This window comes from Prosopis cineraria, unplaced genomic scaffold (genome assembly GCF_029017545.1).
Source record: "Prosopis cineraria cultivar Desert tree isolate PC_DT_omini unplaced genomic scaffold, ASM2901754v1 PC12, whole genome shotgun sequence".
NCBI classification, from domain to species: domain Eukaryota; kingdom Viridiplantae; phylum Streptophyta; class Magnoliopsida; order Fabales; family Fabaceae; genus Prosopis; species Prosopis cineraria.
The window spans coordinates 6421935-6494023 of NW_026555343.1; the positions used below are offsets into that span (position 1 = coordinate 6421935).

General features: G+C 30.9%; 4 protein-coding genes across 6 annotated transcripts in view; 2 read left to right on the plus strand and 2 right to left on the minus strand.

Moving 5' to 3' along the window:
• The window catches only part of LOC129287526 (AUGMIN subunit 2-like), a 7462-nt gene extending 6841 nt beyond the window's left edge, over nucleotides 1–621 (minus strand). Inside the window, exon 1 of one of the 2 annotated variants that reach the window (XM_054923716.1) lies at nucleotides 243–621. The gene's annotated coding sequence lies outside the window, so the exon portion shown is untranslated. Of the gene's footprint in view, nucleotides 220–242 lie in introns of those variants that run through there. The other variant, XM_054923717.1, reaches the window with a different exon arrangement.
• Nucleotides 622–14141: 13520 nt separating this feature from the next.
• Nucleotides 14142–21369, plus strand: LOC129287667 (ATPase 7, plasma membrane-type-like). Its single transcript, XM_054923888.1, has 18 exons — nucleotides 14142–14237; nucleotides 14377–14475; nucleotides 15417–15554; nucleotides 15784–15918; nucleotides 16074–16253; nucleotides 16446–16652; nucleotides 16767–16886; nucleotides 17377–17496; nucleotides 17693–17815; nucleotides 17905–18009; nucleotides 18095–18239; nucleotides 18696–18860; nucleotides 18947–19185; nucleotides 19575–19607; nucleotides 19723–19804; nucleotides 20066–20226; nucleotides 20305–20517; nucleotides 21034–21369. Exons 1-18 carry the CDS (start codon nucleotides 14205–14207, stop codon nucleotides 21325–21327), a joined length of 2592 nt encoding a protein of 863 aa, XP_054779863.1. The 5' UTR covers nucleotides 14142–14204; the 3' UTR covers nucleotides 21328–21369.
• Nucleotides 18729–31295, minus strand: LOC129287668 (uncharacterized). Of its 2 annotated transcripts, none has more exons than XM_054923891.1 (11): nucleotides 30929–31295; nucleotides 29860–29972; nucleotides 28564–28965; nucleotides 28153–28263; nucleotides 27933–28023; nucleotides 27412–27480; nucleotides 27145–27222; nucleotides 26903–26989; nucleotides 24642–24692; nucleotides 23566–23802; nucleotides 18729–18857 (listed from the first exon to the last, which is right to left on the minus strand). In XM_054923891.1, the coding sequence occupies exons 2-11, from the start codon at nucleotides 29940–29942 to the stop codon at nucleotides 18822–18824; spliced, it is 1245 nt and encodes a 414-aa protein (XP_054779866.1). In that variant the 5' UTR covers nucleotides 29943–29972; nucleotides 30929–31295; the 3' UTR covers nucleotides 18729–18821. The 2 variants fall into 2 exon arrangements, with proteins under 2 accessions (XP_054779866.1, XP_054779864.1); XM_054923889.1 differs by lacking the exon at nucleotides 18729–18857 and adding an exon at nucleotides 23069–23461.
• A 9034-nt stretch (nucleotides 31296–40329) lies between these two features.
• Nucleotides 40330–47397, plus strand: LOC129288831 (uncharacterized). Its single transcript, XM_054925601.1, is given in 6 exon segments — nucleotides 40330–41036; nucleotides 42171–43658; nucleotides 43894–45001; nucleotides 45201–45476; nucleotides 45597–46310; nucleotides 46628–47397. Coding segments are annotated over 6 exon segments (4506 nt in total). The 5' UTR covers nucleotides 40330–40512; the 3' UTR covers nucleotides 47024–47397.
• The last annotated feature ends 24692 nt before the right edge of the window (nucleotides 47398–72089 follow it).

Genomic DNA, 72089 nt, shown 5'->3' on the forward strand with positions numbered 1-72089 from the left:
GAGTGAAAAGAAAGAAACTTCAGTTTGCTTCTTCTGCCTAATGCTTCGATTCAAAGATAAAAATGGAAATTTGGGAAAAGGCTAAGGGCAAGGTGGGAAGACTGAAAAAGTAAAAGCCGCTTTCTACCTCATAACAAAGGGGATAATTTCTACCAAACTTCGGCGGCAATGTAAAATATGCAATGAGGAGAAAGAAGCTGATAAATAAACCAAGAAATATCGCAACTGAATGAGTGATGAACCTGCGTCAACGGTGCCGAGAAAGATGGAGGTGAAGTGGTCGAAAGAGACCCAGGGTATCAGGCAGAGTCAAACGGAAAAGGAGAGGGAGTCGAACTCAAACTAGATTGGGCCGTCGATGAAGGTGGAGGGAGAAGTCGACGAAGGTGGAGCGGGAGAAGTCGAACTCGAACCAAAATCAGATCTGCGATGGATGAAGCTTCGATGAAGTCGACCTCGAACCAGATTGGGCCGTCAACGAAGGTGGAGAAAGAAGTCGATGACAATGGCAAGGAGAAGCAGTAGCTGCCGTCGACGAAGGCGGAGGGAGAAGTCGGTGGAGCGAACCAGAGAAGAGAGTGGAGGAACTTAGGAAGGGTGGACGTGGACTGCGTAAAATTGAGGGATAATTTTTGTCTGAAAAAGTAGTTAAAAAGGGATAGTTTGGTAAAAAAAAAAATTGGAAATCTAACGTAAATGCTAAATACACCAAAGATCTTTTTGGTTAATTGATTTAAAAATTTATTATTTTCACTTTATGATTTGCAATTATCAAAACAAAAATGGTTATATTTCTAAAGAGAAAAACTTATTAAACATATCATTGTGTCCTAATATTTGTTATTCTCATACTCTTATCAACTATTTCCTTCACTTAAAAATATAAAATATTTTTAATCGAATCTCACCCTTCAATAAAATAATTACTTACTTTTACACTAACCCTATTTTTTTCTATTTACTTCTATTAAATATCCTATAATAAATATAAAGTCATTATCAATAGGACCATTTTTTTAAAAAAGAAGCAATGATTACATCTTAAAAGATTAAAAATACCTTACATTTTTTAATATTTAATTTCTAAAAAAATGTCTTACATTTTTAAATGGAAAGAGTATCAAAATACAATTTATAAGTAAGATTCATTAATTTGTAAAGAAAACTTTTTTTAAATAAGGTTAATTTACAAGCTCGGATAACAAAGGAGGTTTGTATTAGACTAGTAAAAATCAATGTAAAACTTTATCAAATCTCATGTAGTTATAATAAAATTTGAATACAAATAGAGAAGGTCATAGAAAAGAGACAAAGCTGTCCCGACAGTGTAAAATAAATAGTCTTAAACCCTTTAAAGAGGAGTAGAGGAATATAAAAAGAAAAAAAATTAATCATTTAGTTCTTATAGTTTTAATTTAGTTGTAATTCAGTTTCTGAACTTTGACTTATTATAACTCAATCATTGAAATTTTGACTTGATTATAAATCAATCCTTGAACTTTACTTCTTATAATTTAATCCCTAAAGTTTTAACCTCTTAAATATTTATCTCTATATTTTAAAAATAAAATTACAAAAATTAAAATTATTTTAAACTTTTAGTATTTATAAATATTAAAAGGGTTTAGTATTTTAAGATATTAGCAATAAATTTTAAAATATTTTTTATTTTTATAATTTTATTTTTTAAAATACAGGGACCAATATTTAAGAGGTTTAAATTTCAAGAACTAAATTGTAAGAGGCAAAGTTTAAGATCTAATTTACAATTGAGTCAAAATTTTAGGAATTAAGTTATAACGAGTCAAAATTTAAAAACTGAATTACAATTAAGTCAAAATTATAAGGATTAAATGATTAATTTTCTCTAAACAAATACTCATGAAAATTATTTAATGGGACCTTTTGATTAATAATATTTTCAAAGGATTGGTTGATAATTGAATACATTAGTATCGTATAATTCATGTAGCTAATTCTATTTAACAGGATAAGGGGGATTGTTGATGGCGGTGTTGTTATATTTGATAAGTTTTTTTTTTTTAACAAATTAACAAATCTAACTTGCAAATTTTATTTCAAGGGGTTGTAAATTATGGAATAAGAATAGTAAATTCTTAAACCAATTCATTGATGATACTTTTGGATTAATGGAAGTTTGGATTTAGATTTGGTTTAGATCTCATTTGTACATACAAAAATTTAGGCTAAAATGTACCATTAGTCATTTAACTTTATATAAGGTTTTATTCTAGTTTTTTAATTTTATAAAGTGTCTCTTTAATTATTTAATTCTAACTCCATTAGTTTCATTAACAAAAGATTCCTATGTTAAATTTTTAAATATTAACAAAAACATTTTGAAATGATGATACGTTAAGATTAATTTTTAAAAGTAACAATGATTGCCACAAAAAAATCATTTGAAACTAACGGTATTAGGGTTAATGAATTAAAAAATACTTTATAAAATTAAAAGATTAAACTGAAACCTCATATAAACTTAAATAATCAAATGTAACTTCAGTCCAAAAATTTATAAATTTAAATTTAATCCAAATCTGAATCCATCTCTTATTATAATTCCTTTATATTTTTATCATTAATACTTTTATGATTTTCATACTTTTATTATCACCTCTCGTTGAATAAAACATAGAGATAAACTCATCTTTTTCAAGCTTTTTATTTTTATTTCAAATCTCAACTCCTCTATCTTTATTATATTGTCATGTGAAAATAATGTATAATTTATAAGATAAAATTAATGAACCTTTTTTTTAAATAAAAAGTCACAGAACAAACAGTGCAAAAATACATCAAGCCTTAGAAGAATCTCCTTATAGCTCAAGGAGATCCTTAAGGATAACAACATCAAAATTATGACAATAAGCGCGATGTACAAGTCAGTCAACGTGGTGATTAGCCTACTTGAAGATAAGGTAAAGGGTTACAATCCAATTCCACATAATTAGATTCATGATATTTGTAATATAGTTGAATAGGGTGGATTTGATCATGTTCATCGAGAATGAGTTTGATGTCTTTGATCTTCTGAGTCGCAATAAACATTGACTTGAGGGAGCTTTTCTTCCCAGCAAAGAGTTAGATTTCCAAGGATAGCCATTGTTATTATGCTCAATTGGTATCCCAAGTATTTGGTGTAACTTTTTATTCAATTTCCATTTGCATCATGAATAAGACTGCCACAGTCCCATTTTGACAAACAAAACCATTAAGGCTTGAGTGGATGTCGTTTAGAGTCTCTAGAATTAGGAGCCGGTCAATGTTAGTCTATCATGTTGGTGTTGAGGATAATGATCCTTCATGTCAGGTGTTCGAACTGACATTGAGAGAGAAGAGTAAAGAATTAGGAGCCAGAACATTCATCCTTGCTTCTAGCTTGATATATATCATCGATAATGCTTTGGGTACTGGTGATGGTAAGGTAATATCACTTTTAGGGGTGAGATCTTCTAAGCTCAAGATTATTCTGCATATGAACTTCCAAATTAATATTCCCACAAGAATGTGCAAACAACCTTTGCCAATTCACTTTTCTTGTTTTAGAATTTCCTGTTTCTTTTTTTTGCATTCCAAGTATCTAGTCTTGCAAGGAGAAAGAAGAATAATTTTTTTTTTTAATTGAAAAGTTTAACCAATTTTCGCCAACTTGCCTGGCTTTGGTGCAGTCTCTGAGAATATCAAGGGAGGAGTATAAAGAGTTGCAACCAAAAGGATAGATCCTATTGTTCGTGCCAATATTAATGAAGTTGGTTTGGACCCACTATTCTAAATTGCCTTCCAAAGACATTTGATTTTTTTTTATAGGTAGGTCATCTCTAAAAATTTTGTTATCCAAAATATTCTTTAAATATTATATTATTATTGTGTATATATCTTAGCCATTATTAGAAAGTATTATTTGATATTATTATATAATTATTAGTCATTATTGAATTGTTTATTTCTTGGTGTATAAAATGTACCCTTCAGCTTAGTAATATACATGACATTTTTCCATATATCTCTTTCTTGTGTCATGATACTAGAGCCATGTTTAAAAAAAAAATCATGTACACAAGAAAACCTACCACCAACAGTGATGTTTTCACACAAGTCATGCTTCTTAAGCCTGTATCATCAATGTTACTTAGCCCCGCCTTATAAGAAACCCTCCCTCCTAACCTAGTAATTATCATTGCTTTTCCACTAGCATTCTCCAGTTACATAAACCCAAATATTTTAAAGAAGCCTCTCGTGATCCCTCATAGCAGCAAGTTATGAATGAAGAATTATAAGCCTTGGAGAAAATGCACGCTTGGAATTTTGTTGACCTTCCTTTTGGTAAAACTCTGGTTAGATGCCACTAGATGTACAAAAATAAGACTCATTCTGATGGCTTTTTGAAGTAACGTAAAGCCTGCTTGGTAGCATAAGGATTTACATAAGAATATAGTGTTGATTATAAGCAAACTTTTGCACCTGTTACATGTATAACTTCTGTTCGTAGCCTTTTATTTGTTTGATCTACTGCTCATGGTATTGTTCTATTGCTATTGCATGTTGATGGCATGACTATTATAGACAGTGATGATATAGGACTTGAGAAGCTCAAGACATAATTGGGATAATAATTTGAAATAAAGGATCTTGGCAGACTGAACTATTTTTTTGGGCTTGAAGTCCATCATGGGATAGATGGTATGTCTCTCTCTCAAGTCAAGTACATTACCAATTCGATATTTCGAGCACACCTTTCTAATGGAAAAGTTTAAAATACTTCCATGAATCGAACATTCACTATACTTCCACTAATAGCACCTTGATAGATAATCCCATCTGTTATCACTAACTAGTTAAGGGCCACATCTATCTTACCATGACCTGTCTTAGCATTGCTTATACAGTCCATATTGTCAACCAATTTATGTCAGAGCCTTGAACTATTCATTATGCAGTAGTTCTTTGAGTCATTCGATAAATCAAAGGTATTCTATATCATGGGGTTCACTTCTTAGCTAGCTCTTCTCTTGCAATGCAAGCTTACTCTGATGCTAATTAGGATGGTGATCATAATGATCGATGATTTACGAGTAGTTACTATATCTTCCTTTGTCATTTTTTTATCTCCTAGAGAAGCAAGAAACAAACATTAGCTCCCACTCCAGTGCTAAATCAAAATACTGTGCACTACTAGACATGACTATTGAGGTATTTTGATTTCGTTGGTTACTTGATGAGTTGGGAGTATCTTAAGGTTCATTCATATAAATCTATTGTGACAGTCAAGTTGTGATCAAGCTTGCTCACAATGATGTGTTTCATAAGCAAACCAAACATATTAAGATTGACTATCACTTTACTCGACATCATGTTGTTTAGGACACCATTTGACTTGTTCCAATCCGGACAAAGCATCAGCCAACTAATTTGTTTATAAAATCTTTTCATCTAGGCCACTTTTAGTTCTTGGTAAATAAACTCAAGTTGCTCTTTATTAAGTCATCTTGAGTTTGAGGGGAAATGTTATTCAGAATATTCTTTAAATATTTTATCATTATTGTATATATATTTCAGTCATTATTGAAAAATATTATTTGATATTATTATATAATTTATAGTGATTATTAGATTGTCTATTTCTTGGGTATATAATGTACCCTCCTACTCAATAACATACATGATATTTTTTCATATCTCTTTGGTTTGTTTCAATCTTGCTCCGATTTTCAAAGTTAGGAATTGATGTCTTAGTGTTCAATGACATTGCAAGTAGAATGTTCGTCGCAAAGTTGCCATTATTTGGAGGCTTTTAACAAAGAGCGTCATCTTCTGCTTTAATGGGATAAAATATTCGGTATCATATATACCTAAATTACAAAAAGGGCTATTTTAATGATTTTTCTTGTTATTTTAGAGCTAGTTTGTTTTAACTTATTTTATAAAAAAAATACTTTTAAAAAAAACTATTTTATGAGTTTTTATGATATTTGATTAAACTTTTGAAAATAATCAGAATTTAAAGAAAAGTACATTTCTAATTACTTTAAGAAGTTATTTTAAGTAACTTTTAAAGATAAGCTAATGTGATAGATGAGAGGATGTGCTTTAAAGAGGCGGGATAGATGAAGATATTATAAAATTTTAAAATAATATAATAATAAATTATTTTTGTAAAACAAAATTCAAGGAAGATATTATAAAATTTAAAAACAACTAACTAATAATCACTTTTTTATTATTCTAACCAAATATAAAATAATGTTTACTTTCTATAAAAAAATTTACAAAATAAATCTCTCTTTGTAAAATCTCTAAACTATCAAAAGATTACATATTTTTAAATTTTAAATAAACAACCCTTAATATATCTATCTTAATGCTTTCTTTGTAAACTTCATTTTTCTTTTGTTAATATAATTGTCTTTTTAACTAAAGAAATGATTTTTCTTATTTCTTACTTTATTTGTAACTTAAAAGTTTAAGGGCATATTTTTTTAACTTATTTTATGAAAAAAAATCATTTATTTTTTGAAAAAAATTTATTTTGTGAGTTTTTATTATGCTTTTTTAACTTTTAAAAATAATCAAAATAAAAAATATTTCTAATTATTTTAGGAAGTTACTTTGAGTAGCTTCTAAAAATAGTCTAATACGATAGATGAGAGAGAGTATTTTAAAGAGATAGAATATATGAAGATTTCATAAAGTTTTAAAATAATTTAATAATAAATATTTTTTATAAAACAAAATCAAGGAAGATATGATATGATTTTGAAATAACTAATTAATAATCAATTTTTTATTATTGTAACCAAACATAAAATAATGTATGCTTTTTATAAAATCTCTACAAAATAAACATCTTTTTATAAAATCTTTAAACTACCTAAAAATCTCTTATTTTTTAATCTGAAATAGAGGGGACCTAATTCTACAACAATAATGAACTTATCTCACTAAATGGGGTTAACTACATAGATTGTATTAGCTCTATCACCAAGCTTTTAGGAATATTGATAACTAAAAAAAATTCTATTTAATAACTTTCATAAGTATTCTCTTTGCTCTTTTTCTACCTCTCTTTATAGGGCTCAAAATTATTAATTCTGCTCTCCTCGCAGGTGTTTCTCATGACATTCTCTTTATATGTCCAAACCATCTTAAACTATTTTTTACTATTTTTTCCTCAATATATGCCACGTTAACTTTTTCTCGTATATGCTAATTTCAAATTTTATCTCTATGTGTATTCTTGCATAATCATCTCAACATTCTCATCTCTATTACTCTAATTATATGCTCTTGTTATCCTTTAAAAATCCAATGCTTAATATCATACAACATATAGCTGGTTTTATTGCAGTTTAATACAACTTTTTGTTAAGTTTATTAGGTACCTTTCTATCACAAACAACTCTTTTAGCCTTTCTCCAATTAAATTATCCAACTTATATCCTATGTACAACATCCCCATCTGTAACATCGCAATTCTTAATTCCCAAATTTACTAAGATTAATAAGGATAATTAAGTAAGTTAATATGGTGTGTGGTTCAAAGGAGAATAATAAGTGTTTTTAGTTAAATTTTCAGATATAATTTAGGTCTAAAGTAAAATTCGGTCACTTGGGGACCAAAAAGTAAAGAAAAACAAGCTCAACAGCCTCTGTGCCATATGCCGCGTTGCACCACGGCACATAAGGCCATCAGGCAAGAATTTCCTTCTTTGTACTACATGCCACAGCGCGTGGGGACAAGTGTCGCGGCACAGAGTGTGAAATCTATAAAATTAATAAGCGAATTAATGCAAAAAAACAGAGAGAAAGAAAATAGAGAACGAAAGAGACGCACCAAGCTCTGCTAGGGTTTGCTTGTGGATAATATTGGGAGTATTTTAGAGGCTACAAACACTTAAAGTAAGTATCACACTCACTAATCTTCACATTTCTTCCACATTTACGAGTTTATAGCTAGGTTTTGATGGTGGAAGTGGATTTTTGGTCCATATAAGTTATGGGTCCAAATTTATTGATTCAAATGAAATTAATGAGAGTATATTAGAGTATATAAACCTATTATAATGAATCTTTGGTGTCTTGAGTTGTTAGGCACATTAATATCTAAAAATCTCATTGATTATGGGTGGTTGGAAGATTGTGATACCGTTAATGAAAATTTAATGGTTCATTAATGTTATTGGGGACTAAAGGTAATTAATGAACCCAATGGATAGGCTCCAACTCATGTAAAGTGAACATTGGGCAATTTAAAAGTAGAGATTGAAGGTTTAATATTTGAGATGATAATGTTGATGAAATTCAACTTGGTTGATTGTAGTATTTGGCTCTTGGTCACCTATTGGATTGAAAAATTCAAGCTTGGAAGCTAGTAGATTGAGGGGTAAACATTTGACCTTTCAAAGGTTTGAGGTAACCAAGGGAACCCTACTTTAAGTAATTATATGTTAATTAATTGTTAATCAATCGTTAAATGTGAATTGTGAATGTTACATGCATGGGTTTGATTTTCAATGTAAAACCATGTATTAGTTCAATGAGTGTATGAAAATTTAATATGCATAACGTTATTATGGTTTGAAATGCAAATGTCAAATCAAGGTGTTTTTGGACTATAAAATATGCATATGTCTTTAAAAAGATAAATATGATGATGTGTTGTAAATGAATAGTAATTGATTGATTTGGTAAAAATGAGTAATTGTGATTGAAAAATAGGTGTATGTGATATCAGTGAAAGATAAGAAATTGATATACACTTGAGTAGCGCTTGATCGTGAGCCCAATGTGTTGATTATGATAATGAGTAAAGGAAAAGGTGAAAAGAGTAAGTATTGTCTATGGCATGATCAGTGGCAGGAGTTCGTCTCGAGATTGAGAGTAGAGAAAAATTTTATGATATTTAAGTTGCCCTCCGGTGCATGGGGATATAGCCTTGTCCCATAGTTTGTCGAGAAATTATCCCATAGTTTGTCGAAAGATTAAAACCTAGCTATCTCCACCGGTTCAATGAGAAGAATAGTCTAGGATATGAAACACCTCAGAGATTCGAGAATAGGGAAAGCTGTAGTCTAATAGTGAATCATGTGATCTTTGATCGGATCACACCTCACAATTAGTAAGCATAAGTAGTCTAGTCACACGAACGAAGCCTTATTCAATGTAATAACCCACGGTTTCAATATGAGGAAATAAGGAGGTTATAAGGTTGATTGATCATTGCTTAAGTAAATATATGATGTGTCACATGTGTTGAGTTGTGGCAAGTCGTGTAAATGAGGGGACATGTCACATATCTAAAAATATGATAACAATGTACCTAGTATTTGTGAAACAAGGATGTTATTAAATGATCAAAGACAAATTATGATATGTGTGAGCATGTTCTACTTACTTGGTTTCTTATGCATGTGCTTGTCTTATAATTGATATATAACTGCATAAGGTAGGTTTTATCCTGATTACTAAGTGGCTAGACTCACGCTTTTATTTAACACTTTTCAAGTTCTAGCTTTGGTGCTAAAAGGGAGAGGATTCATGAGGTTAGAAATTAGCATATTCCTACTATATACCTCTAGTTTAGATTTATTTGTGTAATAGTATATGATTTGTCAATTCTAAAATGCCTGTCATCACAATTACACTATTTTGTTATTGCAAATGTTAGATTTGTATTTTAGGCTTTGAGTATTTGTGTATGTTGAAATATATATATATGTTTATAAGGCCAAAAATACTAGTGCAAGTGTAGAAATGATGATTTAAACATGTTTAGATTAATTTGGATGCAAAGTAATGACAATTTACCTCCCCCTCTGTTTTTGTTAAAATAGGGTTGAGGAGTGAAACTTTGTTGTTCTGTTGTTTTAGTGCTTGTGATATGTTGTATTGGTAGTTTTAGATCCAATGGATATAGTCCAGATGTTAGAAAAGGCTTTTGACACATGTTAAGGGTTTTAAACACCCATTTTGTGTGAAAATTGTGAAAAGTAGTTAAAATACATTTGGATGTCCAACTTTCTAGTATAATTTATTTTGGAAGTGAAACCCATGCCATTAGGTAGTTCATGTAAAGAGCTTTTCATAGATACCTAAATCACGTCATTCAAATGTCGGACGAAGAATAGGGGCGTGTCGGAAGTTTTCCGATTCTGCTATCAAATGACAGCTGAATTAGTTGAATTTTCGTGCAACACACCGTGGCACATGGCACAGAGACGAACACACCACGGCACAGCGTGCACGAGCTGCAACACACTACTCTGTCACATATTATAAGAGTCGTTTTTCACTTGTTTTCGATTTCTTTCACTCCTTTGAGGTATCTCATGCTTCCTTAACTTATTTTTACTCTAATATAAAGGATTTGATTGTTTTAAACTTATTGTCATTTAGAAAACTTTGGATCCCTTGAATTAGAACTAAAGCTTGGTAATCACCTTTTGAGTAATCCTTTGACATGAGTTTTATTGGTTAATTAGGTTTAGTGGACTGAGGTTTTACACCATCAATTTCTCCATTATGTTGAATAATAACTCTCAAATATTTAAACTTTTTCACTTGAGATATAATCTGATCTCTCAATTTCACTTCTGAAATACTACTGACTGATATTTTATTAATATTTTTTTGAATAGAGATATTTTATTAATATTACAATGCAAATATCTTATTCCTACTCAGACAAAAACTGTTTGAATCTAAGGTCCTTATCCTAAATTAAATTTTACAGTTAAACTCTTCTCTTGTCTCCACAATAAAATTATATCATTTGCAAAAAGCATACATTTAAAAATTTCCTCTTAAATATATCCAATCAAAACATTTAAAATTAGGTGAAATAAATGAAGACTTAAAGATGATCTCTCATATATTTCAATCCTTATAGAAAAGTCATTTGTTTCAAACTTGCTTAAATTGGTTGTTACCCTCATTCATATCTTAAAAGGAATCATATGCTCAGTCAATCCATATCTTTAAGTTTAATCATATTTTTTCAAAATTAAAATTAAAAATCATTTTCAACAAATTCAAGTTCACGTGCGGCAGTGATTCTCATATACTAATTTCTGCTGTTAATTGAAGATACACTTGATTAAAAATACTCCCAAGTTAAAACTCAGTGTAAAATCTGCCTGGTATTCTGAATTCTGAACATGAAATGAAAATGTCATCAAAGCTTTATATACAACTCATAAATCTAATCTTTGACAATAATAAATCAAAATTAATTTAAAAAATTTATCATCACTCTTAAAAAAATAAATTAAAAATTTGATTCAATTATTAACTCAATGATTCGAACAGAAAGTGGGGAGAATATACCTTAAAAAAACAAAAGAGAGAGAAATACATTAAGCAAATCAACAAGGAAGAGCATATGATTTCGGACAAAGTGGAAGTTCTAAACCACCATCAATACCTTCTCCATTTTATTTTATTTTATTTATTGTTGTTTCTAAGTTTATACGCAATGATTAATGAATATTCTGTGAAACTACCTCAATAATTATATAATTCTGATCTCACGTGCAGATTTATTTTATTGATTGCATTGAATATTGATGGTTTATTTAATGTCTATATGTGGTATTTTCGAAAAGGTTGGCTAATTCTAGACACATAATATATGCTCGATCTATCAATCTTAGATTCCACTAAAATTTGGATATATTCGTACACTTCTAGATTCCATTTCTATTAAAAAATAATAATCAATTATTTGATATTTTTTAAATTACAAGGATATAAGTCTTAACAGTATAGTCTTAATAAATGCTAACTTTGACAGTTAATTGATAAAAAATTTAAAAAAATATCTTAAAAATTATAAAAAAGGACTAATAAAATTGCAAAGAAGTGCCTTATAAAAAAAAGTAATGTCAATTAAATTTTTTAAATTACAAAAAATACGAAGAGACAAATATATTATAAATAATAATAATATTTAAAAAATTAAATATTAAAGTATTAATATTTTAATAAGATATTAATAAAAGAAGGATATTATTTTAATTACATGCCGGTATTGGTATCAATATATAATAGTTGTTCAATAATCACCTGATAGCCAGCTTGAGTGCTTAGACAAAAAATGAATTTTTGTCTTTTACATGGAAAAAATAACATCTGTGTTTTTGGTATTTATTTGCAATTTAGACAAATTAATTGGTATTAATTTTTTATATGGTACATATTTATAATTTTTGGGTCTTTTTTTTTTCATTTTGATGTCCTTTTATGTAATTTTATAGTCAACTAATAATAAAAGTTAACTTTTGTTAACTGTAGGGCAAAATATTGTATTATTTTTAAATGTTAAAGATAAATATTGTACCAATTTAGGGTCCTAGAAGCTTTTAATTTTGAAGACAAAATAATATTTTAACCTTTTTTTAAATTTTAAAAGAATATGAATCAAGGTAGTTAAACGTATTATATGTTATTATTTTAACAAAGAAACGTAATTATAATACAGATTTCACAAAGATCAACAAAGAAATAAGTGTTCTGCGTAGTAATAACAATAATAATAACTTTAAAACATGCTGGTATATAATGCGTAAAGATCTTTTTACCAAAAAATTTCTACTTGATGCTCATAATAAATAGAGCATCTAACTTGGAAAAAACAAGAAGAATGTGAAAATAATATGATTTTATCTAGATCAAACATATAGATCCCTGAAAATTAAGCAACTCATTAGCATCAATAAAATATTAATTTACACACACACACACAATGCACTAGAAATTTAACCTTATTTTTTAATTTACAGGTCATGAATCGTACAACTTTATCATCGGGCTCCGTACAATGAATAAGCTGGAGACCTAATCGGAAGAACAAGATCAATGGGGAAACAATAAATATAAATATAAATATTATAGTAAAGTTTGTGACCAAATTTAGAAGGAGTAGACGTTGAATCCAAGGATGCAAGAGATATGGCGGCAAAAAAACAAATTAGTTAGCAGGCATATGAATTAATACATAAACAAACAGCTTTTAATTACTATGTAATTGCTCTCACAAAACATAACCACATAGCGGATTCTCCCATATGGCATTATATTATCTGCCTCACTTTTCAACCTTTTTAATAATCTTCTTATTGTCTCCTTGTTTTCTATGAACAATGTTTTGCTTTGCCTCGCATTAATTGGAAGAATATTCATATCTATATATACACGTTTGTATATACATACATGTCCTTGCTTCTATCGTTTCATTATCATTGTTTCCTTCAGAGCTTCTTGCTTGTTCTTGAGGCTAGAGAGAGAGAGAGAGAGAGAGAGAGAGAGAGAGTTTTGAGTCATTGAAGTTCATCAAACTTATTAAGTTAATTAAGGTAAGTTTTTAGGACATTAGCTAAGAAGTATATAATTATGTGTTTGTCATTTTGGGGTTAAATGAAATTAAATTAAATTAAATTTATTTGCTTGTTCAAATTTAATAATTTGCTGTTTGTGTTGCTGGGAAGGGATTTAGAAGGAGATCAGTTAAAATAATCACAAGAGAAAGATGGAAGAAGAGAAATCAGTTGCACTTGATGCTATTATGAAGGAAGCTATTGATCTGGTATGTTTTTTTTTTCCCCTTATTTCTTATAATATATATATATATATATATCTGTTAGAATTATTTTTAATTTGAGATAAAAAACATTTTTAACTTTATTGTTCACAATTATTTCTTAGTTTTTTTTAATATTATGTTAGATGGTTTAGGTTTGATGTGATTCTGCATTTGTTGGCATGAATAGACTTTAACAATAGAAGTTTAACGAATTTAATTCTCGGTATTTTTGGGTAATTAAAGAGAAAAATAGGATGTTGAACCCACCCCTTCGCTACAGTCTAATACTAAAATTTCTTAAGATTATATATAAATTTTCAAATATAAATTTTTTATTACAACATTAAAAGGGTTTGAGTTCTTGATAACATATATTTCATCCCATCCTTATATTTGAGCTCGTCCCACATGGCTAATTAAATAACTATACAAATTAAATTTTATTTTGGAAGGGTGGAATATGGTCTTTTATTAATGTAATATTTATTAAATTTATTATGGGTAATTAATATTGCAGGAGAATATTCCTATTGAGGAAGTGCTTCAGCATCTCAAATGCTCAAAACACGGTTTGAGCTCTGAGGAAGTACAGCAAAGGCTGGACATGTTTGGATATAATAAGCTAGAAGAAAAGAAGGTAATTAATTAAGTAAATAAATTTGGAACTAAATAAATGGATTTTACATTTACTTTCTTAAACCCATGTCATAATTGATTAATAAAATTCTGGTAATAATTTTTTAAATTTATTTTCATAATTTTGAATGCTGTTACAGGAAAGTAAAATACTGAAATTTTTGGGGTTCATGTGGAATCCATTGTCTTGGGTGATGGAAGCTGCTGCTCTTATGTCCATTGCTATGGCACACGGAGGGGTAAATCTACTTTCTTCAATATTTTTCCTTCTCTGTTTCAAATCTTTCGTTAATTCTCTTAAAAAGTAATGAGTGATTCATGAGGCAATAATTTAAGTAAATTATAAGAATTACAGCTATTAAATATGATTTTCAAAAAAAAAGAGCCATTAAATATAATGAGAGATTTTTTTTTAACAAAAATGTTTTGTTGGGAATTTTTTTGATTCTATATCAATATATAATGAGCTATATAATAGTTTGGTTTATTTTAGCATCTGTGCAACACATAGAAAAGCTTGTCTGGTTTTCTTTAATCACTGTATGATCAATTGATGAGAGAGATAAAAAGAGTGATGAGATGAGACTCACCTAGCACGTGAGTCTCAAAATCATATTTATCTTATCTTTTTAGTAAACTATTCCATACAAAGACTATATAGAAGATTCAAGTTTCATTTTTTTTTAAGGTGTACTTATTACATCAACCCAATTAGTTAAATACTACCAAAAGAGTCATCCTGTATCAGATAGTGCATGTTCAAGAAAGTTGCGACAGAGGAAGCAAGCCATTTTTTTTTTTAAGTAAAAATGTTATTTTGATAACATTTGGCCAACAATGGGTGGTATTGAAAATTAGGCCAAACCGGCTAATTGAACTGGTAATTTTTAAATTAGTACCTAGTTCATTGAAATGCTTTGTTCATGATTGATTTAACTATAGTTCAACTACAATTTTAATCATTAATCTTTAAATTAGTGCACTTTGACCAATTCAACGACCGTCTAATTTTCAGTACTTTACTTTTGAGTAAATGTAAAACTTATTTACGTGAGAGAAAAGTTAATTGGATTGGTATTAATTGTTTGTTTTTTTTAGGTGCTCTTTTATCAAGACTTTTTACTTTGTATCAGTTCATTCTCTAGTATTGCGTATCTCAAAATGTGCCTTAATTCTGTAGGGCGAGCGTGGAGATTATCACGATTTTGCTGGCATAGTCATGTTGCTTCTCATCAATTCTACCATAAGCTTCATGGAAGAAAACAATGCTGGAAATGCAGCTGCTGCACTTATGGCTCGTCTGGCCCCTAAAGCTAAGGTAATTTTTCTTCTCCCTTCATGAATCTATCATCATTCAACAGCTTAATTACACTATCTTCATGATTGATTAAATGATATTGATGGCGTCTTGATAGTATGGGACGCTGTATTTAAGTGAGTTGGTTTCACACGTCAATAGCTAGGTTTTGTATTAGGATTCTAGTCCCAATTACGTACCCATAAGATACTCAATGATTTTCTTTTGGCTCAAAATCTCATATTTACAGGTACTGCGTGATGGAAAATGGAGTGAAGAAGATGCCTCAGTGTTGGTTCCTGGCGACATAATCAGCATCAAGCTTGGTGACATTATTCCTGCAGATGCTCGTCTCCTTGAAGGAGATCCTTTAAAGATTGACCAAGTAAACAAGAATTTGATTCTCCCAAAGGAGATACTTTTGAAAGTGTTCATTTTATGCTCAATTTTTTTTTTTTTATTGTACACAAGTGTCTTCCCATTGAAAGCAATTCTGTTCAACTTCAATCAATCCTTTTTCTGTTTGTTTGCTTATTTCAGTCTGCTCTGACTGGAGAGTCACTTCCAGTGACCAAAAATCCTGGAGATGGAGTATATTCTGGCTCAACTTGCAAGCAAGGAGAAATAGAAGCTGTGGTTATTGCCACTGGAGTCCACACTTTCTTTGGCAAGGCAGCTCATCTTGTGGAAAATACCACACATATAGGACACTTCCAGAAGGTTCTTGTACAGAAACTGAATGTTCTTCTGTTGCTTGTCTTCAAGTAGTTAGGTCTTTCGAGAACTTTCATTACTTGTCAAGTGTTTTTTCAGAGAACTTAATGGCAAACACCTTATGACAAACTGTACCTAAGCCTATATGATGTTTTCAAGGACTTGGTGTTATGTTCATTGACACAAGAACTGTTTCAGGTTCTGACATCCATTGGGAACTTCTGCATTTGTTCGATTGCCGTTGGGATGCTCATCGAAATGATCGTGATATGGGGAATTCATAAGAGAAAATACCGAATTGGAGTTGACAACCTCCTCGTGCTACTCATCGGTGGGATCCCAATTGCAATGCCAACTGTTCTTTCTGTCACAATGGCTATTGGTTCACACAAATTGTCTCAGCAGGTATGTCAAGTTGCTTTGGTTTGAAGGGCTGATTAGGTTTTATGCATTCACCTTTTGATGAATGATATGTTTGAAGTAATGTGGTGAAAGGTATGATGTATTTGGCTTTTGCAGGGTGCCATAACCAAGAGAATGACTGCCATTGAAGAAATGGCTGGAATGGACGTGCTGTGCAGTGACAAAACAGGCACACTAACTCTTAACAAGCTTTCTGTGGACAAGAGTTTGATTGAGGTTTGAATCTTTATAGTCCTACAGTAGAATTTGTTTGATATAATTGAACTTGACTTGAGAATTATTTTTCTTCATTTGTTCTTTGTTCCTAGGTGAAGCAGTCGTTGTCATAATATTACAGCCTTTGTGACTAGAAGTTAGGAATCTTCCCATTCTCTCTCAATAAGAAATTTTTCAGGCACAGAGCATGCTAGTGAGAGAACAAGCTACAAATCATAGTACAGACTACAGAGTCATCTGATGATCAAATTAGTTGAAAACAGAAAATAGCTAAATAAGAGAGACTAAACGCATATTTTCATGTGCCAAAGTGCTTTGCACAGTAACAAGGGGAATCCATCAAGAAGTTATAGAAACAAATAATACCTAAAACTGGAGCCAGAGTACTGAGAAATTTGAATAAAATTTATCTTACCTTTTCAATTGAAACTTTTGAATTCTGTATATATAAATTCATAAAGAAATGTTCACGTGGAACTATCTATGGCAGGTTTTTCCCAAAGGCGTTGACAAGGACATGGTTGTACTTATGGCTGCAAGAGCATCAAGGACAGAGAATCAAGATGCAATTGATGGTGCAATTGTTGCAATGTTATCAGATCCAAAAGAGGTAGTAGTTCAAATACTCTAACTATTGAAGGTTGCGATTCCTGAGCATTTTGGTCCTTTCAATGATGTTGCTTACAAGTTCTTCATTTCTTTACAACTTGACAGAATAACATTAATTCCTTCAAAAAAGAACTGGAATAACATGTTTAGAATTAGAGTTTGGCTAATCAGTTTATATTCTTTTTCAAATTTTCAAGGCAAGAGCCGGTATAACAGAAGTTCATTTCCTTCCATTCAATCCAACTGATAAGAGAACTGCACTTACATATATCGATGCTGATGGTAAGATGAAGAGAGTTAGCAAAGGTGCACCAGAACAGGTACAACAGAATGTCACAAACCATTGTGATTGCAATACAACGAAGGAAAATTTGTCTGTGTTATTTATCCATTCTCATATTTCACGTAGATTCTCAACCTTTCACATAACAAAGCCGAAATTGCACAGAAGGTTCATGCAACTATTGACAAGTTTGCAGAACGTGGACTACGGTCTCTTGCAGTAGCCCGGCAGGTTTTTCTCTTATATTACGAAGGACTTATCATGTTGTATATATGTGTTTTCTGCTAAAATATGAGTTATAAACTTTTGTGTTTAGGAAGTACCTAAAGGAACTAAAGAAAGTGCAGGAGGCCCCTGGGAATTTGTTGGCCTTCTTCCACTTTTTGATCCTCCTCGCCATGATAGTGCGGAAACAATCAGAAGAGCTCTGGATCTTGGCGTGAGTGTTAAAATGATAACAGGTACATCTCATTAACTTTAGATTTTATTCACAACTAATAACATTTCATGCAAATACTTTCTTGGCTTTTACCAAAATGATCATTTTCTGTTCTTTTACTTGAAAGCTGTATCAGAAAAAACAAAGGAGGAAAGCCTCGGAAGCCATTATTATTCTGCTAAGTTCTTCTTGTTATTAAAGTAGATTCTATTCTTGTATAAAACTGAGGACCCCTAGAATGACTCAAATTCTTGCCACATAACTGGGAATTATGAAAGTGGTTATTCATCTTATACATCACTTTCAACCACAATAAATGACATTTAATAATCCCTAAATAGTAGAGTGATGAAATATATTTCATTCATCAACTTCTGGTATTGTCACGTTCTTTTAAAGGAAGATGATTGAAAAAATAATGAACTCCAAGTGCAAAAATCTGGCCTTAACTCATGCTTTTTATGAAAACCCTCTGCAGGAGATCAACTTGCAATTGCTAAGGAAACAGGAAGGCGTCTAGGAATGGGCACTAACATGTATCCTTCTTCATCTCTTCTTGGTGAACACAAAGGTGAAACACTCGAGTCTCTACCAGTTGATGAGCTCATTGAGAACGCTGATGGATTTGCTGGTGTCTTTCCTGGTAAGTGAAATAATATTTAATACATTAAGGCTTTGTATATTTCAAAGTTTTGTTGAAATATTTTTGATCATGTATGTTTCAATCAGAGCACAAGTATGCGATTGTGAAGAGGTTGCAAGCTAGAAAGCACATTTGTGGGATGACTGGTGATGGTGTAAATGACGCTCCTGCCTTGAAGATAGCAGACATAGGTATAGCTGTAGCAGATGCCACTGATGCTGCTCGAAGTGCATCTGACATAGTTCTAACAGAACCCGGATTGAGTGTGATCATAAGTGCTGTCTTAACTAGCCGTGCTATCTTCCAAAGGATGAAAAACTACACGGTAGCCCTTCTACTATCCATTGATGTTATCCTATGTTTTCAAGAAATACTCAGTTCAATCCTACTTGTTTCCATTGGTGCAACTTCACCCTTCACCTTTTTGCAGAAGGCACAATGTAATCTACTGATGACCACAAAGTTATTGTTGTCTGACATGTCAATTTTTTTTTTTTTAAAAGCTGTTGACAACCTAATGCCAATGGGGTGTGCTTTAGTTGGTTTTATCATTGACAATTCAGAAAAAGCAAGTGACATGTCAATTAAAAATTATCATGCCAACTTTTATAAGCATTGAACATGGTAAAACATGGAGGATGAAATTGGAGATTAAGGAAAGGATCTTAAGTTGCATACAGATCTTGATTTCTTTCATCTTCTCTTTTGCTGCAGATATATGCTGTATCTATCACTATACGTATCGTGGTAAGCTTTTCTTTTCTTTTTTCTTATATGGAATGCATGTATTAATGGATCAAATCATCAACCTTCTTTGTTTTCTCTTTTTTTGCCTAAGATTTTCATTAATTTCATATTGCAGCTGGGCTTTATGTTACTGACATGCTTTTGGAAATTTGACTTCCCTCCCTTCATGGTTCTTATAATTGCCATTCTCAATGATGGTAAGATTATATCTATGTTGCAGTTTCTTAATCTTAAATCTTACTATAAGCAAAAATTGCATGGCTCTACAGGTGTGTGTGTGTGTGTGTGAGAGAGAGAGAGAGAGAGAGAGAGAGAGAGAGAGAGAGCACTGAAATCAACATGTCAAGTGGATCTTACTATTCTCTCTATCTCCTCACGAGACCATGTGGCTGTTGAAAAGGACCATGTGCTATAATACTTACAGTAATGCATATTTTTGTTTGTTGGCATCTTTCTAGGTACCATCATGACAATATCTAAAGACAGAGTTAAGCCTTCTCCAGCACCTGATAGTTGGAAGCTCAGTGAAATTTTTGCAACTGGGATTGTCCTTGGAGGATATCTGGCTCTAATGACTGTAATATTCTTCTGGGCAGCTTATGAAACTGACTTTTTCCATGTAAGACTCTTCTTTCTACATGCTCATTTTATGCCCGTCTTCCAAGGAACTTTAATTAAATAGAGCAATGTGATGCAGAACCATTTTCATGTGGAAAACTTCAATTCAAACCTTCGTGACATGAAAGATGACGCTGTCGCCAAGGTACTGAATGAGAAGATGGGATCTGCAGTGTATCTTCAAGTCAGTGTCATCAGTCAAGCATTGATCTTTGTGACTCGCGCTCATGGATGGTCTTACACCGAACGACCTGGTCTTTTGCTTGTTTTCGCTTTCGTTGTTGCTCAGCTGGTACTGCTTTTTTTCTCAACCTTTTCATAATTTCCTAAGATACTGTCTCCTATGAAAACTTTAAGACTTGAATGAGTGCAGATAGTGTAAAGGCTTACTATAACTCTGCCTAATCTTTATTGCTTTGCAAAGAAAACTTATATATAGGATAAATTTGTTGGAAGCCACCTGTTTTCCTAATCAAGAACAGTTACAGTTTTCCTCTCCAGTTTCACGCACTTGAACTTTTTTCTGTTTGTTGTGTTTTCAAATTTTGAAATGTATGAATCCCAGGACACAGGATCTATCGTTCTAACTGGAAGTAGCAATAATCTAATTCTTGATCACTCAATCAAAATGGTTCTGATACTCTATCAGGAATTACTTCAATAATGAAGTTTAAGCTTGGGTTGTAATTGTCCTTGAAAAACACAATGAGCTACTCCTTTCAAAAGCTTATTCTTGGATTGAGTACATGCTATATTTTTATTACAAACAAACATTTATAGAACATCATCGTTACATTATTCTCCACAGGTTGCAACAGTTTTAGCCGCCACTCTGACTTGGAACGTTGGTGGAATCAGAAGCATAGGTTGGAGGTGGACTGGAGTCATCTGGTTATACAACATTGTAACCTATGTATTGTTGGATCCTATAAAATTTGCTGTCCGTTATGCATTAAGTGGAAGGGCTTGGAATTTGGTCGTAAATCAAAGAGTAAGTATGATCAAATTTTCACCAAGACAAACTATATCCATGCTTGTGTGGAATGCTAAATTTTATATGGACTTTCGCTTGGGCTTATACATATTTATCAGAATAACTTAAGCTACTCAATTAGGATTGACACAAACTTTATTGGCACTTTGTTCTTGCTTACGACTTTTAAATGGAATAGGACTTTCTTTCAGATGAGTATTTCCAACATAGAAGAAATTTATCGTTTCACCTTTGTTTTGGCCCAAAATTAGTGTTCTCTATCTCAGTTTGGCGTTTACAGTCCTTAACTGTCTAACTTCAAACTTTTGGATCTTTGGATGTCATTCTCTCCAATCAGAACAAGAACATCCCATGATAGTAGAAAAAAGGGAGAATGACCTTTAAGGACCTCATGATAAGATTAATGTCAAATAAAATTTTTTAAATATTTTTAGTCCTGGAACATGGGAGTGTTGAATTTTTTGAAAACTTAAGTTGTAAAAAGATCTTAATTTAGAATTAATTTTCTTATGAAGTTTTTATTATTTTCCCTAGAAAAAACACACGGGAGCTGAACCACAAACTTCAAATTACATGAAAACAAATTACTCCCTTCGGTCCTTATTATAAAAAAACCTATTAATAATTTTTTATAAATTAAGAAATTCAACTAAAATTAGTTAACATTTTTAAAAATTTTAAAATTGCCCTCAATAAAGTTTATAAGTTAGAGGAGGCTGTTTAGTTAGTTAAAGAATATCAAAGTAAAAGACATTTTAGGAAAAAATTAATACTTCAAGCAAGAAGTTTTATATTAAGAACCAGAGGGAAGGTCCTTATAATAAGGACTAGACAGAACAATTTCATGCCAAATCAAAGGGGAGTAAAACATGATTTACCCTTATTATGCCAGATTCTACATGATAAACCTATAAATCATGCAAAATGATCAGTGTTAATATGTATGACTTGTTGTTTATGTGATTTAACAGACTGCATTCACAAACAAAAACGACTTTGGAAGAGAAGCTCGTGAGGCTGCATGGGCTGCTGAGCAGAGAACCCTGCATGGCCTTCAGTCTACTGCTGAGTCAAAGACATTTGCAGAGAAGCACACATTCAGGGAAATAAACACATTAGCAGAAGAGGCTAAGAGAAGAGCTGAGATAGCAAGGTCAATCTTCATTCTCATTTTATTTTCTCTTCATTTTTTCATTCTTTTCACTTTTGTTTTCTGGGTTAATCTTTTTCTCTCTGCAGGTTGAGAGAGCTTCACACTCTGAAAGGCAAAGTGGAATCATTTGCCAAGTTAAGGGGTTTGGATGTTGAAGCTATTAATGGCCACTACACTGTCTGAAAGACCAAGTTCCTTCACTACATCATCCAAGCCTTTGTTTATTACTTATGTGGAAAAATGTCCTCATAATAGGCGATGCTCCAATAAATGAAAAGTCTGCTATTCTGTCTTTCTTTTCTAGCTATCCCAATATCCAATGTTACATTATTATTTCTTTTCTTCTCATACACAGTTACATTATTATTTTTACATAGACCTGTGACAACCAGAAAGTTTAATGATGTATTATCACACAGGATTGATTATATGATTTATCTGTATGCATTCAACATTCAATTGTGAACTTATATTACTATTTGTCTTCGCTATTATTTGGTTTTTCGTCAGATTTTGCAGAGTTCAACAGTACCATTTAAACTTTTAACTAAAGATATTAAACTTATGTATCATCCATTGGGTTCATCTTTTCTGCTTCGGCACTTGGATGTTAAAAATTGCAAAAGTGAAAAACCATAGGTTGAACTTTTGCAGTATTCTGATAATATAACTAAAAGAACATTCTACAAAATAGTATTGGGTCTAACAAGACATGCCATTAGAAGCTTTCAACTTGACTTAAAAATCAAAGACAGAATAGGTATCTCACATTCTTGTATCTGCATTTAAGCATGATTGAACTATTTTCAGCAATCTCATGCTCTCGTCTAAATGGCTTATGATTAGTAGGAAGTATTTTTGGTAGATTACATCAGGTAAATGAACATTGAAGGAATTAACAATAACTTCTAGTGTTCCCTTCTTTTCAAAAGATATTAACTCCCTCACACAAAGCTTGGATGCTTCCATCTACCTCATAATGTAGTTGAACAGTGAGGATCTCTCTGGGCATGACTTATTAAGCAAGTTCATCAGATCAACTTCTATCAGTTTCTCTAGGAGCTCATTTTCTAGAGGCTTGGGGACTTGCTGAAGTACACAAAGGAATTTGACAAATAGCTTCAGAAAGAAATCCAACTACGTAATTGTTTCAAATTGAAGGCACAAACGAAAAAGGAAAAATATGCACTTACCATTTTCAACCATAGGATATAGCAAGCGGAATGCTTCACTTGTGATTGGAGATCCTCAAAGTCATTATCCACAATAGTGGAGCAAGACTTGAACAGACATAATTCATTCTCCAGAAATTTGCCAAATTCATGATACCTGCTGGCTGTCTCCTTCGAAGGATTTGATATGTCACTAGAGTCTGCTAGAAAATGGTTGATCCAGCATAAGGAAAGAAACCGACGATGAAGCCACAGAGCCTGATCAATAATAGCAACATGAAGCACCTCATGTTATAAGCAAATTACTGAAATAGTGAAGTGAAAAGTAAAACAAAGAGCTTCACAAAAAAAGGGGAAAAGACAAAAAAGAAAAGAAACAAAATGAAATGAAATATATTTTTTTCTTTTAAAAAAGGAACCATAAATTCATTTTTGGTATGAAAATAGAATTGGTAAAGGCCCCATAAAACTCAAACACAATAGGAATACTTGAATGGATAAAAATTCTCCAGGGAAGCAGAGGAACTTTACTCAGAACTAGGTTTGTAAGGAAGAATAAGTCTACAATAAACCCAAAAGCCACCAAATTAATTTAATTAGATAGACACCAACAATTCTTAGCGATACCATTATGCTTCAAACATGCCAGTTGTCACCTTAAAAATCAATATATTTCAATAAATCATAATAATCGACCAATCCTAAGTCATCCGGTTGTTAGACAGGGCAGCATATATCATATTCATACAATTAATTCATGAAAAGATTTCATTTGTAGAGGACAACAAAAAAAATGAAATGACAGAGAAAATGGATACAGAACTTCCGCCTTTTGAGGTCACATGTGCAAAAATAGATGAAAATTTGTCTTTTGTTCCAGTATCCTCCAAGTATTATTGTAACAGATTAATTGTTCAACTCGTACATCATATTAGAATAAACCAAATCTTATCTCAAAAGATAACAGGACGCTACTTATATATTTCAGAAATGCAAGTACCCCAGGTATAGCATGTCACTAAATACCCTGGCTGACCCATTTTAATAAACTAATTATAATAATGATAACAGATAAATAATATACAAAGGCCCCATACCTCTCTTCCGACATAACGCTTTATCAATGTTCTGTTCCAGTCAATTTCATCCTGTCAACCAAAAGTACATAAGTGTTCATACATGGCGATTAAAAGAATAAAATAATAGTAATTTCCAATACCACAGAGGCGCTTGATACACTGATATCCAGAATTATGACCCTAAAATATCAGGGTGTCATAGGTTGATACAATACCAGGATGGGGATCATTTAAAGTTGAAGATCCTCATCATTTCACTTTAGCTTATTTTTGATTTTCCTTTTATTTTTCTACAATTCTTTTCACGGAAAAAAAGATAGTAAAACTCATTAGGCCACTTATTTCACACCATACCAAAAGAAATCCAGGAGGAATTCACATCACATCTCTGTTAACCTTCTCATGTTTTATAAATACCACTTGCATCCTGTTAGGGTAGAAGGAGATGAAGAGAGAGAAACAGAGTAGAATAGAGAAGAAATAGGAAGAGGAGAGGCGAGAGAGAAACAGAAACAGAAACAGAAAATAGAGAGAGATAAGAGATGAAAGATCAAAGAGAGATATGGAGAAACTGAACAATATTTCTGGCTTTTTCAATATCCATTATCTGACTTATACGGGGATCTTATACAGACCCTTGATAGAAAATCCTAACAACTAACTCCCTAGCTAACTAAAACTATTTAATCTTTATTATTTGCAAATCACATCCTTTCTAATTGTAATAGCAAATTTGTGCATCTTATCATGGAATCTTATATCATGGGATCCAAGGTACTCTGGAACGTGAGATGGCAACATATTAAATGCCTCCTGCATTATACTCCTCATTTCCCTTTTTTGCAGCGTGCTTCATACAACTTCTTATCTTTGGTTAGTGGGAGGGCTGCACAAAGGGCTAGACGGGATTGAACTTCAGCCTAACCCGAAGTCTGGTCCCTTTCATAAAAAAACTAGGTTAGGCAACCCGTAGTCTGTTCTAGCTAGTGATAACTGAAGATTAATAGGACCAAACTTGGTCCATAAGATTGGGAAACTAGTCTTGTTAGTCCAGTACTAACTTAGATTTTTTTCCCTTTTTTCCTCTATGAGAGGCAATAATCCATTTCAACCTAATAAACTCAATTAAGATAATAAAAATACTTATAATCACAATAAATCCATAATAATTTCCAACAAGGAAAAAAAAATATTTTAATTACAGTCCAAGTGGTTCAGATTATTAAATTATTAGTTTGAGCTTGCGACCGTGTGAGGAACTAAACTTATTAAATTATTAATAGTCTTAACTTATTATTATAAATAATTAGTATTAATTATAATCATATTAAATAAATTTAATAAGACCAAACTAGACCCAGTGATTCAGATGTCCAGTCTCCTGTCCAATCCAATCCGAAGAAACACTCTGGTCTTTTTGGTCTTGTCAGTCCTAAAGGAACAGTTTTTAACAAGACCTAACTTTCTCGGGTCAGACTAGGTCGAACAGAATTGGAGAATTTTTGCACAGCTTTAATGGCACACTTTGCGAGTTTCACTCGTAAAGTGTTGTCGCAATCAAGTTATTTCAATCATGACTGAAATAATATGCATCTTCTTAATTACAAGGCAAGAGTATGCTGGTTGGCTACTGTCTAAACAGGGCTGTATTCTGTGCATATTTATTGAATAGCAAAACATGAGTACATAGAGGCTTTGGTCTTGAGGTGTAAAGCCGAGAGAATTCAAAGAATATGTAGGATAAACATGATAAATACAAATATGATCTAAACTGAATAAAAAGAATAAATAATCAATGAAATAACAAAATAAGCATAGAAAATAGCATAAGTAAAACATATGGCAGCAGGTTTGGGCCTCATATCTTCCAACAGCAACCTAATAAAATGTGCTTCCTCTGTCAAAGCTAGTCAGCAGTTGGATTCTTTGCCCCTTGGTTAAAATATTTATTTTTTAAAAAAGTAATGCTATTTACAGATATTACTAAGTGACCTTTAAGTAGGACATATGCATAATCAATGATGTAACATAAATTTCATAGCCCAAGCATAGAATTGTTGTGGAATCCCCAACCATGCTTGGAGAATGGATCTAGGTAGAGCAGAAGCTAAACCTTTATAAATAAGTCTCCATTTGCACTATTTCACTAAGACAGTTTCCAATGTCTAGTGTCTACAATGTTTCTATTTTTGAAACTCAACTATCCCTAGTAGTTTGCATAATCAACAGAGAAAGCACAAAAAGGACTAAAGCTAAATAAGAATACAGGCAAGCTTTACCTTCCAAAGCTGGTCAATATCAGACTTGTGACCAGAAGATACACCTCTCATACAACTTGAGTCCTCTAAAATCTTGACTAATAGCCTCTGCAATGAAGAAAAAATAAAATATGACAAGTGCAAAATCTCAAACTCATCACATGACATAATATCAGCATCCCTAAACTAGAAAGGAATAATAATAGCAAGCAAGAGCCATTGAGTACCAGGTCCAAGCAAGTAAATCAAAGCTTAAAACTTACTCTACGATAATGAAAGCAACAATTATCAGCAACATGCAGTGCAGCCCAATTTCTGGTTCTCTCCAATTCATGTAGAGCCTAAAGAAAAACAATTTTTAATTCATTACCGGAAATTCAACACCACACTTAACATCATTCATGTCAGCTTGCTAGTGCATTCTATTATTGCACTAGAGTCCAGATCTAGAATTCATAATATGAGACATAGAGCCCAAGGAACAACACACACACACACACACTCTCATACACACACTAACTAAAAGCAACCTGTTCCATTTTCATGTGAGAAACCAACCAGCAACGGTGATTCCAAGCACGGTAATTCATCTTTGATCTCTGAAAAATACAGGATTAAAAGGAATAAATGAATATTCAACTAAAGAAAATACAGTTCATCCCACATAAAAGCATTAATGATAACAGGTGAGTGGATGACAGAAACCTAGTAAAATCATCCATAACTCTCTCCATCCTATTTTCTCCAATTTCCCCCTTTTTTATGATAAACGGTAGATGTCCTGTGAATTATTCCTTCTTTATGATCCCTATTTCACTATAATATCAAAATCAACTATAAGTTTAGACAAATGTGAAATGATTCAATTGCCAATGTGACTACAGAATTTTCTATCATCCACACTGTGTAGACTTCTAGCAAAAGATCAAGGACAAATGAGAGTAAACACTACATTTATACACCTGACTAAACAAGCCCTACAAAGATCACGAGAAAATAAAACCTTTCCAATTTAACAATATGTACTGTAGTTACTATACAGAATTAAGACCTCAGCTATTTTTTCCACCAGCTCAGATTCTTTCTCTAAAATCTCATTGAAATTTGAACAGTTTGCAGAGATTGACTTGATTACCCACCGCCTGGCAATAACACATCTTTGAATTAGAATGCTTCTCAATTTTCAAAACTTCTTTAGGTTCCATCAATAACATGATTAACAAGTATCCTTTAACTGAAGGAGACAAAGCCATAAGTAGCATATATTGTACCTATGGCTCCAAGCTTGTTCGCTTTTAGGTGCATATGAGAGCACAAGTGCTGAAAGGTGAAGTTCATCCATAAACATTGAGAATTGATTCTTCTTGGAAAGTACATGCTTTCTGTAACAAGTGCAGGAAAAATTTGAGAGGTTTGCCACAAAAGTGAATCTGTGACATCTTACATTATTTTACCCTAGTTCTGATTTCAATGTCAATTACGTTCTCAAATCCATGAAAGGGAAAAAAAAAAAGAAAAGAAAGTGAAGAGATAACTCAACCAAAAACTCACATGATAAGATTACCATAAGCGATTTCAAAAAAGCAATAGAACAATTTTTGTTGTCTTCAAACTTATGATGTTGACTTACAGATATCAATAAAAAACATATAACTAAAGCATACAGACGATTAGAAGAGAACCTGCAATTCCAAGCAGTTATAAAGTCACAGCTCAGCAACAGAAGAGACCTGCTGTGTCTCATAAGTATACTTTCAAGATGGTCACAGGATAAAAGGACATGTGAAGAAGTGCCAACTTTGTCAGATTGATTACTAGATGCCTTGTATTGTTTAAATGCAGACATAAATGCATGTTTAGCAGATCCATATAATTGTAGAAGAATTTGGGTTGAAATCCCCAGTTTATGATCCCTGTTCCAAAAATATAAGTTCTCTCTGTTGGAAGTATCAACAAGTGATTCCACAGAGCCCGCTGTCCTTTTTGTTGATGGATGCAAAACTTCTTCAGATGAATCACAGCAAATGCCCAATTCATCATTAAGCAAGGAGAATTGGGACGGATGAATGTAGCCTAGTTCATCACTAGATCCAGAAGCCAAAGATAAAACTCATTAAAGAGAGGCAAAATATACTAACAGCATGTTTCTTTTTTTTCTTGTAAAATACTAACAGCATGTTATTCAAGTCAAAGTTGTATCTTCAGACATCATTCTATCATCCAGAGACTTTGTATGACTAGAGTTCAGTATGTCTAAACATGGTTCCCATTAACCAGTCATGAGGCAGATGTAAAGCTAGAACAGAAGACAGATAATTAAGTAATAAAGAAACAGTAGCAAGACATAAACATTGAGGCACAAACATGTCCACAAATTTGTGCAAGAGGTCGTACCAACAAGATTTAAAGAAGAAGAATAAAAACAAAAAACAAAAAAGAAGTCCCTTAAGGTCATACCAACAAGATGTAAAAATGAAAACTAAGAGCCAAAATAAAAGATGTCTGTCGGAAAACTTGAGGCATCATTTTATTTTTTAATCATTTAGAACAAGACCCAACATGATAAGCCAACAGAGCAGCTTAACCCTTCCTCAACACAACTTTCAAATGTTTAAAGACAGTAGGTCCTTATGGATAAAATATACTTTTCCCCAAAATATCATGAAGCAAAAAGCAAAATAAACCCTTTAGAAATGAGTCAAGTAATTAAATGCAAATCATTTCAACAATCTGCAGGTGAAATAAAGTGCAGAATGATTGCTAAAATTTAGTACCAAACAAAACAAACTCGCAGAAAGAAATAACTTCCTTTTCCTTATTTCATTTAAACAATAAAGAAGGAATCTTCCCAACTTGCTGAATTAGCATTAATGTATTCATTTCCCATGAAATGTCAAAAGATATCTCAAATTTCTGAACCAACTACCAAGGTAGCCATTATGTCAATCACATTAGGCACATTACATTATTGAACTTACATTAGTGGGTCATTTTCAAGCATGTCTTCCAACTGATGCAAGAGATTCAAGCCTTTTTCTTCAGAACATGATTCTTTACTCATGTTTGCTGTCCTAGTTGCCAAAGACGCCAACTGTAAACATCAAATAAAAAAAAGGATCAATTACCAGATCAATTTCATTAATTCATACATGAAAAATTAATGAATACAAAATCTCTTCTCAAGTAAGATAAAAAGGGAAAATATCAAACTATCCATAGCTATAAATGCTCACTAATTTTAATATCAATCAAACTGTCCAGCACAAGGCTCTATAAGTCTGCTTTAAAGTCCTCTCCTATCTTGATAACACTTCCTAGTTGATAAGTCAATCCTTATCCCTCTTTTCTGTGATCCTTGACACCTTCCCAGATGAAACATTGAACCACATAAATATGGCTGATGACTGGCACTCAAACAAACATACATACTGAGAAAGGTCCATATAGCGGTACTGATTATCAAATACAAATTAGTGAGTATATTCATGTCAGAGACAATCACATAAAGTATCGGCCTTTGTTTTGAACACACCCTCGGATCCCCTCACCTAGATGGTACCCTTGCAAACTTTTCCTGCTTATATTCACCCTTCCTGGGTCCCTTCTAATGTTTCTCCCACGATAACAATCAGAACCAACTTTCTTCTAGTAGAAAGAAGATAATGATATATAATAACTAACAAAAACAACCTAATAGCATGCCAGGTTCCTTTATGTTGAGCTGCAATTTTAGTTTCTTTAATCATCAACAATAACACATTGGAAGCTAATTGAACTTTAAGTCTCTCAAATGAGGGAAAAAAAAAGATTCAATTAAAAAAAAAAAACACTTTTCACCGAACTAATCAGCACCTGCTAGTGAAACAGATAAGGAGCAGAAAACCAAACGTCTTTCACATTAACCACTTTTATATTCCAAACTAAGTTTGAATAGTCCATCGTGAATAAGCAAACACTCGAATTATATTTAATTTACACCCAATAAGCTTCAAAGAAATGAATCATGATTAAAGGAAATGATTGTACTATACAGTCACAAGGGCTTACCTTTCAAATGTGGTAGCATGCTTTCAAGAATGAAACACCAAGTAAAAACTAAAAACCTAGGAACAAAAATGGAGAATTTTCATTTGCACGCAATGATATCAGTCTCCAGCATGATAAAACCTTTCTCTGTAAAGCATCGGTAGACAATCTGATGCAGATGCCAGCTTCGATAAAGATTCTCTTTCAAAATCAAGACAGTTCCAATTCTTGCTGACATCAACCAGCCCAGCTGCAGTATAATCAGGAATCACACTCAAGGAGAACTCTGAGAATGTGAAGTTGTTTATCAAAGTCAGATAGATGCTGGGGAGAGAGGGACGAGTCGGATTCGGCTCCCCGGGCGGAGAAACTCGCCACACCAGGCGCGTGTCACCCATGTGGCACAAATCAAGAATGGAAAAATTAAATAGTCTCAACTTTAAATTATAAAATATTTTTAAATAAAATCTCGAATAATAATAAATTCTATTAAATATCCTCAACAATTTTATGGAGAGAAGGGGTAAGAATATTGAAAACGGAAAGGACAATGGTTAATTATATTGAAAAGAAAAAGGTCATACTTTATAAATATGTTAAAAAAATAAAAATTAATTATAAAAGAGAAATGATAAGATTAGATTAAGCCTATTCAATAAAATTTTAATCTTCTAAAAGTGTTTTATATTTTAAAATATTAATTTTTTAAAAAAATATATTTTATAATTTAGAATAGATGAAATATATAAAAAAAATTTTAAACATTATTAATTTTGTCATAAAAAATTTTAGCCAATTTTTAGATTTACTTTATTTTAAAAATGATAATAATTAAATATATAATTTATTTCTAAATAAGTATTATGTTATGTTAATTTTTTACTTTTATTTTCTTCACAGTTTTCTCCTAATTTAATAAATAAAGAATAAATGATTAAATTTTTACCCTCTTTCAAAATATTAAATTTTCTCTTTTAAAAAAAATAAATTTTATCCACATATTTTTTTACTAGCATTATCCAAATATTTTTAATTATCATTAAAATTATTTTTACATAAAAATATTGTTAATAGTCATTTGGGATCCTTTCTATTTTTTATTTTTTAAATAAAAACTAATAACCAACAATATAAAATAATTACAATTCATATATAATCTAGTGAACTTTAATCATTCTCTATCTCATGATAACGTGATTAATTTAAATAATTTTTTATATTCATACTATTATTCACTTTCATAGATATTTTAGCGTAGATGTATTTTATGTGCTTATTTTAATAATTGATAAAAAAAATTGTCAGTGACTTTTTTTTATGACAAAAATTTGAATATAAAATATTAATTTTTTAATTATTATATTTTTGTGATATACTTTTTTAATTATCTTTTAATTGTTATAAATATTTGGGGTAAAGTTCAATATTAACCACAAAGTGGTAAGTTTCCAATCTAAAATGTTACGCTCCAACATTTAAGTGTGATTGGGATTTACACACAATGTACATCACTTAAGCCTTTACCCCCGAAAATGCTTAATTTTAACCATAAATGCATCTATCATAGAGAATAAAAATTTTTACTATATGCTTTTTATGATAATAGAAATCATAAATTTTAGTAGGGCTTCTTGAAAACGTTTCTTGTAAATAGGACTTTAAGATAGTTTTTACAGCTGCATTTTTCCACAAAACAACAATTTAGGCTTAGATCTTATCAACAGGTTTAGAAAATTGAACAAAGATCCTAACTATAATTTATATGAAACACCTAAATATAATTTGTAAAATAATATATAGATTCAAGTTTTACAATAAAGAGAGATTAAGCAAACTAACGTTCCAACCACAACTAATTGGCATTAAACCCCTCAATGGTTCACCCAAATGGATATAATATAACTTACTCCTAAATCCCAACTAGCCATCTTGTCAATATGCTTGGTCCTTAAAGCCCTAGTGCCCAGGTAATACTATTATCATTTCTTTTTATATAATTTCTCATCCAAAAAACTTCATTCCAAGAAAATTTAGAAGATAACCTTCCGCGTATAGCATGTCATGGTAAATTTAATACGCAAATCTCCAAAATATATAAACAATATCTACTGTTTTCAAATTTTGAAGTAGAAAATAATTAACTTATATCATGATTTATTCAACATTACAACTCATATTTAACCAATTTTATTATCTTCATTTCTCAAACTTCTCATCAGTACAATCATTTTATATACAGCCAACAACTAACTTAAAAACAATCCAACCAAATCTTAGAATTACCAATCAAATACCTTTTCCAAAATTATTTAAACTAGTATAGTACCCATGTAATGCACGGTATATTTTTGTAATTTAAAAATTAAAAATTTTTAATTAAAGATTAAAGAATTTATCATGAATCCTTAAATGTCCAAAACCATGGTGACCTCTTTCTCCATACCTTTCACCTCTTTTCTTCGACTCATCTATTAATCTTCTTTATTTTATTTTGTTTTCACTCTAGTAGAGAAGCTATCACAGTTGATCAAGTCTAATATCCCACAGTTGTTGAAGTATCTTCTTTATAAACCACAATATACTTTATTATTTTTATTGTGCTGATATTGCGATTTTTTATTTTTTTCTTTATCATTTATAGGTTTATCTAATAATTAGATAGTTTGTAATGTTTTTCTCACATATAATCCATGAAAAATTAAGATTATAAGGTAAATATAAAAATTGCATGGCTCTGTCTTTTTGTTAAATCATGTGAGGGTAAAAAAAATTTTGAAGTACTATAATTTTTTTGATTTATAAATATCAACAAATAAACATTAATATATATTGAAAATTTAATTTTTCAATGCAAATATCAATATTTTCAAATCTTGTAACTGAGATATTACAATATAAAATATCATTAAGATCAAAATACAAATTTGATGGTTGAGTCATTATCTTCAAATACAAATTATATATAATTTTAAAATTTGATTAATTCATTTGACATTTATAATTCAAATAAAAATTAAAATTAAACATAAATAATTAAAATATCATTTAAAATTAAGAAATCTGGATCACTATGAGGAAATTATTATGAGTATGCTTTTCAAGAAAAGATTTATAAAGAGATGCCCAAGAGTCAAGATATATGAAGAGTAGAAGAAAAATTACTTTGCGTTGATATGAAGAACTATGTTAATATATATTTTCCTCTTTATTCAATTTTAATATACCTGTAGAATTGTAAAATAATTAACAAATCATCATACAATTTACAATAAATATTCCAAAAATTAAAAATTAAATTCTAAGAAATCATAACTTCATAAAAATAGAGCATAGTAAGTTTTTTCAATTCTATTGCTTATGAAAGGCAAATTTAGAATGATGGAGGAAAATTCAATAAAAAATAATTACAAAATGCACACTTATGTGCAATTACCTAGTATCTACCATGAATATGTGATATATCAAAAATTGAATTGCTCTTTTGATACCTATAAACACATAACAACCCCATCACACCGTTGATTAGGAATGAAAAATTATCATAAAAGATGAGACAAGGGGTGAGAGGGCATTAGTGACAAAGGGAGAAGCTAGAGATAATGAAAGTTTTGTAATTCTGCTTGTCTTAATGAGAGAATGGAGCAATTGAATGATATTAGGATTAAAAGAAAATCTCGTGTGTTTTATGACTGCTCAATGTGATTGTATATTTGTGTAATTAAAATTTTAAAACTAAAAATAAAAAAATTGTGGGAAGTTATGATGATAGGAGAGTGGGAGAGAAATGACAAAAAATAAGAATTAAAATAACTCACTTAATTTTAAATATAATATTTTTTTAATATTTAAGATTTGATAGAAAATCTAATGTGTATACTGAAATTGCATATTTTAGGTGGTGAAGAAGTTGGAAAGTTATGATAATGGATAAAATTATAGGAGAGAAAATTTAGGGATAAAAGAAAGTGGTTTATACAATTTAAAATAATATTGTTATCATCTATAAAAAAATTTTGGTATTATGTAAAAAAATTATTTTTAGAAATTAATGTTGACATGGATAAGTTATAAATATTTTATTAATCCATACATTTATCATTCAGTTTTTATTTATTTATTTACATGATTTAATTTGTAAAAAATAATTTAAATTATTATTCATAAAATTATCACACTAATTTAAAATTATTCATGAAATGACAATACTCAAGAAGTTATATTTGAGATCATGAGAGAGAATATCAAAGATAAAATTTTTAAAAATAAAATTTTAAATTATGAAATAGTTGGAAGATTATATTTGGGATTTTGAGATCGTAGGAGAGAAGTTACATTTTCAAATTATAATCTTATAAATTAGAAAAAAATATTTTTAAAAATTAATAATGATGTAAATAGCATAGAATTGTAATATTTAAAAAAAAACTCATACATGTCAAACTTGAAAAAGTATTTCTTATTTATCTATTATACACACACATACACACACATTCTCGCCAAATTTTACGTGAATCATGGATCTAAGAAGTTATTAGAATAATAGAATAATCTAAATAACTATTCATATTTAAATTTAATTATATGCATGAATTAAAAAATTCACAGATTAAATAGTAGAGCAAGAAGGTTATTAGAATGATAAGATACTGAATAACTAACCATATCTAAAAGAGAAATTGTGTCGTTAGGAAATTATTAAATTATGGGTTAAAAAGTTATTGGGATGAATAATCTAAATAACTATCCATATTTAAATTTAATTATATGCATGAATTAAAAAATAAAAAACTAAATTGTGAGGCAAGAAAGTTATTTAAATAATAGAATATTGAATAACTAACTATATCTAAAAGAGAAATCGTGAGATTAGGAAATTGTTAGATCATGGGTTAATTAGTTACTGAAATGAAGGAATAAAAATAAATTATATTTATGAATTAAATATAATTTTGTAAAATAAATTCTTATGTGGCTTTCTAAAATTTAACTGTTTAAAGAAAATAATACTTGTCATCCATAGAGATGTACTTATTATTCTTCTATATATATATATATATATATATATAGGTTCGTTCCTAACCTTTCACTGTAGAGAATAATTGCCTCCAAGCATAATTTAATCAACAACAATACCTTTCCAAAATCCTTCTTTATTTACCATTAGAGATCAAAATTCTTCTTTCAAAATATCAATTTTTTAATTAACCAAGTGTTCCAAATATCATTCTTTCAACAAAATTAGTTTTAAACTCAAAGGGGGAAAAAAATCAAACCCACATTCATCTTCATCAATGGTAATCCAAACAATTATACTAAAATTTTCTATAAAAGTATTTATTCTTAAACTCAAATTTCAATTTGATCAAACTCAATCTACTCTCCCAATAACACAAAGTAGAAATAAGGATGTTAAATTTCTTATATTAAATATGCTTAAGAATAGTATACTCCAATAAAATAACTTAAGTTATTTAGTTAGGTACTTTCTGAATTTACGTATTTATAATTTATTTTTTAATCTTTAGATGTGGGGTTTTTTATATTCTAATATTCTTTTTACTACTTTTTTTCTTCTTTGTTTTCATTTTCATCTTCATTTTGCTTGGAATTGTATTTTTTTTTAAGTATTAGAGACTTAAGGTCTATTATTCATCTTCAATTTCTGGTTAATTTACTAATATAATATTAGTAAATTACAAAACCTATTAGTAATTTACAACTGATACTGTTAAATTAAGAAGTAAAGTTAATAATTTAATAACTGATATTATTGTTTATAATTGAACAACTAATGTTAAGTCTTATATAATTATTGATATGTCAACTCATATTAGTAAATTAACAAGTAAAGAAAGAAAATTAATAATTAGTAATTTTACATAACATGTGAAGGGTATTTTGATCTTTTTACTATTGAAATTATTTTAACTTTTATCCCCCTAGACTGAATTGAAATTTCAAAAATTTTGGAGACCCACTCATAATTATGTCATATCCCTAATTCTTATTTAAAATTCTTCCTTTTATTTTAATCTTTTAATTTTATAAAGTATCTTTGCAATGCTCTAACTCTAGTATCATTAATTTTATTAACAAAATTAAAATTTGAAACATTGATAAAGTATTCTCAAATGTTAGGTTTGAGTTATTCGATTTACCTGTACAAATATGATGCTCCACTATGTCTATAATAAAATATCTCAAATGAAAGCTATGACATGAATTGCTTTATATCAAGTTGAGTTTAAAACTGGATCTTCATGTAAAATATTAATGTGTTCCTCTCATCCCTTGCTCATAATCATTTTGCTCAAGCTTTGGAATAGGAAAACACAAGAAGAGAAATATCAGTGACAGAAAGTTTTAAACAGCAATACAAGTCACACGATCTAGAGCAACTTATAATGCCGTCCTTTATGTGCAATAAAAATCCATATACCTACTTGCTAGTATGACAATCACTGAATTCTAAATATGCCCATTTCAAGTACTGCAAGATCAAACAAATAATTATTCGTAGTGAACTTAAAAGAAATTATTAATATGGGTGATGAGTAAATCTAATTATCTTGTGTGTTTATTATCCCGTGAGTATATTTAATAATTTAGTATAGATTGCCTCATATGCCTTGATCCTATTTGTTATAGAAAATATGGTTAGAATAGAGTTTGGATTCCTATATAAATTAATCACTTGATGAACAAGAATAGAAAAAAAGGAGAAAAAGAAAAAAGAAAACTCAAATCGACTATCCAAAAAAGTAGATTAGATATCTCATTAATTGAATCATGAAATTAAAAAAAAAAACGAATTGAGTCATTGCAATTTCAAATAATTTCAAATCCCCAGCCTTGCTTTTAATCCTCAGCCTTAGCTCGAGTAACCACTAGGTAAGTGTTTTGTGAATGTAAGGGAGAAGAGATAGAAGAAGAAATAGAAGATAAAGAAGGAGAAGCAAGAGGTGGAGTAGAAGAAGGATAAGAGATAGGAGAGGAAGAATAAAAAGAAATGGGGGAGCAAAAGTAATAGGGTGGAGGTATGAAGGGTGACCAAGAAGGTAGATGAGAAGATGAATCAAAAGAGGGAACATGAATTTGGTTAGAAGGAAGAGGCATGGTTAAGGAGGAAGAAGGTGAAGGGGGTTGAAAAGCAACATTTGGAATTGAACAAGGAAAAGAAGACTCATCAAACCAAACATCATGAGAAATATATATATTTTCATTGGATGCAAGACATTTATAACCATGATGAGACATGCCATACCCTAACAAGACACATTGCTAATAATGAAAAGCAAACTTGTGGGAATTATAAGGATGAAGCAAGGGATGACAAGTGCAACCAAATACATAGAGAAAAGTTTAGTGAAAGGAACAACATTTTGAATAGTAGAGGATGGTAGTAAATTGGTAACATAACTGGTAGTAAGAAAGGCATCTTCACATTATTTCAAGGGTAAATAAGCATAAGAAAGTAAGGCAAGACCACCATCCAAAATGTAATGATATTTTCCCTTAATAAGACCACCTCTTTTATTGGGACCAAATGTCGATGCTGACTGGGACAACACTATAAGCACCTTTTTTATTTCAAGGTTATGTATGACCAAGATCAAATAGCCGACTTTCACTTGGATCGAACCATCGATGTTGATCCCACAGGCATTGACCGGGATTGGAGTGGGGGAAATGAATGGGATTGAACGGCCAACTTCCATTAGGACTAAATTACTGGAGTCGATCGGGACTAGAGTTTGAGTAACAATCAAGACCAGACGACCAACTTTCTCTAGGACCAGATCGATAACGTGACTAGGACGGGACCACTATTGGCAACCAAGACATGATCGTAGGCCCCAATTGAGACTGGACAGCTACTTTTGATTGAGGTTTGACTCCTACTGTGACAAGATCAGATCGATGACCTCAATTGATACCAGACAGCTGAGGGTTTAGTGCCGATGGTCCTGTCCTAGTCAATGCCGACAATTCGGTCCAGTTCAAAGTCATTGAACCCGATCTTGGTGAGATCTAGCCTCTAATTTCGATCGTAGGTGACCATCCAATCCCAATCAATGCTAGCGATCCTATCTTAGTAATCATCACCAGTCTTGTCTCAGTTGTTACTGACGGTTAGGTCACAGTGGAAGTGTTAGTACAAGGTGGTTCAGTCTTGATAGATATTGGCCGTTCAGTCCCGATGGTTTGGTTTTGGTGGAAGTCATCCGTCTGATCTCAATTTTCACTTGCATTTTAGTCCTAGTTGGCGTTGATGGTCTTGTCTTGGTCGACGCTAGTTGTTAGGCTTCGTTGATGCTGACGATTTGGTCTTGGTGGAGGTCATCTATTTAGTCCCAATTGTCACCAGTGGTACAGTCCTTGTGAAAGTTTGTTGTTTGATCTTGGTAAGCACCAAAAGTTGACCATCTAGATTGCCAACTTTTATTAGGACCAAATCGTCGACGTCGTCCGAGTTGCTTTGAAATTCAAACATAGAATTTAAAATTTAAAATTTTACTTAACATCCAAACAAAGAATTTTAATATTACAATTTAAAATTTTTTATATAATTTAAACTAAGAATTTAGACCATATAAATTTTAAACATGAGATTTTAAATTCAAATTTCAAATCCACCCATCCAAACACAACATGAAGGGATTATTGAAATGGCATTATTGGAATAATCATTGGGAATAGGGGAAGGCGTGAATGAAGTTATAGAAACGGTTGAAGTTAATGCTCCCATTTGAAATGAGAAACGACAAGACCATTGATGAGAATGCCAAATATAAATGGGGAAGATAGAACACTTGATATAAGAATAAATCCAGTGAATCAATTGCATGAGAAAATTAAAATTCAACCAAAGCAAAATTGACCAATGACATTGAATATATGCTAACCCATCAAAGGCCCGCTGTAACATTTGTTAATATATATTGATTGACTGAAGTAATGAATTATTGTAGCCAGCTAGTGGCTGACTTGTGCTTCTATGGTTCATTCATCATTTGCTTTTCCAAGGCATGGGTTCAAAAATTGGTGGCTAGGAAAGAAGTATCGTAGCCAGCTGATTAACATTATGTTTTTCTCACCTTATTTATAAATTATTTTTATTAAAATAAAAAAGCCTTAAATATTATTAACCCTCTCTAGAAATTAAACAAGTTTCTAACTCTATCTCTATACATATTTCAAATATAAAATAATCTAACATTTAATAATATTCTCAATATTTAATGAAAATAAAAATATAAAAATAAAAATAAATCAATAGTAATGCCTTATGACTAAAACAAATGATCATCTCAACTTCTATGTTTATAAACAGTATCAGAGTAGCATAACAAGTAGGGCCGCCTGCCAGGGTCTTTTATGTCAAAAGTAAGCTGCAGGCGACCCAAAATATGTGGCTCCGTTTCTTCTCATCGTCCCTTTCTGTATACGGACAAAATTCTTTCCCGGAAGGATACGTCCACACTGACCACGCGTCATTTGAGCCAAAGTCAGAAAGTGGGTATTTCAAGGAAATTTCGCTTACAGACAGCAGAAAGTGGGTTTTCCTCTACCTAAATTCATTCAGGAATCGATCATTTGCTTTTATGCTATCGGCACTTTTGCAGTTAAACATGTCTTATTTCCCTTCTGCTTCATCCTCTAGTTCGGAAAGCACTTTTGACTACGACGTGTTCTTAACTATCAGCCACCCCAAACATCATGAGAAAACCTACTTCGAAAAAAACTTAAGAGATGTTGGAATCAGAACTTTGATTGATGATCAGAGGGAGGAGTTTTCCATGCATGAGATAGTAAAGTGCAGAATGGTTGTGGTTGTTTTCACACCAGACTTCGTTGAATCCGACGTATTTCTGGCGAGACTGATGAATATAAGGCGGTGCCAAAAACTGACGAACAAAGAAGTGTTGCCTCTGTTCTGTGGAGTGAGTGAGGAGCAAGTACGTGAGCAGTTTGAGGATATGGATCAGAGAAGATTAGATGCTTGGGATTTGGATTTCGATTTGGATTTTGGAGGATTTCCAGCTGAAGCTGCTTCGCTTTTGGATTCAGGAAGAGCCACCGCTGAAGCTGCTTCGTTATCTGGCTTTACTCTGTTGTCTGATTTGGGGTAATAATTGTTCCTTTTTAATTTTCTTTTAGCTCAATACTCTCTGGCTTCCTCCAATCCTGCAAATAATTTAATTTACTTCTAATTATTTTATCAAAATTGAAAAAAATAATTAAGTTATTGATATTGCTTGGAAAAGAAAGCAATTTTTTAGTTTATTCTTATTAAATATATATCTTTAAAAATATTTTCCTTATGAATAATATATTTTGCTATACTCATACAAAATTGCTAAAAGGTAAAAATTAGATGAAAATAATTAATGATCAATTTTTTTTTAAAGTGACTATCAATTGTTTTTAAAGGATGACTTATGTAGATGGCAAAAAAAAAAAAAAAAAAAGAAAAAGAAATGACTTATGTAGAGGATTGAAGGGAGTATTCCCCCCTTTTTTGGTGAAATGAAGGGAGTATTTAATAGTATGTTTTCTCAAAGAAGCCATTAAACTAGGAAAATATTTAATTGGGTGAAATTTCTGAGAGACTAAACTGATCTCCTTTATCTTTCCTCTTCTTTTCCCATCGCTTTCTCTTCCTTGCTCTTGGATCAAAATTTCAACGGTTTTGATTTAACATTTTATTAAACTATTATTATAATTTAGAGAAAAAACATTTAAATAAATTTAAATTTTTAAAATTTGAACTAGAATGAAAAAAATCAGTCTATAATATTTTTATAGTAGTCTACAGTCTTAAACAGATTAAATATATTTATATATTTTTTTTATGTAAAATTATAATAATAGTTTCATAATTAAAATATACCTTTAGTCATTTAATTTTATATAATATTTTATTTTAATTTTTTAATTTTATAAAGTATCTTTTTAATTTTTTTAACTTTAACATAGTTTTTTTTAACCAGCAAACTTTAATATAGTTAAGTTCATCTTAAAAATTTTTTACATTAAACTTATCAAATGTTAACATATTAAATTTAATTTTTTTTAAAATAATAATGATGATCAACCGAAAAATAATCATTTAATTTGCAATTATTAGTATTAAGGTTAGATAATAGAAAAACACACATTAAGAAACAAGAGTTTACAATACATGAGTAGTAAAAAAACAAACATCATGAGACATTCCTGTTGTTTTTTAAATATAATTTTAATTGATTAATTGTGACAGGAATAAAATCAGCAACATTATTGCGAATTTATACAAATACTTGTTTCATGAAGACTTGTTTCACGATCTTCAATACCATCAAGCAGGGTTACGACTTCGTGTAAGAGAATTGCTTGATATTTTGCGACAAAAATATATTGCTTCAGGAGATACGATCATAGTTGGAATCTGGGGTGTTGGAGGTATTGGTAAAACTACGATTGCGAAAGCTTTTTATGATAAAATTGGTGGTGATTTTGAGGGTAAAAGTTTCCTTACAAATATCAAGGATGTATGGGATAAGCGTAATGGTAGAGTTCTTAAAAAGCAGCTTATTTCAGATATTTCTGAAGTTGAACTCGATGAGAAAAGTGATGTCCTAGTGATACATGAACAAATGAAGCAAATACTCCATGGAAAAAGAGTCCTAGTAGTACTTGATAACGTAGATAGTGGATTCCAGCTCATGGAACTGTGTGGGAATATCAAGTGGTTTGGTAGAGGGAGTTTGATATTCATTACAGCAAGAAATGAGGATATCTTTAAAAACTTTGTTGATGTATCATATGAAATGAAAAGGTTAGATAGTGATGAGTCTATTAAGCTTTTCAACTGGCATGCATTTAAGAAATCTACTCCAACAAATGATTTTGAGTATCTTTCATCCACAATCATTACTTTTTGTGAAGGACTACCATTGCTTCATGAAGTTATTGGCTCTCTTTTACATAATAGGACATTACAAGAGTGGCAAGGTGTATTGAATGAATTGGGTAGGACTTCTTATGGTCAAATAAAAACAAAGCTCTACATTAGCATTGATTTTTTAACTGGTTCAGAGAAAGATTTGTTCTTTAATATAGCTTGTTTTTATGTGGGTCAGAGCAAAAACTATGTTATACAGTTGTTAAAAGGATCAAGATTTCCTGTGAAAATGGGAATGCCCGTAATCATTGAGCGTAACCTTGTAAAGGTCATGAATGACAAGCTTTATGTTCATGATTTGCTGCAAGAGATAGTAAGAAGCCATCGTGACAAGCCACTGTTCAAATATAGTTATGATGTATTCTTAAGTTTTAGAGGTGATGATACACGAAAATCCTTTGCTACTCATCTTTGCTCTGCTATAAAGCAAGCAGGTATTGACATCTACATGGATGAAGAACGAATTGAAAGAGGAAAAAACATTTCATCTTCACTACTGCAAGCAATTGAAAGTTCCAAAATTTCAATAATTATACTATCAAAGAATTATGCTGGCTCTAGTTGGTGTTTGCAAGAATTAGAGAAAATCATGGAATGTTACCGAACAACTTATCAAGAGGTTTTACCTATATTTTTTGATGTGCGACCATCTGAAGTTTGAAAACAAACAAATTCTTTTGGAAGAGCATGGGATAGACTTATCAAGAGAAATTCAAGCAATGAAGTGGAGACATGGACAATTAATTCACGGAGAGCCCTCATAGAAGTTGCCAACTTATCCGGATGGGACATGCAGAACTACAGGTATTTTTAGTTTTCTGTATTTGGTTCTCGTGCATTGGAACGATCAAATTCCTTAAATTCTTATCCTTAAGTTTCTTTTCATAACATGTTTGTGCTCCTTTTGATGACAAATTTTTCATTGAAAAATTTTCATAAAAAGGAAAAATACTTGTTTCTATTATAAATTTTTTTCTATGCATTTTAAGGATTCTTGGTATAACTTATTCTTATCTAACTTCTTATTTTTGCCATGCAGAACTGAAACTGAGCTGATTGATGAAGTCATTGAAACTATTACAAAGAAGTTGGGTGACAACAAATGCCTATTTGTAGCTCATCATCCAGTGGGATTGAAGTCTCGTATGCAAGATATCCTCCAATTGCTAAGAAGTAAATCAAAAGATGTTATCATTGCAGGGATTTGGGGGATGGGGGGGATTGGTAAGACAACGATTGCTAAAGCTATCTACAATCAAGTTGGTCAAAGTTTTGAAGGGAAGTGTTTCCTTGCAAATGTTAGGGAAGTATGGAAGCAACATAATGGCCAAGTTTATTTGCAAGAACAACTTCTTTCAGACATTCTAAGAGCAAGAAGGTGGGCTTTACCAAATGTAGAAATGGGGAAAACCCTACTGGAGGAAATGCTTTGTAAGAAAAGAGTACTTGTTGTACTTGATGATGTGAACAATGAAGACCAACTTAAAGCATTATGTGGAAGTCGAGAATGGTTTGGCCAAGGTAGTAGAGTAATCATTACAACTAGAGATCAACGTTTGCTTAAGATCCTTAGAGTATTTCATGTCTACAACATGAAAGAGTTGGATGATAATGAATCTCTTGAACTTTTCAGTTGGCATGCATTTAAGCAAGCGATCCCTGAACAAGAAGACTTCATTGAACTTTCAAGAAGGGTAGTTTCTTATTCTGGAGGTTTGCCACTAGCTCTTGAAATTCTTGGCTCCTACCTGTTTGATAGAGAGATACTTATTTGGAAAATAGTTTTGGAAAAATTACAACGAATTCCAAACGATCAAATACAAGAAAAACTGAAAATAAGTTATGATGGTTTGAGTGACCATATAGAGAAGGATGTGTTCCTTGATATATGTTGTTTTTTGGTTGGCAAGGACAAAAGTTATGCTACACAAATATTAAATGGTTGTGGATTTCATGCGGAAATTGGAATTAATCGTTTGATAGAGTTGAGTCTTGTAAAGGTTGGCAACAAAAACAAACTTGATATGCATGACTTATTACGTGACATGGGAAGGGAAATAATTCGTGAGCAATCACCAGAGGAGCCTGAGAACCGTACGAGATTATGGTTTTATGATGATGTAATGGATGTGTTGACAAATACCACTGTAAGAATGTCTCTTGATGACTAAATTGCATTTTTTTCCCAAAGTTTTTTTGTTTAAAATTCAATACCTGTTTTTTCATGATTTGATATGCTCTTAGTATCTTTTAGTTTCCAAATAGGTTCAAACTTTTATCACATATTGCATATTTGCATGATATAAATTTTAATGAATCTGATGTTAGTTTCCCTTTGTTTAACAGGGAACGATGGCTATCAAGGGACTAGCTTTGAATAAGTCAAATAATAATTCAGTTTCTTTGAGTGCAAAAGCATTTAAGGGGATGAAGAGGCTTCGTTTGCTACAACTTAATCATGCACAACTTACTGGAGACTATAATTATCTATCAACAAAATTGAGATGGCTTTGTTGGCATGGATTTCCCTTAGAGAACATGCCAATCAACTTATGTCTAAAAGAAATAGTTGCCATTGACTTAAAGTGGAGCAGTCTAAAAAAAGTATGGGAGAAATACCAGGTATTCACCATTATATTTTTTGGTGTTAAACAATGCTGACATTAGTTTTATTTTTTACATTTATTTTATTCTTTTAATTTCCTTTATCATCAAACTAATTAAAATATTCTCTTTGTATAGTTGTTGGAGAGGTTGAAAATTCTCATTCTGAGTCATTCTCATTACTTGACGGCGACACCAAAATTTACAAAGTTACCATATCTTGAAAAGTTAATACTCAAAGATTGTCCACGTTTGTCTATAATTCATCCTTCAATTGGTGATCTTAAATATATTATTCTGTTAAATCTGAAGGATTGCAAAAGCCTCAAAAACCTCCCAAGAAGTGTATATAAGTTGAAATCCTTGAAGACCCTTAATCTTTGTGGTTGCTCAAAAATTGAAAAGTTAGAAGAAGACATTGAGCAAATGGAATCTTTGTCAACTTTGGTGGCAAATCAAACTGCTATAGTACAAGTTCCATTCTCATTAGTGAGACTGAAAAGCATTAAATATGTGTCTCTATGTGGCTATGAAGGATTATCTCGTGATGTATTTCCATCTCTTGTTCTGTCTTGGATGTCACCAACTCATCGTTCAAGGTCCTTATTCCAAACATTTCAGATTTTACCATCTCTAATTAGGAGCATGTCACATCCTTTATTTGTTAAAAGCAATGAAAGTGTGGAACCAAGGCCAAGCACAGATGAAGCTTCATGTCGAAAATCTCCAACATTAATTGAATTTCATGAACAAGTTCCCATTAAAAGATTAGAAACATTTACGAGTACTCTGACAATTCATGTTGGCAGTTTCAACAAAGTTGCTGATACACTTTTAAAGAGTATTTCACAGGTTATTCTCTTTCTCTCTCTACTACCATGATTGCAAAGCTTTCTAAACATTTGAAGAGCATCTTTGTCATAAATGTTAAATGGTTATTAAGTCATGGCAAAAGCTCGGTTCTGAAACTTGAATGTACAATACAGTGCGATTTATCTTTTTCATATCTGTGAGTAATAACGTACATACTACACTTTCAACAATGTCATGTTTTTGTGTGCTTAAATTATTAACCTTTCACCACATTATCAAACATGCATGCCTAATGTTAAATATCATCTATATTTCCCGTGTTATCAATTAAATGGGATTCGTCTTTTTTCAAATAGGGATGGCATGATGGTGGGGTTGATTTGTCTATTCCAATAGACAATTATCCAGATTGGCTAGTTTTTGTAAGTGAAGGACCTTCAGTATCATTTAGAGTTCCTCAAGTTGTTGGCCGTCGCTTAAAAGGAGTGGTCCTCTACATCATCTATTCATCTTTTCAAGTTAGCATGACATCTGTATATCCCATTGGTCTTATGATAAAGAATTTCACCAAAGCTACTATGGATTTCTACAAGCAGGATGCTGGAACAACTTTTACGGATAAAGAATGGCAAAACATAGCATCTAATTTGGAGCCTGGAGATGAGATGAAAGTTAAAGTTGAATTTGCACATAGGTATAATGTGAAGAAGACTTCAATCTATCTTATATATGCTGAGAAACTAATGAGCTGAGCATCACTGAGTAAAGTTAAAGCATATACAAAAAGGTATTGTTTGTAAAGCTTTTAGTTAATTGGGGTTGTCACAGTATAGGATTCACGTGCGCTCTTTCTCTCTGATCTCCCCCTCCTTTTTTTGGACGAATAGGATTTGCTTGTTCTTATTCTAAGTATACTATGATGGTTGTTCCCCGCAAGGCTTTGCTTTGATGACAAGTGAAGGTGAGAGGTCGAAGGCTTCATGACTTTTACTTTTGACTTTTGAATTTTTTTACTTTTTATTATTTGTTAAGGAAAGTAGAGAAAGGAACATCCTGGATTCCTGTTCTAGATACTTGAAGGCGAGAGGTGGAAGGCTCTATTTTATAGACATGGTAATTTGAATAAGTCAGGCTTAAAATGCCCAGAAACATAAGTAAAAAAAGCCCATATGAAGAAGTTCAACCCTAACATATCAAGTTTTCAGGCTGAACTTATTACTCAAATTATTAAATATTATTTTAATTTTTTTAGTGAATTTCAATTTTAATCTTAATTTTTTTTATTTTTATCTTATTTTAATTTTATTTTATTAATAATAAAAAAGAATTCGGGTATTCGAGCTAAACTTATTCAAGTTTAGGTTTGGTTTGGATTTCTTTGAGTTTATTTAGGAAGTCTAAATTAGGAAGTCTAAATAAAGAAATTTTTTTAAACTCTCAAGTCTAGGTCTAAAATTTTTCACGTTTATTCGAATTGACCCAAATTACTTATTCTATTGTGATACTCTTTCTCTCATCCTCCTTTTTTTGACATCTTCTTTCATCCTTTGGTTAATGAAATGATGAATTTATATTATGTAGTTTATGATAATTATAATGTTGCAACTGCAAGCTCATTTCTTCTAATCCCATATAGAGCTGAAAAAATAAACCAAGCTTGTTTAAGCCTTGAAATAATTAGGGCTAGGCTGCTGAATTAGAGGGTATAAATGAGTTTTTGGCTTAAAAGAGCTGGCCATAATAGGCTTACAAACAAAAAGGCTGCCTTTTAACCCCGATTATTTTTTTAAAATTTAACCAAAAATTAGAAAACATCAAGTGCTTATCATACTTCAAGTCTCTTATCAACAACAACAATCACTTTTAATAATGCATTTTATGTGTATTTTAAATACTTCATCAATTAAATTTGTTATTTTTGAATCTTATTTTATTTTATTAATATTTAAGTGTTTTTTTTAATCATTTACAAATTATAATGTAGGATTATCAAGATAATTGTATGAGTATGTATGATTTTTTTATGAACAAGTCTAAATTAGAGAATTATTTTGATAAACCAATATTAAGTTTCATAATTTGAAAGAATTAGATTTTTGATTGGTGAAAGAACAATTAAACTCAATTTTCAATTCTTTCAAGGATAACTGTTGATATTCTTAGTATTTAATTTGAATCACTACTATGGCTAGTGAATCAATTTTTAGTATTGGTTCACATGTTTTGGCAAAAAAAAAAAAAATTGAAGTTCTCTTCTTTCAAATAATATTAAGCTAATTGTTTATACTCATAATTGGTCACATGATTTTGATAACGTTGTTATGATATCAAATTTAAATGTTTAAACTTTATAGATTTGTTGTCGATTTACTTAAATTTATTTTTTAGACTTAATTTTATGTGTAATACTTTTTATTTTGAAATTATAAGTGTATTTATTAGGCTTTTAAATTAAAAAAAGAAAAAAAATATTAGGGCTGAGGCCCATAAGGCTGGCCCTACAACCTTAAGAGCTAGGGCCGGACTTCAAAATCAAGAGCCCTAAAGTAATTTTGGGTTTTTTGGGCTCAGCCCTTTTAAATCTCGGTTTTAATTGCCAGCTCTAATTTCTTATTATATTTCTATATGATACTAATAGGAGAAAATTTTGCCAACACAAGAGTTTTTTTTTGACAAAGAAAAAGATCATGCTAATTTTCTTTATAATGTTTTCAACAAAACACATCCAGCACTTAAGCCCATGTGTGTCTAATGGATCTATTTGAAGGAGATATAGTTCACACAACTCAAAGATTTGATTCTTAATGGGTTTCATTCGCTGTATGTGGATCAAAAGTGCTTTAGATTTTTAAATATTGTATGCGAAATATTGTTCCAATTTGAAGCATTTGGTGCCTTTTTCTGGCTTTTAGGGTTGATTGATCGAATTACGTCTTCTACAGTAAGAAGTCCCAAATCTGAACTCAGATCTGCAAGTAAGGTGAAGTGAATGGTAACTTTTCACTTTTCAGAAGCCATATGAGGAGGGGGGATGGGGTGCATGTTTAGGCCATTTTTGAACTTGAAACTTTATTTCGAACCGTAATAAGGACTGGAGGGAGGGAGTATATATCCAAAGGAACATGATCCGCTGCTTGGTTAGTGGTGTGTACGTAGTACATGAGATACTGGAACCTGCCATTCTCTCTATAGCATCATTTATCAGTGTTTCTTCAAGCAGTCCTCTTTCTTGGTTCAACATAAATGTTCGTGTAGGGTTCACAATTCTTTCATGTATAAATATCTCTGCACGGCTCTGAACAATTGACAACGAATATACATAATGTTCTGGAAATTTTATGGTTCCTATATGCTATTATGGTATATATCAGAGCCGTAAAATCACCTCCATGACACATTCACCTTCCCCAAATAGGGGTTATTCAAGCACATCCTCTGCGATCTCCATTCTTCTTCTTCTTCTCTTACTATTTTTTCTTCCTCCCCGTCTCATTTCATCTCTATTAAACTCACTCATGATAATACGTCTCCCCACTCCCTCCCCCCAATCATTCTCCTTATCCTCTTTTTCTTGTTTTTAGTGATGTTTGGGGCCATGCTCCTCTTTTATCTATTAATGGATATCAATATTATGTTTCTTTAATACCAAATTTACCCTGTTTTATCCCTTGCATCTCAAATATGATGTCCTTCATGCCTTTATTTTATTTTAAAAAACAAGCTGAAAATTTGTTTAATACCAAAATAAAATTTCTTCAAACTATGGGGTGGGGAATTTCAGTCTTAAGGACCACTCCACTGCTTATCACCTTTGGACTTGAGGACTTCGGGTCACATGCTAAAGGGTCTTTCGTTCTGCTCTACTTAACCATTTTAGCTACCCCCAGTTAGAATTGGGATTGGGATCCAACAATTACATAATAAGAAAAGGATTAGAAAAACCAAAAACGAGTGCAAGCAAGAATGTCCAGTATCAAAAGCTTGCCTAAAGCTATGAGTTGAGAAAGATTTGTATTTGACAAATAGCTTACCCTGATTTCACGGGAAGGGTCACTTCTCTCTGGGAGGGGAGTGGAGGGTGGAAGGAGAGGATAGATTCAGCCGTCAAAGCAGAGTAGTGGAGCCAGAAAGGAAAGAATGAGTAGTAACAAAAAGACATGTGACGAAAGAAGGAATCACCAACCAGAAACAAATACAAGTGACTAAGCCTAACCAGAACTACTTAACTTTCACCGCTCGACTTTACTCGCTCCTGAAACAAGACTTAGTCTACGACTAACTGCCATACTGCTGTTAGAGTTTTGAGACAGATGGCACCTTCTTCATTGGCAATAGCAAGCGTATACCATGTTTGAGCAAGGTTGCTTATAGAATCGGTTGTTTCGAGATCCGGTTGGTAATCTGTACTGAGCGGTGTAATCTAAAGCATCTCAATCCAGGTCATCTTTCTTTGATGTTGTTTCTTATATCATCTTCAATCTCACGATATTATCCATTGTATCACTTGTCCATATTTCATGCTAAAAAATGGGACTATTGAATGAAAACACAGGCATAAAGTAGAATTTGGTTTCTCTCTTCTCCATCATGCCTCTCTTCTAAAGCAATTCTGGGTTCATGTATTTTTCTTCTGCAACATATTTAACAAATCGTCGTTCTTCTCCTTCTCTTCATTATAAATCACCTTATCAACTCATATTTACTCATAATCCTGATTATAATTTCTCAAAAATTTTTGGATATGCATGTTGGCCCAATTTGGTTCACTTTGCTATGCTTCTTTTAGTCCTATTGGTCGAACTAAACTTGATTCATATGCTCATCAACTTATTTCTTGGTTACAAACATTGAACAAAAGGTCAATCCTTAGCTCTTAGACATCAAAACCTATCAAATTCTTATTTCTAGCTAGGGATATTTAGTTTAATGAGTTATTGTTTCCCTTTTCATGATTCATTATTTACTTCCTCCTCCTCTGATTTGCCACTTATTCAAGCCTCTTCTCCTTTCAATTTTAATTTCCTGACACTTTACCTTCTGTCTACTTCCCTCAATCCCATTTCTGCTTCTCATATGCCATTCCTCTCATCCACCTTCAATAATTCTGAACCATATGCTCATTATTTGTGAAGGTCTTATAGATTAAACTTGAGACTCGTTAGTTTGAATGTACGAATGCTAGCTGAAAAATTGATTACATTCCTTTTTCGTTAGGTATGAAAGTGATGATGTGTTTTTATTCGTTCCTCCAAAAACAAACGGAGAATTCCAAAAACTTTCTATGCTTCTACACTTGTTTTTCCTATTGTCAGCCTGAGAAATACGACACATACTTAGAACAAGTGCAAGTGAATGATATTTAATGAAAATCCCAACTGAGAGTGAAAAATGCACATCTCCATCTATAGTTCAAACTTTAAAATTGTGCAATATTTCCTTGTTGATGGATGCATTCCATAGTGGCTAGATCAAAAATTAGTCCCTTTTTTTTGATGAAACTGGCGACAAATCAATGTCTTGCTTGAAAACTTGACTTAGGCTCATCCCATGAAGACTAGCTCTTGGACATTATGCACTACAAAAAATTTGTGTTTTAGAGGTACTTCAACAAAATGTCATGAAAACGCGCTCTAAGAAAATGTTTTCAATCTGAAATGCCCCCTTAGGGTGTGTTTTTTTCTAAACGGCCCTATAGGGGGCATTTCTTGAAAAAAAAACACCCTCTAAGGGGGCGTTATAAGAGACACCCCTATAGAGGTCGTTTGTATGGAACCCCCATGCCATGTGGGGGTGTTTTTACTGTTGAAAACAACTCCTAAGTAAAAATGTCCCCTCGACAGCCTATAAATTCATTTGCTCGCTTGAATCTTTTGCTTGAGTAGAGTCGAGCAAATGGATTGAGTCTGCAGGCTAGCCCGTTTAACTAGCAAAATTTGATGGATTGGGTTGAACAAATTAGCCCATTTTTTAAAACGGGTTGGGTCAGCCCAATCTGCAAAATTAGCGGATTAAAACGGGTTAGCCTGCGGGTTAGCATATTTTTTTTAAAAATATTTTTTATTTTTTAATCACATTATATCTTTTTATAAATCTACAATAATGATAATATTTTTCAAATATATAATTTATGACTCCCAAATATATTCTTTACATTTGAAATATAGTGTAAATCATTTTTCTAATTTGCAAATCAAATTTTTGTAAATCAATAATTTATTAATTTTTATAGAAATATTTTGAATATATATTATTTATTAATCTCATGAGATCTATTGATTAAAATCATAAATATAAATTTATTAAGAAAAATAATATGAGTTTATATTTAAATTTTATTTCTCATTGAGAAAGATAACATACTTAAGCGAGAAGATGATTGATAGTAAAAACCTAGCAAAATAAATTTTCTTGGTTGAATTCTATGTTTATTTTATTTATGTACAAGTTCTTTAATTGCTGATTTACTTTAAAATGTGAAATATATATATATATATATATATATATATTTATATTATATAAATTTTAAAATTTTTTTAAAAAAATTTGATAAATTTTTGCAGGCCAGTCCGCAGGTTGGCTAGCGCTAAAAAATAGGTTGGGTTAGGTTTTTTAGCCCGTTTTATTTGGCAGGCTGACCTAACCCAACCTGCAAAAATGCCAACCCACGCGGACTAGCACCCGGGCTGGCCCGTAACCCGTTTGCCTAGTGCTACGCCTGAGTATGTCTTCTTCCTTAAATTTTATTTTTGAATTTTTTTTGTTAAATTTTTATTTATGATGTGTTTTTTAATTTTTTGTGTTGAATATTTGTAGATAATTGAAATATATATCTCACTCAAAATATTTGTGAAGAAAGCTTGTGAGTCCAGGTTAGTAAAATTTTTATGATTAAATTTAATTTTTTTTCATATAGTTATTTATTTTAATATTTTCCATGTAGTTAATTTTTATGTTATTTATTTTCCATTTATTTATTTTTTTCATGTTGCATGTGAATTTTTTATTTTTATGATATTCAATTTTTTAATTTTAAGTGATTTTGGTCAAATGTAATATTAAATTAAATTTAGGTAAAAATTTAAGGTGTAAATAAATAAAATATTGTTTATAAATAAATATTTTTAATGTGTAGAATTTATTGTTGTTAGGATATAAATATCATAAAACTCAATTTTTTTAGTAATGGATAGATCGTGGATTAATATGCCTCGAACTATTGAAAAATATCTAAATGGACTAGAAACAATTTTAGATTTTGCAATGTCATATGGGGATGGAGTTGAACTCATTTTTTGTCCATGTCCAAGGTGTAATTTTAAAAAATAGCATAAAAGAAATGATGTTTGAAAGCACTCAATGTTGAAACAATTTCCTTGAGGGTATACGTTTTGGGCAATGCATGTGGAGACACGTGCTAGGGTAGATGAATGTGGAGATATCTCAACAACTTCAAAAGCAAGAATTGAAATGTTATCTCCAATGCAACAAGAAAATCCAATCATTAATATAATTTGTGATGCATTTGGAATGCCACAAGAAACGACAATTTCTCAAGAAGTAGACGGTGGTGATTCATTATTTTTGAATCAAATGGATGAAGAGACTAGAAATTTTTATGAATTATTAAGAGAGGGAGAGCAATCTTTGTTTGATGGGTGTGAAAAATACACAAAGTTTTCTTTTTTGGTAAAATTATATTACATCAAGTGCTTGCATAGAATTAGTAATAAGGCAATGTCCATGATTTTTGAATTTTAGCAGATGCATTTGAAAATGCTAAATTCTAAAATCATTTTATGAAGCAAGGAAAATAATAAATAAATAGGGATTGAACTATAAAAAAAAATCATGCGAGTCCGAATGACTGTATGTTATTTTGGGGTCCTGATGTAGACATTAAAGTGTGTAAAAAGTGCAACACTTCTAGATGAAAGTCAAAGAAGGGAAAGAAAAAAGCTACAAAAATTTTAAGATATTTTCCATTAAAACCACGCTTATAGAGGTTGTATATGTCATCGAAGACATCCAAACACATGAGATGGCATTATGATGAAAAAAGTGATGATGATATGTTAAGACATCCAAGGGATTATGAGGCGTCGAAGCATTTCAATGGATTGTACCTAGAATTTATAGTAGACCCAAAAAATGTTAGGCTAGCTTTAGTTGCAGATGGTTTTAATTCATTTGGGACATTAAGTACAAGTTATAGTATCTAGTATGCGCTTCTCATACAATATAATCTTCCACCAAGGATGTGTATGAAATAGAGTTCTTTCATCTTGTTAATGATTATTCTTGGGAAGAGAGCATGTGATAATAACATTGATGTTTACTTACAACCATTAATTTAAGAATTGTTAGATATGTGGAACATTGGTGTTGATATTTATGATTCATACTCTAAGGAAGTTTTTAATTTATGTGCAGCTTTGATGTGGATTATTAGCGATTTCCTAGGCTTAGGTACATTATCTAGTTGGAATATACATACAAGGTTAGCTTGCCCATCCTGTAACTTTGATTCAATTTCTTATAGGCTTCCTCACAGTCAAAAATGGTGCTTTTATAGGGAATCATCAATTTTTAGATCATAAACACAAATTTAGGATAGCCTGAGCTAAATTTGATGGAAGCCATAAGCGTAGAGATCCTCTTATTCTTTAAGTGGCATGGATATTTCGAGACAAGTTGATAATATTAATAATGTCTTCAAAAAGGATAATGTGACGAGTACATCAGGCAAAAAGTCTCGAGGTACATCTGGTGGAGACATTCAACAATGGCATAAGAAAAGCATCTTGTTTAATCTTCCATATTGGGTAAATAATTTGTTGTGTCACAATTTAGATGTCATGCATATTGAAAAAAATATATGTGACAATATAATCATTACACTACTGAATGAGATTGGAAAGTCAAAGGATCATCTTCAAGCAAGAAAGGATTTACAAGAAATGGGCATTCGTTCAGAATTATGGCCAAATAACAATGGTAAATTTGATCTAGCTTCATTTACACTATCAAAAGCAAATAAGGATAGGTTTTTAAAAATCTTGAAGAATATAATTGTGCCTGATCGATATGCTAGTAATATTTTTAAATGCGTTGATGTTGCCCAGCGTAAGATCAGAGGATTAAAAAGTCATGATTCTCATGTGCTAATGCAACAATTGTTGCCTTTAGCATTAAAAAATACACTGCCAATGGAATTGTCTGTTGTTTTGATTGACTTGTCTTTTTTCAAGAAGCTTTGTAATAAAGCATTGGTTGTGGATGAACTCAATCAACTTCAATGTAAAGTCGTATTAAAGCTTTGTCACAAGGAAATGATATTTCCACCATTGTTCTTCACAGTGATGGTGCATTTGATTGTACACTTGGTTGGTGAAGAAAAGCTTGGGGGTCCTATACAGTATTGATGGATGTATCCTATGGAGAGATTTTTAGGCAAGTTAAAATCTTATGTAACAAATAAAGCTTGGCTAGAATGATCCATTGCTGAAGGTTATTCAGGGGATGAAATTCTTCTATTTTGCTCAAGGTATTTTGATGACATTGAGACAATATTCAATCGTCCTCAATGAGTTGATGATTGTCATGCTGTTGACACCCATGTGAATACTATGTTTCCACTGATTGGCAAAACAGTTGGAGGATTCGAGTATTTCACACTTATTGAAAAGGAGAAATTACAAGCACATCGACATGTGCTTACTAATTGTAAAGAAGTGGAGCCATTTTTATAATAAGTTTACAAATACTTACCATAAGCATATGTTGTTTCTTATCAGCTATATATTATTATTAATAATGTCTTCATTATAATAGGGAATTTAGAAGCATTGTAAAGAGACAACTTCGAATTCATACAAGGTCATCCATTGAGGTTGATAAGAGAGTTCATCACGAATTTGTTGATTGGTTTTATCATAAAGTAAGTAATGAAATATTTCTTTTATAATAATATATTATACAAACGATACTTACTAAAAATATATATTTTTCTAGATATCAAATAAAGACAGTCACTACTTAGGTGACCTCAAGTTCCTTGCATTGGGCCCTCTAGATCATGCACGTAGATATTCAGCTTACAATATAAATGGGTTCAATTAATAATTTATTTAATATTCTTGGATACATATAGGAGTGCTTTTATAAAAAAGTGCTCTAGTATGTTTTGCCTATATTTTTTGGAGCACTTTTTTGCATAAGCACTCTGAAATAGGTGCTCTTAAAAACATATTTTGTTCTAGTGTTTGCTTGTTTGAAAGCAAGTGATAGTAACATTTAATATGAAAATGTAATGGTTCAAGATTTTGTTTAAAGTTATATGGAATCCCTTTTATTTCAAAATTTATTAATTTTTTATAAAAATCATTGTCTCTTTAACTTGCATAATTGTTTCAAATTTCTCTTTTATTTATGTTCAATTATTTATTGTTGGGACGTTATTTACTGAAAATAATTTTGATCTCAAATAATGTAGCTGACACTAAACCACTTGCCTAACATTGAGAAGTCTATTATTGACTAGAGGTGGATGAGTTAATGATTAAGCTTTCTTTTGATGTAAAGTTTTATTTATGAAATTTTGTTTTGTAAACTTATTTTTAGGTGTTCCACATTGATTATAGCTAAGTCCTTTATTTTTTTATATACTCAATTTATTGGCTGGAAGAAGCTCTATTCCTGATTAATTTGATATTTTAATTGAAATATTGTATTGTAGAATTTTTGAGAGGTTCTATTTATAGAGGGTTCTGCTAAAATTTTTACAAAAATACTAAAACTTTTATTATAGGTGAACATTATTAAATACGTTAAAAATTTCAATATAAATTTAATTATGTTTCAGAAATAAATATTAAATATTAAACATTAAATTAAAATTTTTTTGATCACGACTTAAGGGATGTATGTTTGTGCATATATCCCTTACCAGTCACGTTTAATTTTTGGAATGTAACAAAGTTCTCCTACTTCTTCCTTGCTTTTATTTTTTTTATTTTTGGTTTTCCAAAAGCAAAGCAGAGATATCACGTTGCCCTCTTACAAATTGATGTAATTTGTATATTTGTCATTAATTTCATAATGCAATTAAATACTACATGTTATCTATAAATGCAACATATATGTACTTATTAACATCTAGAATTTTATGCCATTTTATTACATTTTTTCTTGGTTTCTAATATATTTTGGTTCAATTGTATATATTTTGATTGTCCAAATTAAAAAATGTGCATATTGCTTTAGGTTTGCACATTTGGTTTTTAATTTGATACTTTTAGGCTAATTTTGTGTTATTTTAATTTAAGGTTTGATTAGATGAACACAAATTAATTCTTGGTGCAAGGAAAGCATAAAACAAACACTAGAAATAAAACACAAAAACTTACAAAAAGAACAAATAAAAAAATAACATAAGAAAACAATAAGTAACAAGAAGAAACAATATTTACAATGCTAAAATGAAATCTAATATCAATAGTCTAACGTTAATCAAGATATTCTCAATGCCAAATTCTTGACAACGACACCAAAAACTTGTTACACTCTTCACAATTTTATTCTCAGCTTCAGTCAGTTTTCTCTAATTTAATCACTTGGTCATCTATAACTTGAAACAATATAAATTTGAATGTTTCATTTTAAACACACTCTTATGAAAGATCCACCAACTTCTCCAGACCCTCCTTGCGTTTTTCAAATGCGACTTAAGCATCATCGTCTTCTCAACCTACATATCAATGCAGTTATTGAATTTTCATTAATTTCTAAAACTCAATTAAATATTGTGATCACTATCTGCAATATACTGAATACAATATCTGTATCACCTACTTATTTCTAACTTCTAACACGTTTGAATTCGGATGTGTTTCTTTTTTTAACACGTTCTTGTAAGAGATCCACCAACTTTTCCTTATCCTGTCTCGCTTTTTTAAAGGAAATTCATGCATCATAATCTTAACAACCTACATATCAACATATGTAGTTTTTGAATTTGTCACTATTTTTCGAAAATCAATTAAATATTGTGTTCAATAAATACAATAATTGTTTTGTCTACACATTTATCACCTCAAACATTACGGAATTCGAATCTATGATCCATTTTCAGCAGATTCTTGTGAAGTTGCCACCGACTCCTCCTTGTCATACAACAACTTGTGTTTCTATTTTTGTGGGGCTTGGATTGAGCCTCACACAAGAATCCTACCACGCGTGTGCATAAGATTTGGTATTGATTCAATATATAATCACGCGCACGTGCGGACACATGTTCGTGCTTGCGTACAACTATATAAGATTGGATTGAGACTCACACAAGATAAAATCTCAATGAATTTTGTAATTGATTGAATCAACAATCACACAATCACACACGCCGGGCGCACATGCACATGTAAAAGCAAGCATATAGGGATCAATCAAATCTACAATCTTTCTCATACACATACATAATAGAAACACATTTACCCACGTCTCTGTTATGGATAAATAAGTCCCACATCTATTAATTAGAAAATAGATTAGGAATATATTTAAAATTTGATATGTGTCTAAGTCAATGGTTTGAGTTATTTTAGTAAAGTACATTTTCCTCAAGCATACTTAATATAAACAATTTAACATTATAGCAAAAGTCATACAATCTAAGGACAAAAAATAAAAAGAAAAGAGAGAGGAAAAAACAAACAAAACAACAAAGAAAAAAGGGGCAAGAATGAACAGAGGAAAACAAGAGATTAAGGGGGGGGTGAAGATTATGAACGTAAAGCCTCTAGACTAAGAAAATACAAGCTTAGGCAAAGAGAAGGAAAAAAATGAGGAAAAAAATGTAATAGGGAAATATTAGAGATAAAGAAGTATCATATCTAGTAATTAAAAAATATATTAGAAATAGATATAAAGTTTGATATGTGTCTAACAAATAGCTTAAGCTGATGAAATACTACTTTCAAGCATACTTAATATGAAGAATTTAACAAGCCCTTCCCCACCCCACTTGTAATTTACTATATAAGTCATTTCAAATTGCCTTAATAAAATATGCTTAGTTCCAAACTCAACTTATTTTTTCAATAGATCTTTTAGGGGTATCTAACCAAGTTCTCCTATTCCTTCCATATTATTATTTTTTCAAAAAACAACTCAGAGATTTCATGTTGTCTTCTTACAAATTGATGTAATTTTTGTACTTGTCATTAATTTTCATAATGCAATTAAATACTATATATTTTCAATAAATGCAGCATATAGGTACTTCCTTCCTTGTTGAAGCCACGTTGTTGTTTACTAGGCTTTGGTTGAGGCTTACACATGATGAAGTAACCCAAAGGATGGATGGAAAATTCTGTCTCGCACTTAGATGACAATAATACTTAAGATTAATATGATGAATATAATAATTTTATTTTCACTGTTGACATCATTAAAATTATGAAAAACACTGACATATTCAAATATTATTTTACTATATCATTATTTTATCATGTGAAAATTAAAATTCTCTCAATGAATAATGATAGATGATAGAGTAATTTGAATGTAAAATGTTTCTCTGTGTTTCAAGACTTTAATGGTGTCAACGATGACAGAGTATAACATTATTATTTTCATCATATTATTCTTTAGTGTTATTGGCCCTTTAAGTTCTAGAAATTGTCTTTTCGATTCATCCCAGAAGTTCTGAACTTCATCATGTGTGAACTTCAAGCCAAACCTTGATGTTAAAAGAATGTTTTAGTAATGTGACTTCAACAAGCAAGGTTATACATTGAGAGTAGTATTTAATTGATTTGTGAATATATATTAATAAAAACAAAAATTACAGTGTTGCCTTCTTTGAGAAAAGCAAGGAAAAGATAAGGAGGAGTTGGTAAATACCTCGAAAGGGTCAGTTGAAAATAAAACAAAAATTCGCATTTGGAGCTCAGCATATTCCATGGAGGCCAATTGAATCATAGAGGAAAGATTTTGGAGTAATATTTTAACGATATTATTAAAACAAATATTATTTTGTTAATTACGTATTGTTGTTTCCTATATTTATGATTTGATAATCACCCGGTAACTTATCAAAGTCGTTGGTTAATATATGGGTAAGAAATACTATTAGTATATTGAGATTTATTTGAAATTGAGGGGACTAAATTAGTATTAATTTAATTATAAAGTCTTTTTCTATATCCTTTTCTATAATTTTTTGGGCCATTCTCTATAATTTTTGGATCAACAAAGTAATGGATATTTAAAGGAAGGATGACATTACTCCGTTTTTAATACATGAAGCATCACTTCACCCTTCATATTTGAGAGTACCTAGTTAGCTATGCATCTGGAAAAAAAAAAGGAATTAATTAGCACTTATATCCTTTAAGTTACAGTAAGTAATAAGTTCTAGACGACAAATATTGAGTTGTCAGGATAATAACGAGTTTACTTTAGCGTTATCACTAAGAGAGTTATAGAAAAGAGTAAATATAGAATGACTTTTGCATACAAAGCAAATTTTTAAAAGTTGGATTTGGCACGGAGTAACATGTTTTTGCTAAAAATAATGTAGCAAAATATTTCTATGTTTGGTATTTCGATTTAATATAAATTAAAACGATATATGCATTACCTCCACTATATAGATAACATATTCTTTATTGGAATAGAGGGCTTTTCTTGCTGATGATTAAAGGGAATTTTTATCCTAAATTATTTTTTAAGATGTACTTTGTACCTCAAATTATGAAATAGTAATGTCACCTCTCAAATATTAAAAATAGTGCAATGTTGTCTCTTTGTTAAACATCTATTATTTTGATTGTCACTTAACTGAAAAATTATGAAACAGAACCTAAAAATTTACAAACAAATACCCTATAAAAATTAATATCAATTAAGTTTTAAAAATTGTGAATAAATTGAAAAGGGTCTAATATTATTTTTTATCTATGTAAAACACCAAAATATCATTTAACTAACTACTTGGATTAACTACCAGGTGACCAACTACTAGTGAGAGTATCAATAAGAAATTAAAAACTATTATTTTTATTTTAACAACATTTTTTTAAATATTAATACTTCAATATTTAATAACATAAATATTAATGTTATTTAACAATTTTAACATGCAATTTGCAAATGAACTTTTGAGATTTACAAATCTTTTGTAAATTTTTAACTAATTAATCAGTGTAATATTTGTTATTTATGAGTTAATATATATATATATATATATCTTTAAAAATTTATAGCTCCACAAGCAATGTATCCGAGATTTATAGCGAAATATGTTTTTCACACTGGCTTAGTGGTAAATTAAAATAGTGTGATAAATTATAATTTTTTCTCCAAAATTCACAAGGCTTCATTATAAAAAAATTACAAATCAACTCGTGTATTCAAGATTTATAAGTAAATGTGTTTTTTACATTATATGAGCTATAAATCAAAATAGTTTGATAATTCATAAGTTCTCCTTCAGAAATTTATTACGAATGTAAAACTCTTTCACTTATAAATTACATATACACAAGCGTAGTTGTGAATTTCTAGAAGATTTGTAAATAATCTCAAGAGATAATTTGTAAATTTGGTGTGAATATTTATAAATAATGTTTTTTAAATCATTAGAAATTAACTAGTAATATTTTAATGAGATATTATTGAAAAAAATATAATTTAAATTTTCTGCGAATATTTGTTAATTTCTAATAATTTAAATTTGATGTGAATATTTGTAAATAATAATATTTAAATGATTAGAAATTAACTAGTAATATTTTATTAAGATATTATTATTATAAATATAATCATTTTAATTAATGACTTACAAGTGTTGTTGCCAGCAATGATGATCATCTGATTATCACGGGTAGCTAATCGAAGTAATATTTTTAAAAATGATTTTTTTGGTTTTTTACATGAATAAAACGACAGTAGTTTCTTAACATTTATTTGTAATTTTGTAAACTTAATCAATATTAGATTTCTTATAGAGTACTCGTTTGCTATTTTTGAGGACCTTTCATATAACCTTCTTAGTTGCCAAACAGTCAAATTAACGGATATTTAACATAGCGGTGACATTGTTCAATTTTTAATGCATGAGAAGTGATATTACCCCTTGGAAAAAAAAGAAGTACAGGAGCAAAATTTGAGATTTAACCAAAACAATAATAAAACCATACAATGAATATCCACCATGCAATCATGCATGTATGCGAAATAAAATAAATGAATGATGGAATAATACCCATACTTAATAGGCGTCAGGTCTCTGTTACAACAATTGGGATTTTTGCACTTTTTTTGTTTTCCTGTTGATTGGTAAAATTATATCAAGGTCCAAGGATTCTAGTAGCTCCTCGTATAATACTTTATGAATATTATATTTTTTGCACCTTGATTAATCCTTTTTTTTTTTTTAGTTTCAATAGTCAATAAGTACTAGACAACAAATGTTGAGTTGTCACGATAATTATATGGTTGCTTTAGGTTTATCACTAAAAAAATTATACAAAGAGCAAGTAACAAATGATATTCAATGATTTTTCTTTACAAAGAAAAATTTTAAAAGTGGGATTCGATACGTAGAAATATTTTTCACTAAAAACAATGCAGCAAACTATTTCCATGTTTGATATTTCAATTTAATACAAATTGAAACAACATCAATGTGGAAAAATAATAAAACCATGAAATGATCAATATACACATGGTACATGCATATGCATTCATTGGGTTGAAATTACACCATTTCTAACCTAAAATTAATAAAACCATTCAGTGAATACCCATGATGCATGTATGCGAAATAAAATGAATGAATGATGGAATAAATAAAACCCACAATGAAATTCCAATATTATGGCATCGTATTATAAATAGCTTGCTTTCCTACCACAAGAAATCAAGTTCATCACAAGAGGAGGACCGTCAAGCTATTGAGATGGAGAGTCTGAGCCTCCAAATTTGTGGCTGAAGTTCAAGTCTCAGTTTCTGAACAAAGTTCAAGAAATAAACAGCTTGAGCACATGCATTTGGAAACAAATGATTTCTGTAAGCAGAAAAATTTGCTTTCTCTCCCAAAAGCTCTTGCTAATGATCCTTTTCTTTCTTCTAACAAGTAAATTTTTGTGTGTGTATATGTTGGATATGTGATTTGCCAAAATCAGTTAAAAATTGTGCGCTAGGTACAGGTCCGAGACGAAGAAAAATCCTTCTGGTGGTAGTATAATATGTCACCTAAGCTCTGTTCTTACAGAAAAATAGGAGATTATTTGAAGATGATATTTGTGACAAAAATAAAAAATTGGCAAAGATGTTGCAAATCTTTGCCAAAATAGGTCTCAAACATGCGTCTCAAATCTCCTATTTTCTGGTTGAAAAAGAGTTTATGACTCAATATGTTATCACCTAAAGGACTTCTCTTCTTGTCGTGCCTGTACTTAGCACATAGTTCTTTCACTGATTTCTTGCGAATCATAAATGAAAAGATACATACATATAAAAAACTTACTTGTCAGAAAATTAAATTGATAATTAGCTAGAGCTTTTGTGAAAAATACAAAATATTTCTACGTGCGGAAATTATTTGTATCAAAATGTGCTTAAGCACAAACTAACTATTTCTTGAACATTGTTCATAAACTTGGACACTTCTAAGACTTTATTCACAAATTTGGATACAAAGATTCTCCATTTTTAATTTTGTTTTGTTATTTTTTATTTTAAGTATGTCTTTATATATAATTTTTGTTACTAGTTTTATTTAGAATAATTGTTATGTAACTAAAAATATGTATTCAGTGTATTTTTTAGAAATATACATGCATGTTTCTATTTCCTCTTATGTAAAGGTCAAGCGCTTAATGTGCTCGACAATGTAATTTTGTTGTCAATAAAATGGGATTTTCTAGTCATCCCAAGATAATTTTCACTACAAAAAAAAAAATATTGAAACAGAGATGCCCATTAGAGGCAAAATCCGATTCATTTATAATAATAGAGATGAGAACTGAGACGAATTGTAAATCTAAAGACATGTTTAGTTCAGAAAAGAATTTAAAACATTCAAAAGTTATGGTTTTAGAGACGCATATTCTCCATCTAAAAATTGTCTCTACATCTGTCTCGAGTTATGTCTATATGCATTGAGATTTTAATTTAAAATAAATAAATAAAATAGAGACAGATGTAGAGATAAAAACACATTGCCTCTAAATAGAAATCAAAATTAGCCTCTAGCATTCATTTTAAAAAAATTATTGTTTAAAGACTTAATTGGTGACAATTTTTTAATAAATTTAAAGATAGAAATAGAATTTCCTGTAGTTTCTTTAATTTTTTATAATTTAGACACGGAATAGAGACGGATATAAAAAATTTACAGACAACCAACAGGATTTATGGGTCTCGAAACCCATCTCTAAAGTTTTTTATTTTATTTGATTTTTTTTTTAACAACGAGATAGAAATAGAAAATGGTGAAGCTGTACTTTGTGATTTCAAATCGCTTCTTAAAACACCAGAAAAGCTATTTAAAAAATTGAATGGGCTTTAATGTTATATATGAAGTTCAGCCTCTTTCATTTTTTTTTAAATTTATCGATTTATTTATCTATAACTCCCCAAGGAGGTTGACTCTCCAAAGCTTTTCCATGTAAACATCATACGAATTATACAGAAGGTCACATCGTCCCCATTCGATAACTTATAATATCTCTATCACCACACGTGGTTTAATTGATTAAGAATTTGTTTACATTAATTAGTTCTTTTTTACAAACATATTAATTGTTTCTTTTCTTTTTGAAAAAAAAGAAAGATATAGGTGTCCACTATTTTTTAAATTTATCTTCTCTTCATACCAATCGTTAAATATTAGGAATGTTGATTGTTAAATTGAAATTTGATTAGAGTATTTTACTATTTTGTCCTCCTTTGTTTCTATGTTTTTTGGTCTTTGTTTTCATTCGTTGGAGCAAGAAAAGTTATAGACACTAGTATAGACAGGCAAATTTATACTAGTTAAAATAGTTTATCTACACTGGTTCACTAGTGCAAAAAGTATTTTTCGCCACAATTAAAATGTATTTTTAGCAACAGAAGACGCTCTGTGGTAGAAAATAGTGTGGTAGTAAATGTATATTTTTTGCGACAAGTATAATGTAACTGTGACGAAAAATGCTATTTTTCGCCACAGATGAAGTTAAGATCTGTGGCGGGAAATAGCCTCTTTTGCCACAAGAGTATTTTAGACCTGTGGCCAAAGATGGTTGAGCGGTGCATCTTTGATAACAGTTGTGGTTACAACTGTCACCATAGATTTATTTTTTTACCACAGTTACAACTATAATTGTGACTGTAAATGCTATGTTTTTTTATAGAATTACCTATAATTATATACATCCCTTACTTTTACAAAACCTGTATTAATACATAAATAGCAGCTCCAGAGGCCAATACAAATATATATAATACTAACATTTCAACTAAAATCTCCATTTTCAATACACATCTAAAATGTTTCTACTCTAACCCTGTTAATTCTAAGAAAAAATGAGACCAAAGATTCCTTATATGTCTCAACTCTCGCTTAGAATATGGCTCTAAATTTTGAAAGTACTGCAATTTCAATAACAATATATATAAATAATAACTCAAGTATATGACAAATTTCATAATATAAATCATTATTAGCAAATTATTACCTGATCAAATGAGTGAATAATACCTTGAGTGATGATTTCATACATAAAAATTATTACATAATAACCACACTCTACACTTCCTGGTTGTTAAGGACACTATAAAGATAATAAAATAATAAAATTTATAAATCAATATTATAATCTTCATTCTAATAAGAGAATAAATTTAAATACTTACTTGCATTTGCACCCACTTAATTTCATTCTTTTTCTTGTCAACCATTTCCCGTTGATTTTCAATATGTTGCTAATAATCTATTTACCAAATATATACACTTAAAAAATATTAAATATATGTTATTAATAACACAAAATGGAATTATTTGAAGACTTACAATTCAATCAAAGACTTTATATCATCGCTTATTTCCCTTTGTAGTGAACAAAACTAGTATATAGTATTTTCATATAGGCAAATGACAGGAAGCATCTAATGATGACTACAACATATTAATTTATATTAATATCACATCATTAAGAAAATTTTTATTAAATTGAGGGATAAATTTAAAATTTAATACCTTTCAATAATTGGTAAAAACCAACACCTCTTCTTTTGCTTACACATCATCTTTTCAATATAAGAAGCTCTTTGATTTACTTTGCCGATTGCGGTTAAAAGTGGAGACAAGAACCCATAATTATAATTGATACTGAGTTCGGTGCATATCTTATGGAGGTACCTTTGATAATAAAAATATGTTAGCAAGAAAATAAAAATATTAAATATTAATCTAGAAATAAAAATGAACACTTATAATAAACACTTGAATTATTGCTAAGTCCAACCAGTCAAAAATAATGAGATCATTAATGTCTTTTTTAGCGACTCTAAAGTAATAGACTTCCCAATAATCATTTCGCTTGCTTTTATTTCATTAGAAAAGTCATTCATATCAACCACCACTGAAGCCAACTATTTCAAATAATCTTGCACCGGTTGGGGATTAGAATCCAGAGATTCTTTTGACTGTAGGAGTTCCTATAATTAATATATAATAAAAATTAAAAATACCTATAATGTTAATTAAGAAATATAGAAATTATAACTTTTCATACCTTATTGGTAACCCTGTTGGGCTAGCCTTTTCAACCAAATACTAAAATTATGATCATCTTGTCCTACTATTTGCACCTCCTCAGTAGGGAATAACACAGGAGCATTGGCATTCACAACCTTTTCAACCGTGACCTTTACTTGGTTATGTTGTATCGGTTGGCGGTGTACTGTAGTTGCATGGTTATACACCTTTCCATATGCAACTGCTTGTTTGCCATGATTCTCCACATAAAGTATACATGGCATTCCTCGCTCTGATAGGTCAGGATCACACCCTAGATCTGGAACACCACCACAGTTCGATGCTTGTTGTGATTGCATTTAGAGATTACTAATCATTGATTGCATTTCTATCATCATGCTTGATTTGCATTCTACTATCATCATTTGTACTTGTTGCATTAGTACAAGATCAGGATGTGATGGTGGTCCAAAATATTGTCTTATGCCTACGCCTTTTGGAACCCCCCTAACATGGCTAGAGTGCTCTTCACTCCTTAATGCTGTGGCCAATATATCCTTCCTACCAGTAGATACAAAGGTCCTCTGAGAGGCTGCTTCTGTAAGAGCATTCTGGAACATGTAATCAACCAATGCAATTAGTAAACTTAAATCATATAATTGAGATGTTGATTATAAAAATACTTACAATTTTTTCAGCCACTTCTCTAGCTTCTGGCAAAATATACTCTCTTTTTTTAGTTATCCATCCTCTCTTTCATGCTTATGCACGATTAAGAGGAGATGGAGGAGAAACATCTTCGACATTATCAACCCTCACCGCTTGTCTTTTTGCTTCCCATTTCTCTTGAGTCATTATGTCATAAACATATGCATACCCTCTTCGAGACATAGTATGGTATTACAGATTTTTCTCCTAACGCTCTTGATCCCTTTGACTTTTTTCCTATTAACAAACAATAAAAAAATTTGTTAAAATAAAATTTTAATAATACTAGTTTAATATAATTTTTTTCCTTTGCTTACCAAAAATTTAGAATTATGTCTACTGTGAACAAATTTCATCCATGTGACATAATCAATAAATGGATACTTCTCCCAAGGTTTTTCCACAGCGATATCATTGTCACTATCATCGTTTTCATTGTTATTCTTGGGAAACACATATTTTCTTGTAAGTTTGGACTTAAAGTCCCTCCATCGATCCCCGACATACTTTAGCCATTTGTCCTTTGAAAATGGAGTTTCTTTTATATCATATGTAATCTGCAAAAACACACCAATGATAAATTTAGGGACAACATATATTTCAAAATAAAAAATAAATATAATATAAAGCAATTAGAAATACCAGTATTGTTTCCCAAACATCATCTCTTTCACTTTCTTTTACATCATCCCATTCTTCCTCTAAGATGATAATCTTTTGACAAGCCATAAGACCCACAAAACTCTTAAAAATATTTCCTTTTTTCTTGTCAATTAGTTGGCCCTTTTCATCAAAGTCAAGATAAATCTTTCCATGTGCTTGAGCTAACTTAGTTAGTCGTGAGACCCCTCTTTTACCTCTCCGAGTCTTTGCTTTTTTAGTGCCACTGCTAGAAGGATTTTTCATATTTCTCCTGAAATAAATAAAATAAATAATATTAGTAGTAAAAAATATAATAAATTTAAACTTATATAAATCATGAAAGCATAAAAAAAGAGATAAAAGAAATTCACTAATATTATGTTACCATTATAATATATTTTAATTCTCCCATAAGCCTTCATCATGATCAGTTTTAACATCATAGACGTCATCGTCATCTTCCACATCCAACAAGGGTTGGGTTGACATAAAAGGAGGAATCTCTTCAATGCGAAAACTTGTTTCATCATTTTCATCATGAGAGAGGAGACTTTTTCTCAATAGTATGATGGACAACCTTTTATCAGCTAGATCGGTAATATAAAAAACTTATTTTGCATGAGTTGCCATGATAAAAGGCTCATCCTTATGTTTTGCCTTATAAAGATCTACTAAAGTAAAATTCAATTTATCTTTTTGAACACCATCCTTAATATCAACCCACATGCACTTAAAAATAGGCACCTTAAATTTAAAATAATCAACTTCCCATATCTCTTCAATGACTCCAAAATATGATGAAGATACCACAGTTGGATTTTTATCTTTAGCACTGGAAAAATGAGTTGCCTCAGCTTTTACCATTACCCCACTATTTTGCATAGTACTATTATCATTTTGTATTTTTATATAGAATGAATACCTATTAATGTCATATGCACTCTAAGTTATAACATCAAAGTTAGGCTCATTAGCTAACCACCTTATTGTATCAAAAACATTGGCCTTCTAACGATCCTCCTTTACCCTTGCTCTAAACCAGAGTGAAAAATGTTTGTTATGCTCACTTAACAACCATTTATAGGGCTTTTTAGGGTATCGATCCCTTAATTTATTTTTGTGCGCATCTAAGTAATCCTGAACATCATCATTGTTATTCAGAATGTACAGATGTGCTTGTTGCATCTCTTCATGTGTCATGCGCTTTATTTTCATCCCTCGTGTCCCTTGCCCATGAACTCTCATTCCCTTGTGGCAAGACTTGGGAACTCCGGTAGACTTTACTTCGGTTAAGTATTCAATATAAAACTCGACAACCTCCTCAGCAACATATCTTTCAATAATAGAAGCTTCTGGATGATGAGGATTCTTCACATACCCTTTAAGAATTTTTATGTACCGCTCAAATGGATACATCCAACATAGATAAACAGGGCCACACAACTTTATCTCTCTCACCAAATGTACAATTAAGTGTACCATGATGTCAAAAAATGAGGGAACAAAATACATTTCAAGTTGACATAAGGTAATGAAAAGTTCGTTTTGCAATTCGTCTAATTTTGCAGGATCAATGACTTTGCCACAAATTACATTGAAGAAGACACATAATCTGATAATTGACTTTCTCACCTTTTCGTCTAATATGTCTCTAATTGCTACTGGTAACAATTGTTGCATTAGTATGTGGCAATCATGAGACTTTAAACTAATTAATTTTAAATCTTTTATTGATACAAGGTTCTTGATATTTGAAGAATATCCTTGTGCAACCTTAATACCATGTAAACACTCGTAAAAACTTTTCTTCTCTCTCTTAGACAAAGTATGAAGGGCTGGGCTCATGTAAGTCCTCTTTCCTTCTACTACTTTAGACCCAAGTTTGTTCGTATTCCCATATCGAGTAAGTCTAGCCTTGCTTTAAGTCCATCCTTAGTCTTTCCCTTTATGTCTAATAGTATTCCAATTAGACTGTCGCACACATTTTTTTCTACATGCATCATATCAAGATTGTGTCTCACCTCAAGGGTGCTCCAATATGGAAGATTGAAAAAGATAGACATCTTCTTCCACTAATTCTTTCGAGCTTCTTTTTTTTGACTCTTACCAAATACCACATTGATGTCTCTCACCTGTTCATATGCCAAGTTTGTAGTTAATGGCTCTGGAGCTTTATCATACTCTTGATAACCATTGAATCTTTTTTTTTGCTTGCGATAAGGGTGGTCTCGTCTTAAAAATCTTTGATGAACAAGATAGACTGTCTTTTTCCTGTGTTTTAATTGTTGATAGGATGTGTTCTCTTCACAGATAAGACATGCTTCATGCCCTTTCACACTATATCCAGATAAGTTTTTCGTATGCAAGAAAATCATTTATTGTACAAAAAATCATAATTCATAGCTTGAAAGACTCATTTTGATATGAATCAAACACTTTAACCGCTATCTCCCACATCATCTTCAAATCTTCAGTCAATGGTGCCAAGTAAATATTTATATCATTTCCTGGTTGTTTAGGGGCTGAAATCATCAAAGATAGCATGATATATTTGCGTTTCATACATAACCATAAAGGAAGATTGTAAATCACTAACAAACAGGCCATGAGCTTTGTTGACTACTAAGGCTACCATAAGGATTTATTCTATCTGTACATAGTCCAAGCCTAAGATTTCTAGGCTCATTGCCAAATTCAGGAAATGATTTATCAATTCCCTTCCATTGTGGAGAATCAGCTAGATGCCAAAGCATGCTATCCATTTTTCTCTCATCAGCATGCCATCTCAAGTTCTTTGCCTCACTTGAATTAGCGAACAAACGTTTAAACCTTGGTATTATAGGAAGATACCACAACACCTTCACTGGAGGACCTCTTAGTAATGGAATCATCACCACCATCCATTTCTTTTACTTTGTAGCGTGAAGCCTTACAGACCGGACATGCATCCAATTCTTCAGAATCATTTCTGTATAATATAGAATCATTGGGTAAGCATGTATCTTTTGGTACCCCAAATCCATTGGACACAATATTTTTTTCGCTTCATAATAACTACTGGGAAGTGTATTACCCTTTGGAAGCATCTCTTTCAACAATCTGAGCAACTCTGTGAAACTTTTATTACTCCACCTATATCTTGCTTTCAAGTTAAACAACTTCAACACTGCTGTTAGTCATATATATTTTGTGCACCCTGAATATAAAGGAGTTTCTAAATCATTGCACAAACTATCATATTTGTGCACCTTCTTAACAGCTTCAACACCAATATCACATAACATATCCTCTATTTGATCACCAAAATAATCCATATCATCATCCACCTCTTGTGGCACACTACGTTTTCTAGATTCACCATGCAACACCCACTGTGTGTATGCTTTATAGAATCCAAAACAAATTACGTGATTTTTAATCTCAACAGGACTTCGTCGCAACCCATTCAAACATTTAATACAAGGATAATATAATCCTTTATCATTAAGAGCATTATTCTTTGCAAATTCCAAAAATTGATCTACCCCTCTCATATTCGTCACTTGTCTGCAAAGAATCTATCCAATTATGGTTCATCATTACTTAATTAAAATATCAACAAATAATTTATGATTTAAAATTTTAAAAAATTTGGCAGCATAACGACTTATAAATTAAGATTTCTCGGGCACTAAACCTTCCAATTAAGCCTATTAATTTTCAATAAATCACCAATTTTAACT

What these genes read in the sequence shown, in the direction of transcription:
- LOC129287667 (XM_054923888.1), top strand. Translation starts at nt 14,205, where the DNA reads ATGTTTGGATATAATAAGCTAGAAGAAAAGAAG. An exon ending in ATAAGCTAGAAGAAAAGAAG is followed by an intron (nt 14,238 to 14,376) that starts GTAATTAATTAA and finishes ATGCTGTTACAG; the next exon opens with GAAAGTAAAATACTGAAATT. An exon ending in TTGCTATGGCACACGGAGGG is followed by an intron (nt 14,476 to 15,416) that starts GTAAATCTACTT and finishes TTAATTCTGTAG; the next exon opens with GGCGAGCGTGGAGATTATCA.
- LOC129287668 (XM_054923889.1), bottom strand. Translation starts at nt 29,942, where the DNA reads ATGAGTAAAGAATCATGTTCTGAAGAAAAAGGCTTGAATCTCTTGCAT. An exon ending in GAACAAGCTTGGAGCCATAG is followed by an intron (nt 28,024 to 28,152) that starts GTACAATATATG and finishes TGTTATTGCCAG; the next exon opens with GCGGTGGGTAATCAAGTCAA. An exon ending in CTCACATGAAAATGGAACAG is followed by an intron (nt 27,223 to 27,411) that starts GTTGCTTTTAGT and finishes GTTTTTCTTTAG; the next exon opens with GCTCTACATGAATTGGAGAG.